Here is a 57139-nt window from a genome sequence, read left to right as displayed (position 1 = left end):
AGCTCCAGCGTGTGGCTGCGGTCCATCGCCCCGAGCATCCGCCACCAAGTTAGCCAGGCTGGCCGCAGGTGAGGGAATGCGGCCAGAGCCCCAGAGGTCGCAGTAGCAACGAGGCTGAGCGTGGACACCAACAAATAAAAAGCCAAGCCAGCCGGGGATTTGTAATGCAAACGGCGTTTCCAGGTTTCTTTTCCGCTTTGCTTTCATCCTGCTGTTGGATTTGAGATCATGTACGTGTTTTGTTGTTGATTACGGGGGGGGGTGGGGGGGTGGGGGCGGGGGGGGGTGGGGGGAGGTGGGGGTAGCGAGGAAGAGGGTGTTAAAATCTAGGGAGGGAAGAGGATTCGGAAGGATTAATGTGTTAGTTTTGATTTAAGGGGATTTTGTTTTTTCCTCTTATCCCTGCCCTTCATCTTTGTTAACACAGCTTTGTCATTATTATTTTTATTTTAGGTCGGTTAATATTGTAGCCTTTGGGAATGAAAGAGACGGGTTTTCTGAGGGCAATCAGCAGCCGAGCCTGATCTGGAGCTATCTGAGGAGAAGTGCTCTCATTTCCCAGATCGATAGCAGCTTGTCTGCCAGCCACGTTGGAAACCTAGTTTTTACCGAGTATCAAGCCTGCGTGTTTGGAAATGTCAGACTGGTGGTACATGACTGTCCTGTCTGGGTAAGGGATCAGCCTCAATCTTTTTAACCGCACTTAACAGTGTAAGCAGCTTTAATAGAAAGAAAATACATCCTAATTTTAAATTATTTTCATTATTGTGGGATTTTATTCCTATTTTAATTATTGCAAATAGTAAAATAGTATAAAATACAACTGGGCAAATGTGCTGCAAAGTCTTGAAGGTGCTACAGAAAGTTTCTCATTAACAAGCTGCTGCCCACCTCCTCTGTAGAAAGGTGATAATTTCAGCTGTGCTGTTGAGTGAAAACTTTGTGGAAGATAACCCCCAGGTAAAGAAGACCCCTTTTTTGTGACACTGCATCATAAGCACTCTCTTCAAGCATTTGTCAACAATAAACCAAAACACTTTCTTTTTTTCTGTAAAAATGAAAAGGCAGTCAGTTTTCCAGCTTTGAAAAACAACATTATAAGATTTTATACTTTGCAAAATACAGTATATAGAGTCATTTTACTTCTGTTGCAGTGAATAATCAGATTTTAACAAGATTTCCTTTATTTGAAGGTAAATGAAAAGGATTTTGGCACTCTTCCAGGTTGCCAGCACTTGTGTTAGTAAGTGAGATAACTTAGTTGTGAGTATGAGCAGATCAATGATTATGTAAGAAGTGATACTGATAATCTAAATTAAAACATATTTAATGACTACTTAGTAGCCTTAAAAAAAATTAAGCTTAGCAGCTTTTAGAAATTAAAACAATAATCAGTTTCAGCTCCATAATTCTACCCTTAGGTTGATTTTTGCAGTACTGTAAGAGAAACTTCTTTGGAACCTGCAGGAATCCCAACAGTTCCAGAAACACACGATGAGAAGTTTGTAATAGTCCAGTTCAGCTATTGATCTGTCCTCCATTTCTCAGCCTTTTTTGCTGGCTGCACGTACAGGTTCGGATGGACGGGGGGATCCTGTTTTTAGTTTTTGAGGCTGCATGTGACCTGCACGTGCAGTTTGCTGGAGTCATTGGAGCGCAGCAATGGGTAAAAGCTCCTGAATATAAATTAGGGCTGTAGGACTTCAAAGGGTGTTTCAGAGGGCTGAAGGTTCGTGCAGGGGGTGGGAAGGCAGGCAGGGGCAGTTGAAGGAGGGCAGAAGAAAGGACCTAGACTGGAGACGCGGTTCATGTGTTTTTATGTTTTGTTTGCATTTGCTCTTCTACAAAACAAGTTTCTTCAGTTCTGGAAAACTTACCATTTTTGCCCTTGAAAAGCTAGCTTGTTATTGTCTGCAACACTGTGTTTCTGAGGCCCCTTGTTTTTCCCTTTCTTAGCTGAAGGAGTCAGGAGGTTTATTACCAGGAATGATGAGGAACGATTGGTACTTTTTTGCTTAGTAGAAGACATTTCAGATAGCTGGACTGGACTCTGCGGGAGGTTGTTTGTTCTGAGCGAAGCTGTTTCCTTGCTAGGGTCAGGGAGAACAGGATTGTTTTCCTTAGTCTGGATGCTCGAGCTTTGCTGCGTCACAGTGGTCCTTTCGGGACTGTTCCTCTGGTAGCCTAGGGAAATGGTACAGGACAGTTAAAAATGCTAATTGACATTGCCTCAAGTCATATTCTTCATGGAAGAGGATTCTTGTTGCACATTACATAGTAGCGGTGGCATGGTGGGCCTTTCATTATTTCCATCTCTATCATCTGAGCATGACATAAAGGCAGATTTGCATTTTACCTGAGGTTTGTGTCTCACCTAGATTAAATCCATATGATTAAGGCAAGCCAACTTGGCAACTGAGTAAGCTGCTAGCTGTGAGTCCCCAAAATCAAGGGTGCCCAACTGCTCTTTGTCCTCCGCAGCTATCAGTTTGGAAAAGCATTGTGGATGTGAGTTTACCAGGCAGAGCTCCCCAGTGCATGGGGGGACCCTTTGTGAGAGAGAGAAATTGTGGTACAGGGTGAGTTCACTCATGTTTCTGTCTGCTGCAGCATGTGTGTTTGTCAGCCCAGGATGCTGCTCAACTTTTTGAGTCTGCAGGAGGAGTTAACAGCTCAAGCATCTTTGGTTGAACTCTTCCTGATGGTATTATGATGTTGGGCATTTTACTGTGCACTGTATGTCTCTTCGTAAGTGCTGCAGCAAGGTTTTCCAGCAGCCACCCAAATGCTTATGCACTGATGGGTTGGGGAAACATGAAAGGTCTGGACCCTGTGGTCAACACTGCCATGGTGGCATCGTCCTGGTGGGCATGTGGTTGGTGAGATAGCAGCAGAGGTGCCGTGAAAACACAGTATTTTGAAAGCTAGGGGTGACCGAAGGTAGCTGCCAAACTGCAGAGACAGGAAGCAAGGCTTCTCGGGCATGATTACCAAGGCAATGCTGCTTCAAATGCTACAGACAGACACCAGGAACAGCACTGCCAACCTGCCACGGAACTCCTGTTTTTGCACATCAGCTCTCTAAATATTTTAACCGCCTGTGCAGGTACTATATTCTTTGATATTGCTAGGCTTAGAAAATCAGAAGGAGAAATTCTTGTTTGCCAACACATAAAATGGTGGCAGTGTGTTGTGAGAAGCTCTCTTTCCTGTGGCAGTTGCAGGGTGAAGGATGGAAGTGCCGACTTTGGGGAGGATGTTATCATTCACGCAGATGACACGGGTTTGTAGGGATAGCAATGGAGCATACTTTTCAAAATCTGGGGACAAAATGTCACTGTTTCCAGAACTGCCTTGATCTCTATGTGTCAGTCCCTGGGTATATCACTATGGCCTGCTGTGTCCTGCACTACATTTGCAAAGCTGTGTGCTGATACCGCCCACATGCAGGTGACAGATACACAAGTGCGTTGACATCCTTGTGACTCACATGGCTGGAAAACATTTTGATAAAAAATGCAGACCCAGGATGAAAGGAGATATAAAGAACTAGGGAAAATGTGTATGTGTGCTAACATCATGAATATGCTAACATGATGAATATTGTGGTTTTAATAGCTGATCAGTTGCTAATGCATGCTCGAGTTGTGCTCTCATAAAGCATGTTGAACTAGCATGTCCCAGTTTTTCTAATTTTTTTGGGGGGTAAACCTCAGTATGGGAGCTAGTAACTTACAATGAGTAATTTCCAAGATGAATGTTAAGATTTGCTTTGGAAAAAGTTGCTTTATTTAGCACTCTGAATAAATCCGATTTGACAGCCTTTGGGACTGAGTTGCTATTTTATTGGCTTGTGTGCAGTTTGCAACTTCAGTCACTTTATGCTGTGTTTTCTTATGCTTCTGCATATGCACAAGTAAAAACTGCAGAAAAAAAAGTGCAGGCAAAATTTGTAATATCTGATGGCAAGTGAATCTTCCTCAGCTTCAGAATGAAGCATAGCATAGGAGCTGTGATTCATATTTTGATCCATTTAATTGTGATGCTGGAAAACAAATGGCAAAAGGAAAACTTCACTGTGAGTGGCCTCCTATCTGCTTTACCTCCCTTGTTCTTTACTCCCTTGTTTGAAGCAGTACTATAAGGAGAGTGTTTTGGTCCTGTGCTGGGGGGTCTTGCTGTCCTTTTTAATTTTTTTCCCTCTGTGATCTATCTGTTGGTTTGTTTTTCTTTCCCCAGGGAACAACACCTCCAGAAATTTTTTGTTTTCCTCTAGTTTATAAAAACTGCCCAGTTTCTGGGGAATCATTGGCATCATCCTGTTCCCAGTAGCAGAAATGTCACAAAAGAAGGAAACAGAGCCACTGGGTTTTGGAGAGTGCCTGGTGGTGGATTAGGCACTCGCAGAAGGATCAATGCTCTGCTGTGTGTGTACCTGCTCTGGGGGCTTGCCAGTGCCTGCTCAGAGGCTTGCACAGAGCTGCGGATCTCCATGGGGCTCACTAGCGCTCAAATATATTAACTGCGATTCTGAAAAGGTGTTCTGTGAATTATTTTTTTTAAAAATTCTCCCTTTAAGCCACATCTTTTCATGGGTCTTTTCTTGGTTTTCTGTCTCGTTTTTTTTGTTTGGTTTGGGTTGTTTGTTTTTTTTTTTTTTCACCAGCTGTAGTAGTTCCTTGAACCCTGTGAGCTTTCTTATCTCTGTGGTATTATCCATGGTTTAGTTATCAGTGTTTTTCCCTGCAGCAACGTCCTTGTGCTCCTTGTGCTGGCTAGGCTTGTCCAGCCCTTAACGTGTCTGAAAGTCAAGGAATCTGATCCACTTTTAAATTTTACTTATTACTTTTAGTAATCCAATCATATCACTGCTTTGATAAAAAATCATAGCTTGCAACTTCTTGGTTTTTAGTATGTCATCCTTTCTCATTTTTAAGCTTGGCTGTCTGAAGCTGGCAATTTACAATAAGTGATCGTATCCTAGTAAATTATTTTCCCTTTTTACAAATATTATTGAATTAATTTGTGAGAGGACAACACAGGACAATGCTAGCCTTCATTAATTTTGTTTCTGGGTCAGGTCAACCAGTTAAAGCTATTTTGGAAAGCCTCAAATGGAAAACAAAAGTGGCATTCCAGGGTTGTGATCTGAATTCCCTTGATTTCCGAGGAAGATGCTTCCTTCTATGCTGCATCTTACTTAGCTATGTTCAGGGGTCTAGTAAGTCATGGAGAGTACACTTGAGAAATTTCTTCTGCTGTGGGCCTGACTGATTAGAAATTGCAGAGAAACCTTGAAAAAACGGAGAAGGCTGTGGTATGCAGAGTGGAAAGCATCACTGGAAAGAAGGCTTTGTTAAAGGAGAATGCGTCTGTAAGTGGATCCTAGAGAGAGGTGAACGTTCTAATATTCCCAGTGCAGCACTTTTGGATCCTGGATAAATCCCAGAGGAATGGTCCTCGGGGGTTGGCCAGGCTCCCTTGTCCCCCCAAAAAAGCATTTGCTATTGCTGCTGCCCCAGATTAAGGGCTGGGCTAGGTGGACATGGGGACATTCACCAGCAGCTTTTAGAAAGACCGTGGGCATTGCAAGGGCACTTGTGCAAGGAATTCCAAAAAGGCATTCATAAATTACTTTTAACAAAGCAAGTATTGTCCTCTGGAGGAGTCATGGGATTTTGTAGGAAAATCACGTCTTCATTGCCCCTGAAGGCTTTGTTTTCAACATTTAACGCTTGAGAAGTATGATTTACTAACGGCAAGAATGTATTATGAGACATGTACGATGGAGACATGCAAGGAAAGGGTAAAGTTTTTTTCTAATAAGTCCTGAGAGGAATAGCGACAGAAGCGTAATTATAATTAATAAGGTCATATTATAATAACTTTAGCTGTGCAGTTACTTTATCCTTTTGTCAATGGCTGTCTTGGGAAATGGACTCTGCCAAAAGCAGGAAGCGTGACGAGTAGCTGCTACATGAATGTCATAGATGGAGCCTGGAATTAAGGTTATTCCTGAATCTGAGCTGTTGTTCATCACCTGAAGAAATTCCCTCTGTCATTTTTGCATGAAAGCTTCCCTAAAAGCTGTAATCAAGGAGGGTCCAGATTCCCTCTCTCAGTGATGCCTTGGGAAAGCAACGCTTTGTTGTTGGAGACATTTTTTGGAGGATTTTTCCCAGCTCAGAGCAGCAATCTGAGCAGTCTATGCTACGCTTGATGCAAAATGAAAATAATTGCAACGAGACTTCTGTAAATGTGTCTTTCTCCTCTGCTTTTTTAAACGTAACATCTGCCTTCAAGCAGGAGCTTTCGGGGATGTTAAATCAAATATGTGAGTGCATAGGGAAATTGACAACAGTAACAGAGATAGGCTGTTGTGAGATGTCAGGTTGGTGCATTCTGCTGTTTTCACTTCTTGATGCACACAGGGCTGGCCCTTACCCCGGGAAAGTGGGGTCCATCTCCATCAGAAGTTCTTAGACATTGATAAAGTCGTTCCTGATAGGATTAACAGAGACACACAGTGGTGGCACAGGGCAGTGGCAGAAAGCACAGACCTCCCCAAACCTGCTGCAACATGCAACCACACGCACGTGGGAAACTGTTACAGCCTGCCCCGAGTTCCTGCAGGGTTTCTTTCCCCTAATAGCTCAACAAAGAGGTGTGTTTATGCACTCATGCAGCTGTTTTCTGTAAAGATTTTGCTAGATTTCCCCACACCTGCAGAGATGGAAAAATGGCGGGTTGGGCTAAGTACAGAAAAGGTAGGGGAATCATAAGAGGTAAGGCCATATTTTTTTTTGTTGCTGTTTTTTTTTCCAAAATACAAATACTTTTTTTTTTTTTTTTCTGTATGGTAATGACCTCTTAAGCTGCTGTAGCGTTATATGCATGACCATGGACATGCAGACAAACACAAGTCTGCTTCAACGTACTCTGTTGAGATTCCCATCAACGAGACAACATTACAGCTGCCACTGGTTGAAATTAGGATATGGAGAGTCTTCCAGGCTGGTGTTTTACTGGATGCTACTGGGTGAGCTGACACAGGCAGCATGTAGGAACAACCACAAATGTGCAGATGAAATGTAAATAGTTTATTCTGATTACCTCGCGAACCAGGGGATCTCCGCAGCAGCACCCGCGTGGAGGCACACAAGTGGGGATGCAGGCATGACGGAGCTCAGTCCTTGCTTGAGAGTGAAAAGCTTTCAAACATGCTGCTTTTGCCTGTGTATCAGGGATTTTTTCAGGTGTAGTTTTCCACTGTGCTTTGATCATTCCCACAGCAGGGCAGGAATCTCAGGCACTTTTGATAAGGTGCCTCTGAGTCTACCACAGCCATATGTTCTCTAAATATAGATGTTCTACTTGTCAAGCATGCAAAACTAAACAACATTTAGTATGATATATGTGTGTTCAGACATCCCAGCTGCAAGTCACTTCAGTGTGTTTACAATCCTCCTAGCGAATCCTCCATTGTTTTCCCACAGATTCTCTCCTTGGAAAGCCAGTATGAGGGAGAGCAGAGTCCATGCCTGGGTGTGTATCACACCTGGTCCTGTCCTCTGCTGCTGGTGGGGCTGGTGTCAGGATGGAGCCACAGCTGGGTGTGCTCTGGTGTCTAGGAGCCCTGTCCTCTGCTGCAGGACGGCTCTAGGTTTATTCTGAAGTTAAGCATGAGAGTCAAGAGTTAGTCCTTTCCTTGGGCACGGTTGTGTTCATATTCACCAAAAACTTAGAAATCTTCCCAAAATCATTCTGTTTTGTAACATGAAATGTAGATTTAGCTCCATTGTAAAATGGAGGGAGCTACAAACCATATGAAAACATGTCACTACATGTGAAAAATAAGTATTACATTCTGTGAGAAGTTTCCATAAACATTTTTTATTATTAAAGCTTAAAGTTGTGGCAGAGTTCTTGTGTATTTATGCACCTGTGCTCTAGACTTCGCTGGCGATACAGCTGGTTATCACTGAGCTCACAGACATGGGCATGTGCAAATCAGGGTTGAGCTTGAAGACAGGCAGCTAGAAGGAAATTGCAAAGGAAGAGGTGTGCTTTCCCTCTGCCAGAGTAGAACTAAGTAGTTCTATATTATTTTATGGTTTGCATTGTATTTTTCTCTTAAACCTTTGATGTGTTAAATGTTAAACATCTGTTGAGATATTTATCAGGTAAAACTTATTAAAGCTGTTCCTTGAAAATTCTCAATTTTAGCCTGGTAGTGTGATCAGGTTCTGCAAATGCCCATCTAGCTGTCTGTCTCAAAGCACTGTAGCTGGCAGTCTTACTTCTACAGGTGCTGAACTTGTTTTTATGTGTTAACTTTATATTCTTAACACCTCTTAAATACAGGTGGAGATTTGCCTTAGCCTGGAATTATAACAATCTCTAACTGACTGTCACGGTCCACTCAGTGGACTCATGATGGTTCATTCGCTGTGATCTCAAAGTGAAAAATTAAGGCAAACCACGCCTAAGGGGTTTGCTACAATTAAACAGTGAAACTTTCATGTTCACCCATAAAGCAGCGTGAGATAGGTAAAGAGGGTGAAAGGGAAAAGTAAAGTGAAAAGAGGACAGAGATTGATAGCTACCACCACGGGTCGAAGGTGTCCTTATGGTCCCAGGTCCAGGCAGCGTCCCGCCGGTCCTGACGATTGTTGTGGTGGGGAAAGCTTCCAAAATTTGGGTGCTGAGGACCCATCTTTTATGCCAAGTAGCACACCTTGCTCCTCCTCTGTGTCTCCGCCTCTTCTTGTCTCCATCGATGCTGATCAATCTTTCTTGATAACAGTTCTCAGGCTCATCCCTGGCACTGGAGAACGGCACAGCACTCCTTAGCCAAAACAGAGCTGTCTTGCCTCTGCAAGGCTCCCTCTTTCGGCTGTTATCTCCCCTCACAAGGTTTCTAGAAGGGAGAAGCAGGTACCAGCACTCTTACCCTTTTGCTGTTTCCTGCCAGATGAACAAGTCGCTCAGCTCTTGTCCTTGCTCTGTCCAGGGCACAATGACCTTACAAGCCTGGCATTCCATTCTTGGGATCAGCAACTGCGTCTCAGGCAGGTTGCTGCAGAATCATGTCAAGATGTTAGCCTAACTTTTGGGGTACCTTACTGTCTATGTCCCTCATGACAAGGTTGAGAAAATGCTGTTCTTCAGACCAACTCTTACACCACCCCGTGGCTCAACGTTGTCATTAGGACCACATGATAGTAGGATAATTCTCAAAGAGAGGCAGAGAGAGAGAGAAAGAAAGAGAGAGAGAAAGAGTACAATGATAGCAATTGAACAATTTACAAAAAATCGAATAGTTTCACAAAAAAAAAAAAAAAGATTCATTTACAGTAGATTATTATTTCATCGAACAGCTTATAGAAGAAATTAACAGGTTTAAACATGCAATGATTTTATGTCATTTTCCCATGCGATCCACCTTGTGTCAACAGACTTAGAGATGTCCATGTTGGATGGGACATTAAGCAGAAAACTTGTTCAGGATGCCTGCAGCAGAAGGTGACCATCCAAAAAGCGTGTCTCACTGTTTGTGTTCTGCATTCATCCTTTTTCACCCTTTCCAAAACACAGTGTATTTCTTCCACATTGTGATGGACAGTTATCGAGGTTTTCTGTCCATTTTCGCTGCCCTTTTCCAAAATTTTCATTAAATCCTTGTGTTGTAGCAATTGCCTTACCAAAGTGAGATTCATCCCAATGGCTGTAGGCAGCAGTTTGTGAACCAATGTGTAATTGGATTGCAAGAGTTGGTGGGTTGTGACTGGGGCTAAATAAGAAAAGTCACATCCAATGGTTTTAGTAAAATTACAAATGCAGAAATTATGATTCCTAGCATCTACAATGACACCTTGTACAGATACAGAATCACAAGCAGTCCTCAAGCATGCACAGCCTTTGCCAATATACACAAGTACAGTTTCAGGACATTAGTCTGGTCAAATCTCAAAATGACAAATATTTTGTTCAATGTCCAAACAAATATCCTGAGGTCTGATTGCATTACTCTCACAGATGAATCCTTGTTGTTCTCATACAATACAAGATTCCAAATCAACCATTTGCCATTTCTCATCCACTTTTCAGGCCCATACTTTATGCTTTGTAGGATAAAGTATAGCTCCGTTGTGGTTCAATCCTAATGCTGTGATTGGATAAATCAAGTATATTGAAGTATTGTGTATGGTTAGCACAAAAATGGTGACTATGTTTGTGATGGGGTCATAAGCGAAGCTTGCCAGATTCCACCAGGATTGGAGTTCCTTCTCCAAGTCAGTGACACTGTCCCAAATTATTTTCCAAACTTCAGTGGGGAAGAGTGCCTTCTTCACCTTCTCTTATGATTGAGGCAGCCACTGATTACATCCACAATTGAGCCTGGATACAACTGAGAGCCAAAGAGAGGTTATTTTGGACCACACTGAGTGCATCCACTATCATTTTGTGGCCCTTTGCATTCACCTTTTCCCATTTTGGTAATATATTTGATAACAGCCATTGGTTAATTCCTAAAGCCAATAGGGAAGATTGCAAAGGCCGTTGCAATTTGTCCAGATCACTAGTTGTGGTAGCCGATTTGTTCATTAACACCTCTGAATCAATACTATTTAGAACTCCCAGTTCTGTTCCCAAAACACTGGTTAGATGTCTCTGTGTTCATCTCATGGAAGAAGTCCTTTTGCAGCCGGGTTGTCCAACCCTTGTAAGAAGTTTTTAGGAAAGGTGAGCAAACTGGCTGAATTTCCGAGACATTATTTTGCATCAGCAACTCAACTTGTTTAAGAGACCATGCGGGATTGAACAACATTTGTTGCTGGCCCATATTTCTGATTACATATGGTCCAATTCCAAAGATTTTTGGACTAAGCTCAACAATTGGTTGGGTGATAGGTATTACAACATCTATTTTGAGTTCCCCCCAGTATCTCGTGTTGTTTTGGCCACGCATGATCTTATGGGAGTACTGTACAGCAGTCAAGTTTAGCCAGCAATCTTGGTTTTGATTTTTACATGGCAGAATAGGGCCGTACGGTCCAGTTCTATAACTGTTTCTGGGTTTGATGAGGGATTTAGTAATCAATCGTGTTGTGATGTCATCACCCTGTACCACCATAAAAGAGGGCATAACTTCACTTTTATCAATCAGTGTGAAGAGGGTATCTATGCCATGGTGTGTGACTACTGCAACAAGCATCACTGGAGGCTTAGTTACAGCATTTATTTTGAATTTGAATGTTAGGCCTGATAGGCCTGACCAGTTTGCCAGATTGCTGTACCAATTGCACACCGCATAGACAGGCTTGGTCAAAGTGAAGTTGTACCACCAATCCCCTTGCTCATTAATACAAGATTTGGTGATTTCTACACTGTCAGTATTTGGGTCTAAGGTGAAGTTACCGACATATTTTTGGCGGCAACACATGATGAGGGAATCTTGTTTGTTGCATTTCCTCTCTGTAGTAGGACAGAGTTTCGCTGTGATGCTGAAGTGAATTTGGTTGTTGAATTTGGATCCAAAAGATTTCTAGAAATTATAATTGAGGAGGCCTTTTCATAGAGTAATCCTTCCAATTTTCTATATCCTACCTGTGTCTTTTATCCAATTGTTCCAGTCAGGGTATGAACCCAATCTTTTCTGTCCCACTCCCATTCAAGTAGATGGTAAACTTCAGTGCCATGCGTTACTACACTAGCTAAGTTTAAGAGGCAGTCTTTGGGATAATACCCTAGAGTGCTGGTGTACTTGACAATAGTTTGAGATCATGGCCATTCTGCATTCTTGTGGTTACAGGTTAGTGGTAGGATGCAGAAAATTATAACCAATCCAATCATCAGTCCAATTGAACGATTGGTCATTCTAAAATTTAGGGCTCCAAATTATCATCCATGAGTAGTTCATCCTGTTCTTGGTGTCCCTCGGGTTCTTCTGCCACAATAAAACAACAGAGCTTGCCTTTCAGAGGCAGAAAATTAAAATGATGGAATTATCCAGTGGGTATTTATCTGATGCTCCTTTCCCAGGGCATCAGAGGCTACCCATGTATATGCATTTAGTGGGGCTTTTAGCACTAGTGGTACCCTTCCCACGGTGGGAAGTTCCACCAGAACTGGCTGTCCTGGGATGTGAGCTGGATTCTTAGAGTCATTTGTTCCCTTTAATAAGGGAACCAAAGAAGGAGCCTTTGGGCAAAAGGTGGTGATTTTGGGGCATCCATTTACCCCAAATCTGTCATTTACTCCTTTAACTGTTTACCACAGATGGACATCCCGATTTCCCTCTTGTGGTTTCAAAAGCTGTTTTAAGAGACCATTAGTTCTTTCTACAATCCCATTAGCTTGTGGGGTAATATGGGGTGTGAAAGGTCCATTTAATCCCTTCGCTTCGTGTCCAATCTTGTACAACTCTGGCAGTGAAATGGGAACCCTTATCAGACTGTATTTCTTGTGGTTTTGGAAAAGTTCCAAACCATTCTCGAAATGCCTTCACAGTATTTTCTCCTGTAACCCTGTTAAAGGCTTCTGCTTGAATTAGTCCTGATGTTATTTCCCCTCCCACCAACACAAAATGTTTTCCTCCTGATTTCTTAAAAGGGCGATATAATCCACCTGCCAGGCATCCCACAAGCCTTTACCCTCCCGTAAATGCAGAGGGTCATCCTCTAAAGGGTGCCTTTCTAGCCGTCTAAGACGTTGTTCACAGGCTGATATGCAGGTGTTACACATATCTCTGGTGACAGGCCAGTCTCGGGCCAGGGCTTCAAGATACAAATCTTTAGCTCCTGTGTGTTTGCACTTTACATGCAACTGTTCTAACAAGCGTTCACAATCTTCTGTAATTTGGTCTGTTTGCACAGGGGCTAACCTTGCTAACTCATCAGCTCTGCTATTCCACTCACCCGCTGAACCCCAGTCTACCTGATGAGAAGCTACTCATCTCACAGCAAAATTTCCTCAGCTTGCAGTGCTTAAGATTTCCTGCCATTTTTCCTTTTGCTACACTGGAATTCTGTTAACCTCACACTCATTTTGCTCCCAGAAAGGAAGCCATTCAGTACGTCCCTTAAAGACAGTATAGGAATCGGCATAAATATGGACAGGAGAAGTAGTGTGTGCTTCACACTGGAAAATGCTCCGTACTGCAATTAATTCACCTACTTGGGCACTACCCTCTCCCTCTGTTACGATCCATTCCTCGGAGGAGGTATGGAGTGCTACTGCCCGATACCTCTATACTTTTCCTTCTCTCTTGGCAGAAGAGTCAGTAAACCAAACACTTACTGACTGATCCTGGGAAAAAGAAGGGGCCACCTGAATGACTGAGGCAGGTTTATCTTGGCTGCCGTCCCGGCTCTCCCTTTCTTGTATAGTTAGGTCTTTTAAAGCTCCTTCGGTCACTGAGAAAATGTTACAATAGTGTTCAATCTGAGCATATCTCTTTCATACCGAGGCTTTCTGGGCCACCCCGTCAGGGGGGGCAGTCCCGGTAGTAACTGCTTGCGTAACTTTAAATGGGCCTCTTAATACAGTTGGTTGTTGTCATGCGATTTTCCCCACTTCTATGAGAGCCAGGCTAACCACAAAAACCCGTTCTCTCAAGCAGTGTATCTCCTCTTGGCATCCTTAAAGCAGCAGGAGTAAAATCCCACGGGTCGGGTTGGACCCTCAGGGCCCTGTTGCCACATGTGTATTGACAATCCTGATATTGCATACCCCGACTCCACCTGGAAAGGATCTGTAGGGTGGATAGGGCCGAGACCTTGGTGAGCTGTTGCTTCAAAAATTAACAATTGTATAGCTTCTTCCTGAGAATGAGTCCATTCCCATTTGACCCCTTTTCTTAACAAATCATAAGGAGGTCTAACAATGATAGAAAAGTCTGGGATGTGTTTTCTCCAGAACACCAATAATCCTAAAGCATGCTGCAGATCCTTTTTGACTCAGGCATTTTAATCTGATCTAGGGAGGTGAGGGTGTCCAGTGGGATACTTTACTTCTTATGAGGGCTTTTGGACCTTTTCTGGGGGAATTTGCAAACCCAAATTCTCCAAATGAGAGATTATATGCTGTTGGGCTGCCTCCACCTCCTCCATTTCATCTCCCCCCACGAGGATATCATCAATATACTGATAAACAGCTATACCTTCGGCTTTTTGGTATTTTTTCCAGCTCCTGGGCTAAAGCATGATGAGCCAATGTGGCGGAACGTTTATACCCCTGGACTAGCCAGGTGAAAGTAAATTGTCACCCCTCACATGTAAATGCAAAACAATCTCTGCCTTCTGGCTGCAAAGGTATCATAAAAAACGTATCTTTAACATCTATGTTTGCCATAATCGGATGAGCTTTCTCCTGAATCATTGTTATCAGTTCAGCCAGATTAGGGACTGCGGCAGTTAAAGGGTTGGTGTTGGCATTCAGCCTCCGAAAATCTATTGTAAGCCTGAGCCGCCGCTTCCCATTTGGTTTTCTCACTGGCCACATCAGAGAATTAAAAGGGGAATGAGTTTTTATCACCACTCCTTGCTCCCACGTGTCCTGCATAACCGGTTTGATACCTTTGTTTGTTCCCAGAGGGAGGGGATATTGTTTGACATTAGTTATTTTGCTAAACGGCAAAGGGGGTGCAGTTTGAAGCAGTCTGACATTCAAGTGTGGTGTTCCAAAGGTCCACAACAATCCTTCTGAGTCCTCCCACCCACTTCTTTTAAGGGCATCCATTCCCAGCAAGTTAGCTGGAATGTCCCCGACCACCATTACAATAGTGACTGCACTTTCCTCTCCCAGCAGTGTCAGCCTTACCGGAGAAACATTCATAACTTCTGCCGACCCTAAAGCATTCAGAACACAAAAACATTGCCTAGAGGGAGTGACTCCACTCCTCTGTGCATCTTCTTCAGCCAGGGTGGAGATCTGTGCACCGGTATCAATTAAAAAAGTCACTAGTGCACACTTGGGACCCACAGTGGCTGTAATCAATAAATCTCCTCTGTTAGTCTTAGTGAGCTGTCGGATATAAATCCATCCTTCATCCCCCCGCCCACTACTGGGGAATGGAGGTTCTAGTTCCTCTGCTCCTGGGAAAAACCTCACTTATCCCGCTGCCCATGTCCTTTGCAAGGGGGGCTGTGGGCGTAATGGATGAGATCTCTTTCCTGTGCTGCGAGTGTTGTTTCTGATTATGCCATTTGGATACCAGTTTACTCAGCTTATCACAGGGTAAAACATCCATTATATTCCTGGGGACTCCCTTTTTGATTCCCAAAAGCCACCATTGTTGACAGGTAACGGGCTGTCCCGTGTGTCGCCCCCCGCTCTTTTAAAATGGGGGAGGTCAGCGGCGGCTGCTGCAGTTTTAGTGACTGGGAGGGGCAGACCGTTAACTCCTACTTGATGGATCCCTCTTGATTTTTCCTCCGAGGTTCTTACAGGGCCATATTTTCTACTATAACCTATCAGTTCCTGTGCTACCTCCCCCCACGTCCACACCTTTTTATTACCGCCCGCAAAACAAACTCAAAATGAAGGTCTATTTCCACCAAAATGAGCCAGCACTCTGATGGACCAAAGTAAATCACAAGTTCAGATGTTGGGTGGGAACATAAGGCTACACAACTTGACTTAAGAATTCCTAAGTTTTGCAAATAGTGCTTTTTAGAAAGGTGATTCAAAATGTGCACACACTCACAAAAGGGTGAGAACCACCTACTCAAAGGTACCTGGAAAATGGAATCTCTCATCCAGAAGAGGTGGGGGCTCACTCAAGGATACATCCAGAAGTATTCATTCATCAGAGGTGGGAGGTAAAGGTGCTTCACCTTGAGGAGTTTCTTTGGGCTGTGTCCCGACCAAAGGGGAGAGTCCCCCACTGCAGCCCCGCTGACCCAAGGAGGACCAGCTCCTGTCGGCTCCATCTGTACCCCAGCTGAGTCTGACCTGTGGTCAGTTCTAATTAGCTGGGGGCAAGCGCACAAATAGGCGAGGTAAACAATGAGATCACATTTTAACAGCTGGAAAACCCCAGTCTTTGTCTTTGGCAAGGCCCTGGTCGTTGTTGGGACTTTGGCAAGGCCCAGGTCATTGTGGCTTTGCCAGGGTGTGTGCAACGGATGCATCTGCCACAGGTGCCCAAAACTGAATGCAGTATTTGAGGTGCGAACGTGTGTGCAGTGTGATGTGGACTGAGTCAAAGCAAAAATTTGCTGAGCCATACACTTCTGCCAAGTTTGTGCTACCTCTTGTAGTTACGAGCATCGCAGATTTGAAACAATGACTTTTTTGAAGTGATCCTAAATAATTATATTGACAATCCAAGCCACTTGTTGATATTAATAACCTCTTATATATTTCTCTGGTTCCCATCTGCAATGCTCTTATTTCCATTAACTGTTCGTCAAAAATCACATTGACCTTCCCCAACCCAGACTTCGGGTCCTGTCCTTTTTTTCACTTCTTCTGTGCTCATTTACTCCTCTTTTCCACATTATCTTTATTTCACCAATGCTAATTTCTTTTTTTTTTTTTTTTTGTCAAGGTTCCAAGTTCTTCTAGCTTTGCCTCGTGCTGTACAGGACTGTTACAGAATCACAGAATGGTTTGGGTTAAAAGGGACCTTAAAGCTCATCCAGTTCCAACCCCCTGCCATGGGCAGGGACACCTTCCACCAGACCAGGTTGCTCCCAGCCCCGTCCAGCCTGGCCTTGAGCACTGCCAGGGAGAGGGCAGCCATGGCTTCTCTGGGCAGCCTGTTCCAGGGTCTCACCATGCTCATGGTGAAAAATTTCTTCCTTATGTCCAATCTAAATCTGACCTCTTAACATTTAAAACCCTTCCCCCTTGCGCTGTCACTACACGTCCCTCCTCATCTTTCCTGTAGGCCTCCTTTAAGTATTGAAAGGCCAGAATAAGGTCTCTCTGTTCCCAGATGCCATAGTCTTTTAGGTTTTGAGTTGATTTTCATTCGCTGAATCAGTTCAGCTGGACATGTGTGCAAAGCCGTGGCTTTTGCTGGTATTTGTTTTACCTTTAGGCAAAGCAGAAATTGTGAAATTACGGTTCTCATGACAAATATACAAGTAATAACTGTATATTACATGTGGATTCAGCACATTTGTAAAATGGTTTTACAAATAATTCCAGAGTGTAAATCTTACACTTACAGCACAGAACAATGACAAATTGAATCTTGAGTTGAAAAAGAAAGTTTGGTAATGTGATTAAACTCCTTATCCTGAAGACAATAACACTTGTTAGTACGTGGAAGCTATTTTGAAGCAGGTAAGAATCACACCCAGCTGATGAAACTTGTTTTTAAAGGTTCATAAGTAAATAGCACAGTTCTGTGTAACCCTTGCCCTAAAATGTTGCAATGAATAATTGTTTTATATGAATTGCTGCAAACATTTACCACCAAAGCTGCTATTACTTCTTAATAAAAGCATTTGAAAGTTAAGTTATTGAGCCAGTAAACTTTCTTCCTGTGGAGAATATTCCCAGATAAACCCTATTTTTTCTTCTTCCTGAAGAATTCTTGCATTAATAAAAGATATTTAGTGTTAATTATAATGAACAACTTGTTCTCCAAACAAGGAAATTACAAAGCATGAATTCTGCTCTTTGCTGCAGGTCTTCAGATAAGAGATTGTCAGTTAAAAATACTTTCAAAAGGTCTTGCATTAAGAATGTTGAATAGTTCATCTTTTCATTTGTAGACAGGAAATTCTTGATCAGTGTTTTTTCTGTTTAGGATATATTTCACAGTGACTGGTACACCTCTCGCAGCCTCATTGGAGGAGCTGATATTATTGTGATTAAATACTCCGTCAATGACAAGACTTTATTTCAAGAGTTAAAGGACAATTATGTCCCAATGATAAAAAAAGCATTAAACCACTGTTCAGTTCCAGTAATAATTTCTGCTATTGGTGCAAGAAAAAACGGTATGTATCCAGTCTCCTGTAGTAATAGTTAAAAATCTCACTTGGAAGTTAGATATGCTGTAATTTCAGTAGAAGCTGATTGTTTTTCCAAGTTGCTAACAGAAACAATTAGTCTGTCAGGATGACAGTAATATGTGCATGTGTTATGGTTCTGTAGACTGGTGTATTGGTAAGAACATTATGCTTAATTAACCCTGGCGATGAAAGGCATCCTATCCTGCTTTGACCTCTGCAACGACTCTTCTTGTGGAGCCACCACAGACAGGGATTAAATCTAGTGCTTTGGGTTAAGCAGCGTACATTTGAATATATGACATGAACCCTATGGTTACGAGTTCTCTCTGGTCATGTCTCAGGTATAAAATATCTCTAGTGAATGAGGTTAAAACTAAGTCCATCAGCTTGCAACCACTGCAGAGGGGGTGGGAAAAGCCTCGAAATTCTCTAGGATGTTGTCAGGTGAATGGGCACACCAGCTATGGTATGGTTATGCTATAGCTATGATATAGCCTGTGTGCTGGCACAACACCCTGTCCAGGTTGATCAACAGTCTGCTATGAGAGCAATGCAAACCAAGTGTATGCTGAATATTTAGCTAGCACAAAGTTGTTGTTGTTGCTGTCTAATCAGTATGAAAATCAAGGCTGCATGACTGTGGAAGGACTGAGTGGACTTACAGGTGCCCAGAAGCCAATGAGGGCAATGCTGCTGACACAATCACAGTTTGGGCAGACATTAGTAACGCCCGTCTGTTTACGTCAGGGAAATAAAATTCAGAAAGTGTGCCACAGATACCAATAGAACAAACATACAACATTTATTCTGTATTTCCAAGTGTTTTGCATTGTGCTTTTCTTGATTTCCATGAGTTCTATTTAGTCGTGGGGCCTGATTTTTTAAAGTTTTAATTTTTCTAAGAGAATGAATGCAAAACTTGAGGTTGTGAGTTTGACTAAAACAAGTATTTCTGGGCATCCCTCCCACTATGTGTAAGTGACACGATGGATGTAGATATAGACATTTATTTTATAATGTACAAAGAAATATTAAGCTATATGAAGTGTGTCTTCTGTGGAGGTAATTCTCAGTTTTCCCAGAGTCTACTTAATATGTCTTTTTGCTCAGTGATTGAGAAAGGAGTGTTAAAGAACCCTATAACAATTATATGTTTATTTTCTTCTCTTTAGTGATTCATTGGTAATGATCAAATGCTTTTATGCTCTTATTTATACAGGTGTAATAAATCTGCCATTCTAAAGGCAAGGTCTTCATAAACTAACATTTGTCTTCCCAGTCATCTTTTCTTACTTTTTATTTAAGCACACGATACCACCAATCTGAGTGACTCCACTACTGGCATTTTTCTTTTCCACTCTTTTTTTTAATGTCTTCCTCCCTAAATAATGTGACCGTGGGAGAAGTCAGGCTCTCCAGCCACAGTTTCGCTTTGGGACCTGCCGGAGCAGACTGCTGTGCACACACAGAACCATTTTGTTTCTAGGAGGTATTTGTGAACACAGCAGTTTGCTCATACAAATTGCTAAGATCTTAATCCTCTGTAGAAGCAAATGGTGCTGCCAAAAGAAATAAAAAAAAGCTGTGTTATTACATGTTATCCATAGGTCTGAGCAGAGGAAATTAACGAGGAGCATGCACGGCACGTCTGAAAGCACATCCATGGCTGGCAACTTATTACTGGCACTAAGCGAAGTTGAGCCAAGGTTGAGTCAGTTAACTGGCATAATATAAAAAAATACCTATTCTGGCTTAAAATTTTTTGATGTAAAATATATCTAATTGAATCATATTCCGCAGTATGTACATGCCCATACAGCTGGGACTGCAGTGGAAATTTTTCCCTTCCGTTACTGTGCACGCTTCTGCATGGACAGGCCAGGATAATTAAACAAGTTTAAGGGTGGCAGTAATGAGTGGTAACAGCTACAGGCTAGTATGATACCTGTGCATATAAGGATACTGAGGCCCTAAGCCAAACCTGGCTTCTGGAAGTCCTGCTTGACTTTTCCGCCTTAGCAAAACCAAATGTAAAATAACGCTAACATAGTGTATGCTGAGCTTTATATAGCAGCTAATATTTTGAACTGATTGATAACAAGCAGTGGGTTTTTTCAGTAATTATAGGTTTCTTACTATAAGATTACTCTCTTTCTATTTCCCCCTTTGTTCTTTTCTAAATAATACATCTTTACAATTATTTAGGAAGCTGAGTATTCTGGATTATTTGACAAAAATAATTTTTTTTGGTGTCACTTTTTACCCCAGGTGTGCCTTGCACCTGCCCACTGTGTACTTCGGACAGGAGGAGCTGTGTCACCACCTCAGAGGGAGTTCATCTTGCCAAGGAACTAGGAGCAACTTACCTTGAACTGCATACTCTTAATGACTTCTACATACAGAAGTACTTTGGAGGAGTGGTGAGTGAGAAATCACTGGTTTGAAAGCAGGGTGGCACATGTGGGAGGTGCATGACTGATGTCAGGGCTTCGGAGAGTGAGTGGAGGCACTCCATGAGCCCTCCCACCGAGGGTGAGTTCCCACCAACATAAGATTTAGATTAGACAAAAGGAAGAAATTCTTCACCATGAGGGTGGTGAGGCACTGGCACAGGCTGCCCAGAGAAGCTGTGGCTGCCCCCTCCCTGGCAGTGCTCAAGGCCAGGCTGGACGGGGCTGGGAGCAACCTGGTCTGGTGGAAGGTGTCCCTGTCCATGGCACGTGGTTGGAACCGAATAAGCTTTAAGGTCCCTTCCAACCCAAACCATCCTGTGATTCTATGATTCTGTGATGCTGGCTGAGTCGGCAGTACCGAGGTTGCTCTGGTTTTAACTACCTTCTAGGCAGGTTTGGGAAAGCCATGCTACACACTGCAATAATTTTCCCCTCTCCTATTCCTGTCCTTGTCTTGCTGGGATGGGATAACCAAAACCCAGCTAGACAAGGCATTCGACAATCCCATCCCACTTTAAAGATGAGTCCTGTTTTGAGCAGGTGCTCAAAATAGGCCCCTTCCAACCAAATTATTCCATAATAAATTTTTAAATTCCAAATTAAATTTTTAAATTTAATTGCTCAAACTCCCTTGTAAAGAGAGACAAGTAAGATTGTCGAATTGCCTGATTTTTTAGAATATTCTTGTGATTGCTTAGTTCATAGTCATGACACAGTTTGTAGTCCTGAGCAGGGCCTGGGGTCACCTGCAGCGAAGCTGAGCAAGGCAGAAGATGAAAGGCTTGTTAAAATGTCCCACCAATAATGGGCTCATTATATTTCAACTCTCCTGAAGACAGGGAAGGCCATTGTGCTGTTTCTAAATACAATCTTTCAGTTTTATTGGTCTTCTCCATGAAATTTTTTCACACTGATACTTAATTTTCAGTTTTACGAGGTGTTTTAAGCTCAGCCTTTTGATTATTTTCCAGTGGCATTTGGGTTTGAACAAAATAAAAATGCAATTCTTTTGGCACAGTAATTTCACATGGCCTTTCCTATTGTAAAGGCCAGACACTGTACTGGTGTATACACACCGTGTATTTTCTGTGGGATTTGGTAGTAACTTGGAATATCTGGCACAACATTTAGCCAGTTTTTATTGGATCCATTCATTTCCAATTGAAAATGAGAAATACACCCAATATCTGGTCTAGCCAGAGTATTCTTCTAGTTTTTGGAAAGCACTATGTGTGCTACAGTAATACCCTGGGTGATAAAAGTGTTTACGACATGCATAAACTCAAACTGAACCACCCTTCATGCCTCTTCGCTCCGGTAAAAGGGATTGTTTCCCCTCAGGTACATTTTTATTGCAATGATGACTCTTGTAGTCTGTCCCAGTGAAACAAACCTTGCCCACAAAGGTCACATTGTGATGTGACTTTTTCAGAGGACACGGTAGTGTTGCATGGTGGTTAACTGCAAGCTGCAGAGCTCATATATGGTTTTGTTGTTTCCATCATTTGCACCTAATCATTATCCATCAGGTCGTATTCTTCTCTGTAATTCTGTAATTAGCATCTACAGGAGCTGGTAAATGGAATATCTTTGTGCCTGTCGCTTCCAGGAAGGTTAAATACAAGAGAATTAACCACATTCATTTGAATAACTAGTCTTTCAAATTGTGCTAATTCCACCTAAATGTGGTACCTTCTCCTGGTAAAGGAGTGTGGGGGCTCTCCTGGATGATGCTCGTAGTGGCGGTAGCTGTGGACCTGCATACAGCACCCTCTCATTCTCCTTTTTTTTGATGTCTATGTTGTCTCAAGTAACTAGGATTTTTTAAAAATACATTTCATGTTTTAGTTGGAATATTTTATGATCCAAAGTCTGAATCAGAAGTCGTCTGAAAAAATGAAGAAGAGGAAAAAGACACAGAAGTGCCATCGAGTTCAACCCCCTCAGCTTGAACAACCAGGTGCTCGCTGATGTCCGGTCTTGTATCGTTTGTTATGTGTGTCATGTTCTTTGTGCAATTAACATTTTGTAATCATTACTGTGAGCTGTGCTGTCTATCATCAGCTGTTCTAGTTACGTTACTCTAGCTGCATCATCATTTAATGATGGTTAAATTAGTTTGGGGAGAATTGTATAGCAATAAGTAACATTCCAATGGAGTTCTAATTCATTTTAGACAAAAGTAGTAGGAATGGTATTCCGGTTCATTTGATGAAATAATGCAAATGTCAATTAATAAAAGCTTTCCATAAAACTTTACAGACAAATTATAAAAGAAAGTCATTACATCGTGTTTTGTTGTTCTGTAATATCATCAAGCAGTATTTTTATTTGCTGCAAGTGAAACAAGGGAGAGGTGTATGCCCCTGCATTGCTCTCTGAGCATCTGATGCAGTGATTCAGTGGAATAATTACTGACAAATAATTACCTCTAAATGTGTAGTTGTGTCTTCTCACAGAAGAAATTCACTCAGATCCCTTAGGTTTGAGATTCACAGGAAAAGTTTCTTTCAAATGTTAAGTGCCTGAAGAGGTTTCATGAAAGGATGGACACTTTTTACTAAACGAAGTATTTCTTACAAGTCTTATTTTACTGTACTAAATATTTCCAGTTTTAGTGTATTTTACTAAATGTATTCAAACGGCATATAAGAAGTTCTTTTCTCGAATACTTCTTTCAAAAATTGTCCTTCATTTAATCAGATCTCTGGGAATAGAGTTGTCCCACGATTAATACTCACTTCAGTTCTGCAGCCCAACTCATTATCTTTTGCAGAAAAAATGCCAATCTTAAAGGGTGAAGCCTCACACTATGACGCGGACCTGCACAACCTGCTCTGCTGCTGCCAGTGTGCCGATGTGGCGTTTTACCCTGAAGACCTCAGCACTGTGGTGGAGGCTCATAAGATCATCCTGTGCTCCGTCAGCCACCTCTTCATGCTGCTCTTTGAGGTGAAGAGCCCTGCCGACATCTGCGACGCCTCCATTGTGCAGACAGCGCAGAGCCTCTTCGCGGTGGAGGCAGAGGCCACCTTCCCCCCAGCCCCCCGTGGCGTCCCATCCTGCGTCCCACCGGTGAGGGTGGTGGTGAAGGACTCCGTCTTCTGCTCTTGTCTCCCAGACATCCTCCACTTCATTTATTCAGGTACATCCTGGAGGACGGGCCCGGCTGCTCGTTTCTCATGCAGCTGATGTCTCATGAAGGGGTACACGCATCAGCCCAAGGAACACGCCTTTGCTGTTGGGAGGTGATGTTCTGCTGTGTTGCTACATCTATTTTATCCCCTGTGGTTATTCCAAATAATGAAAAAAGCCCTTCACCTGGATTTAATAAAAATTAAATTAATGGTCATTCCAGATCTAATGAATAAATAAACCACAATATTTTATTGAACAAAGTCCATCAGCTAGCATCAATAATATTCAACAGGTTTGCCAAAAAAAATCTAGAGTTTGAGACATTTTCAGATCCCAGGCTTTCAAAATAATGGTTGCATGTTCTAAACACACCGACGAGAGTGCAGGGTTACTTAAGAAACACAAGTGATTTCTCTCCTGCATATGGTGCTGCTGAAGAGAAAACAGTGACAACTGGTCGGTGCGCAGGGAACTCTGATGTGCAGCATGAGTTTTGCTACCAACCCAGCACTGGCAGTGACCTCACCTACCTAATGCCAGCTGTCTGATAAAATAGTACTGATATTTTTCTGCCTTTTCAAATATTGCATAAGAATCCTCAGGTGAAAGAGAATTTTTTTTTTTTTTCTGGAGGTATCTGGTACCCATTTGTTCTTTATAAAGTGTTTTGAAAGGTGTCAATACATAAGAATGTCTATTTTATATTTGTTGAAAGTATTAGCAGGCTTTTTAATAAGGCGTTCTGATTTTAACTGTAATAAAAAAAGCAAGCCCCAAATAATTATAATCTGTAAAGAAGCTTATTTAGTATCTGTAGACTGATACCTGTCTGACAGATGAAAGGGATTTCTGCCTTAGTAGCTGAGACAGACACTGGCTTGTGAAGACACAAGGGACAGTCTTTCAGCTTTCAGTTAGGGTTTGTACATTGAAAACATCCCTTTCAGTTCATTCAGAATGAATGTCAAAGTTAACAAACAGATGCAGAAGTTTTTCAGTGTGAATGGATTATGTTTTTTATTATTTATTGGTGACATGAATAGGGGATTAAACCTGTAATTTCAGCAAGTGATAAATAAGTGCAGTATCTCCATCTGTTACCATTTACAACTTGTGTCTACTGCCTTTTGTGCAGGAATTTTACTTTTTACTTTTGTTTATGTCAACCAAAGAGTTGGGAGACTTTGTAAGCTGTAGACAGAACTCTGCTGTAAGTCACATCTCCCAGCCCGAAGGTCATTGCCAAAAGTCCTCATACTGCTGGGTGCCTTTGAGGTCTTTCAAAGAGACCAGAGGCACAGGCTGAGGAGAAACTAGATCATGAGGCCATGTCGTCATTTTCAGCTTTTCAGGACCATGACATTATGCCCGTGGGGTTATAAACGCATGCCACCCATGTGATATCCGTAGCAGCCCACAGAGCTAAAGGCACCATGTGCTGTATGTGCTGTTTCGGCCTGTTCTTCAGCAGAGAGCCTTCGAGGCTGTGCTGACTTGTGCTTGACCCCAAGCTGTACTTGTCTCTGACTCTTGCTTGCTGTGTGGCCCTGGGGATCAGAACTGGAAGTTGCCAAAAAGCCCCATGGTGTCTTTGAGACTTACTCCAGTAAAGTGTATAAAGATGAACTATATTTGTCTTAACACTAGTCAACAGGTTTCCTTCTTCCAAGAAAGCTACTGAGAGACCTGAGAGATTATCGTGTCTTTGACCTGGAAAACAAGAAAAAAAGGACATTCCATGGCAAACTTTGTGCTCTTTTTAGCCACTAGGACTTGGAATACAACTGTGCATGAAGCTTTTCTGGTTCTAGACACCTACAAAGCAATGCAATCAGTGATATGAGCAGATGCTAAAGAACCTCCACAAATATTGAAAAAGTCAGGATTTTTTTTTTTTTTTCCTGAATGTCTACTGGCAATATGTGGTGATTGAACTGGGAGGAAGTCAGAAATTGACTTGGAAATCAAGGGAGATGCTCCAGTCTGTCTGTACTTGATTGTGTTCTTGTAAAAGTACCGCAGAAGTTTTATTGTGCAAGAATTGCATCTTGCCTTTCCTAAGCACAAGGGTCGGCTGAATAACATCCAAAAAATATAATTTCTGCAGTATCTGTTTGGCATTGAAACCGTCTTTTCTCTGCCTGTGCCTCGTTCATTTATAACCCAACTTTATGTGGTCTTACTTTATCTGGGCAGGTGCTTTCCAGTGGGAACAATTAGAAGAGGATATTAAAAAGAAGCTGAAGGATCCAGAAAAAACTGAACATGTGCTTGAGAAAGTGAAGTGTATCCTGAAAGCTCCGGGGAAGGTACATCTAACTCTCAGTTATTAAGTTCTTGGGAAAGTCTTTTGTAGACAAGGTTTCCTTGTCAGTCTTTATTTCAAGCTCACTGTGGCTTACACATCTTTTGTTACTTTATCAGCAGGTTGTTCACGGGCAAGAACAAAATAGCAACACAGAGATGCTGATGTAATGTGCAGAATTAATGTAATCAGTAAAAATCGCACAAGTGGGTATCCTAAAACGATTACTCATGTTCACAGCTTTGCACATGGTCTAACAATATGATTATGTGTTCCTAATTCTCCTGTAATAGAGGCTGCCCAGGAAAGCTTTGCTTTCCTGAATACGTGCCAAAAGTTGTGTTTCTGCGGTAGATCAGGAGAATTGGTTTCCTTCATAGATGTTGTGATGTGGAAATCTGTCTGTAGCTCAACATACTTAATTCAGCAGATGACTTCACAGTAAAATGTAGTTTATGTCACATTACTATGCTAATAAAAACTTACAATAGAGAATTAGTTTTAACACCCATTTGCTGGTAGAGCTTATACATTCCCTGATACTATAGAGCTTGCACAAAATATTTCAATTTAAATGGGAAATCATCTCGGCCTGACTTAAGGTAATGAAATACAAGAATCAACAAGTTTCTTAGTTTCTGATCACAAGTAGTAGGCTTGCCAGTCCTAAATGTCCACGCTAAAACATTCATAGGGTTGGGCTTAGAAAGCCCTGAAAACTTTTCAGATAATAAGCCTGAGTTGTCATTGTTTCTTGTGGGGTTTTTGTTTTGTTTTGTTTTGTTTGTTTTTTATGCCTTCAGGGTACTTTTATTTCACTTTTAAAAGTTTTTCTTCAAAGGCATAGAAATGAATTATGATTTTTCTTGATAAAATTAAAGATTAATTAACAACTCATTTGAATTTCACTTATCACAATCCAGCAATATGACTTTACTGTTGTTTGCTTTGGTAACTTTACATTCCGTTTTTAAAGTAAGAAAAACAAAATTGAAAACTGACTGGAAGTACTGGGTTTTGAAGGGTCTTGACACTAGCATGCCCGGGTTACTGTGAGAGAAGTCTGCGCTCCAGCTGGGGAGCTCCCTCTGCCACTGCGGAGGCAGTATCAAGAAACACACAACTTTCAGCTGCCTTGCTCCACCCAGAGCCTTCAGACCTTGTGTTTCTGCAGTCTTGGGTCTGAACAGGGTGCGTATGAAAGTGTCTGGAGTCCAGAAAATTCATGGTGCAGGCAAACTTGCTCAGTGGTGCTGCATGAAGGAGTTTTGTCACAGGTCAGAGAGTACTAAGGCGAGAAACGGGGTGTGACTGTAAGAGACAGAGATGCCTTGGAGCTGCTGCACTGTGGGAAATAGGAAAATAAATGATGAAGACTATTGCAAGGGATTGCATGTGTGAGAGGCACGGCTGAATAGCGTTAGCAGAAGAATATGAAGGAGAAAGCAAAAAGCTGTTTATTCTCCCTGTATAAATGATGTCTAGTAATCTTTTATTCTGTGGGCACTATACATGACAGCGTTTTATTAATAATCTATTTTGCAGATAAACAGTGTAAAGGACTGCAGGTCTCACCAGATAAAACGGCTGTATAATACTTCTCTCAGGCTGTTCTTTAATACGCCTGTCCTAGCTGATGTCATCTTCAAAATACAAGGTACGGTACCTCTGCTTCCACTGACGTGGACACACTGCGCCTCCCTCTTTTGTCCTCTCTGCAGGAGAATGGGAAATGGAGGTGGTGACTGTGTTTTCTGTGGTGTCAAATCTAAGAAAACATATACACTCTGCTATCGCTGTGGAAAGCACCTGTTGCTCAGAACTAACACTTGTCCCTGTGGATGCTCTACTGCAGTGTCCGCTCTCAATGTGGTTTATCAGGGCTGAGACCATACGGATGCCCTTTACTGCTCACGTAGACTTTGTGCCTCTGATTCGGACACACCTCTAGGAGGCTTAGCAAAATGAGGGATGTGCTGCAGAAAAGGCTGCTGCCATGGCACAGCAGCAAGGCAGCAAGGCTAAACCAGGGGTTGCCTGACAGAGGACTGCGATTTTATTTTAAAACTTTTTTATCTCCCTCACTTTCCCACCTGCACAAGCACTGGGACGTATCCGAGGGCTCTGCCCAGCATCAAACCTCGGAGAGGTATGGACTCTGGCTGGCCACATCTACGCTCGTCTCCCCCAGTGGAAAGACCAGAGATGCTGATTGTTGACTTCTGACCACCTTCCCTCCACCCCTTTCAGACAGGTTCTGGCTGCAGATGTGCCTTTCTCTACCCTCCAGAAGCTGACAGCAGACTTATGTCCCAGTCCTGTGCTTCCTCAGGCTTTATTCTCCGCCCTTCTTAGCCCAAAGTAGGCATTTCTAGAAATGCATGTAGATGTGCGGGGGTTTTACTGCCCTTCTAGGTGCTCCCGCACCAATCTCCGTATTTCTTTTACAGGTCTCAGCAACTTTTTCTGGAAATTGAATGTGTTCACCCTTAAGAAGAAAGATACAGGGGGGAAAAGTGTCACATGCTTTAGTGAGAATAAGAATGAGATGGTATTTAAATGCTAATGATTTTCTTGATTTGTCCACATCCACCCTTCATGCAGAAATGGTCTTTTGGGATTAGGCAATTGTTTAAATATTTTCAGCTTTAAATCTCAGAGACATTATTCCCTCAAAAATAAGCACACAAGGATAAGCAGATTCTTTCCAGATGTTCTGTTTAATACACAGAAAAAACCCTAAAAAGATCTTTGAAAATAATAACAAAATACTGATGCTGAGTTTATGACATGAACAATTCATCTCAGTATCCCACTCCTGAGAGGCTTTGTAGGAATTTATGAAGCCATACCACTGCTATATATTTTACCAAAAAAAAATTACTGCTGAATGGATTGACAAGTATTTTAAAAAAATGGTGCTTATTATCCACTACTAACATGTGGACTGTTTTTCCTAATGCTCGATAAATCTTCCAAGCCTTTTTCTCTGATTCATCAGCCACAATAATCATGTTAAAATTAAATAACTGCTAAGAGAAACAGAAGGCTTTGGTTTTGATCATGCTAATACATTTTTAAATCTTCAACTAATTCCTTGAATGTTTGGGCTTGCTTTGAGCTTACAAAAGTACTTGGGAGCCATTGAAAATGGGAGCCCATTATGTCTGTGTAAAGACTCACAACGTGACTGAACCTCCTAATTAGTAGATAAATATCCAGTTGCATGCACACATAAAACTGCATGTGCGTCTTACATCATTTCTGCACCCTGTATTGCTCATGTTGTGTGTGTAAATATATAATATTATTGACATGTTCTCTCTACACAGGAATATATAAATTTTGTAAGCAGCTTAGACAGTTTTGAATTAAAAGCACAGGTGAATAGAAATAAAACAAAAATGAAAAAGTGTCAGACGTCTTCAAGACATTAGGTAGGTGGCAGCATTATGGTTAAGGAGGAAATTAAGACAGTAACTTCTATGTGAGTATTTACAGCATATCTTGCACACCAGTTGACCTGGGGCAAATTTTGATTAAAACATTTACATCCCACTGTAAGCTCTCATTCTGTCTGTGGTTGCTGTCCTGTCCAGCACTTGTTGGCACTTTCTTGCACACAGGACTGTCGAGTTCAGCTGAACTCTGCAGAATTCTGAGTGTCAGGGCTGGCAGCTCAGGCTGTCAAATTTTTCATTAAGAGCCTGTAAGACCTCTACCACCCTGGGCTGTTAACTTTACTAGATCTTCCAAACGCTGTAGTAAAGCAAATGATTCACTTGCAAATATCACAAACCAGAAAAATTTACCAGCATTATTTGTGAGATAACCATCAGGAAATTCACTTTGGCGAAATGCTTAATCTGGCTAAATTCAAACTTACTTAGTGGGTTTAACGGAATTTCATCTAGGATAATTTGCCTGCCTTTGCTTTGTATGGTTATGTGAAAGTCTGATTTCTGGTACACATGTCCATTACCAATGGGATCACCAATGAACACAAACTTCTGATTTGCATAATAACTCACAGCATGCATGTTTATGCAACGCACCAGAGGTTCCATTAGTGTAAACTGGTGTAACTACGTCATGCCAGATATTTTGCTAGTTGAAAGTCTGTTTCTGACTGATAAAAGTTTGCCCTGTTTAGAGCAGGTCATCGCAACAAATCCGATATTTCTTTATGTGTGCTGGTGGCTACTAGGCAGATGTGAACATCTTGACTGGCATAAAGTCTGTGTGTTATTACTTATCTATTCATTATCGTCAATTTTGAGCTCTTCAATCACGCTCAGCGAAGCGAAGGCCTTCTAAGAAAACACGAAGTATAAAATCAAGATCTTTCTGTATTTATAAAATCATGATAGATTTTTATCTTGCGTCCTGCAGGTGCAACAGTACCAGCCCACCGAGCAGTTCTGGTAGCTCGCTGTGAGGTAATGGCAGCTATGTTTAATGGTAATTATCTAGAAGCAAATAATATTCTGGTTCCAGTGTATGGGGTTTCCAAAGACACTTTCCTCTCCTTTCTAGAGTATCTTTATACCGACTCCTGCTGCCCAGGTAAGAAAATTTTAAAAAGTATGTATATCTGTAACTCCTTTTTTCTGTAGTGGGACATTGATAAAGAGTAGTGTAGCAGATTTATTTCATTGAAAAATGATGATATTTTAATGTATAATGTCTCAAGAAAGTGAACTTGTTCATATTGTACGATAAATAAAAAGAAATCAATCTTATTCAAGTAAAATCAACTGCAGGCAGAAAAATTATGACTAATAAAATGCTGTGTTTGTTTTTCTGCTCATATAGCAAGACTCAAAAATATGTGAAATTTAATTTCTGGTCCATTACAATATTTGGAATTTTCTGTCTACATCACAATAATGCTACTTTCTAGTCGTAATCCTGTGTTGTTTTTTTTCAAAACTGTAATTTTATTTAGCATATATTTTGTTAAGTTTAATATAAACAAGGTTAAACTGCAAGAATACCTTATTTATATGCGCAGATATCTTATTTGTGTGTAAAACCAGAAAAAAAAGTATGTTAGCTGGAGTATTTGGCAAGAAAAATTGAGTTATTCTTTGTGTCTTAAGATTTGTCTTTTTTAATGAGAAGAAAATCTGCATACTAAACAAGAAATAGGATTTAAACACAGATAATTTTCCTTTCATGTAATGAATAAATGAATGATGTTGTGATAAGTATTTTTGCTTTTGTTTTCTTTTTGAATAATTCTACCTTCTTCTTAGGTTATCCATATGTTTCTCTTTTCAGTTCGTCTAACATTTCTTTGTCCATCAGTTTAAAAATGCAACCACTCTACCGTATTTTTTAAAAAATATGGTTGCTCTGTTATCTTTTTGGCCTTTTTACTATTTTTTCTTGTACATGTATCATAGAGCTTCTTTTTTGATACAGTAATTAGAAAGATAAATCTTCTTATTAATCATCACTTACTTTAAATACACTTGACTTGGCAGCTTCAAGATGCAGGATATTGACAACAATTTATTACACTTACCTTCTAGAAAGCACTATGTACCATTTTCCAGTTAATTAAATAGTTTATCTGGAAAAAGACAGCGATACAGCAAACCTGTAATGATAATAATGAAAAATAAAAGGTGATCAACAGCAGTTTGGTTTTGTGTTCATTGTCAGACGTTTAAAAGATGACCCAATGGAAAACAGCTTTGATCATCTTGTTGAAAAGTGGCTTTGATCATCTTGTCGAAAAGGTGAAATACATGTAACTTACCTTTTTTGTTGTTGTTGTTTTTCAGCCAGTATTCTCCAAGCTATGTCTCTCTTGATCTGTGCAGAGATGTACCAAGTAATGAGACTCCAGCATATTTGTGAGCTTTACATTATTACGCAGCTTCAGAGCATGCCTAGCAGGGAACTGGCATCCACAAGTCTCAGTATTGTTAGCTTGCTCAGAAAAGCGAAGGTATGTGTTGTATATATCAAATAAGAATATAAAAGTTGACTCTAATTAGCGGGGGTTGTTCAACCGTTAAGATTTTTAAGATTTTAATAATTTACAAGGACCAACATTGATATACGATCTGTTAATTAGGGGGTTCTGGTGGCACAAGGCTGGCTGAAATAAAGCCTTCAGCCTCTTATTTCAGCATGTGCAGTCACACCAGAATCTGTGCAATTTCCTTCATCAAGGACACATTGCAATAATTCAGCTTAATTGCAGCTTCTGCCGCAAAAGGTGTGTTTTAGGCAAGTGAAGAATTACTAATTCCTTTTTTAGTGAAAAAGAAAATTGTATGAAATGCAAGTGGCAAAGGAGATCTAATCTGATAGAATATTGAGTGAAATACGTTAAAAGCATGAAAAAAAAGATTAGAGGGTGAAAAAAGAGAGAAAGAGAGACAATGAAGGCAGACTTGGAAAAAACAAGAGGAAAACAGAAACTGAATTGTTTACAAGTCTCAGGCAGGATATTGTCTTAAAAGAACAGGATTTGACGAAAGAAGAGGAGACAAAAAACCCCAACATGCCGCAGGCCTTGACTTCCTTTTTCTGAAGCTCTGCTTCTGTGCAGAAGACAAAAATTTCCAAGATTCACAACAAAAGGAGCCCCAGAGGTTAGGTCACATCTCTAGGGAAGGGGGTTTTCATTCGTTCTGAGGGTCCTCATCTATTGACGTATTTCCATCAACAACTTTTCCTTTGTTATCTCCTAGAGTCAAAACTTTATTTAGTGAACTGCTATGTTGACAGTGAAAATCTGAAATATTTTGACAGGAGAGGCTTGGTAGTGTTTTAGACACGATAGCATTAACTGTTGTTTGCATTTACTTTCTTCTTGCAGTTTCACAATTCTGATTGCCTTTCAACTTGGCTTCTTCATTTTATTGCCACTAACTACCTCATCTTCAGTCAAAAGCCCGAATTTCAAGATCTTTCAGGTAACTTATTTAGGTCTTCCTGGCAGTGTGGCCTGTAGCCATTTCACATGATTCATTGAGGGGTTGACGTGTTCTTGCTGTCCCGAACTCGCACTGAGCCAGCCTGAGGAAAGAAATAGGAGCACATGAGTAAATACAGGTGGATGGGGTGAAACCGTTCTGTCCCAGCTTGCCAGGGCACAAACACTCTCAGGCATGTTCTGATGGGAGCACGCTTCCCAGACAGCAGTCAGTGACAAAAAACACATGCAATAGAAGCTTAAAACCTTGATGAACTCTTGATTGCTCTCCTTACCTTGCTTTTTGTAATGATCTTGAGACAAACTATTGGCATAGGGATTGAAATAGTCTCCTTTACAGTGCCGCAGCATAGAAAAGTCCTCACAGTTGATTACTGTGTTTTTAAAGAGAAAGAATATTCACCTTTAGGATAACGTCTCTGCTTTTTTTTTAAATGAGTATTGCATTTAGTTTATTAAGTAACTTACTTATTGCTACCTTAATAGTAAGGGGACATCATGTGGTAACTTTATGTCTGTACTACAGTAAGACCCAGGCAAAATGGACAACACTCATCCTTACTTTTCTCATTGTATTTATATCCTGGATGTTTTTTAACCTATTATAAAAGACTTTTGCAGCCTGTGCACTTGCACTGTATGTTTGGATATCATATTTAATTCCTTTATTACTTTGTTTAGTGGAGGAGCGCAATTTTGTAGAGATGCACAGATGGCCTTCCAATTTGTACCTGAAGCAGCTTGCTGATTACAGGAACTACGTCCACTCTCAGAAATACCATTGCACAGTCATGTGAGAAGACTCAACAAGTGTGAGTTGCATCTGGACTGGGAAATCTCAGACTGGGAATTATATAGAGTATAAAAATTATGTCAAGAGCAAAACCAGATACTGATCTTCCCTGGAAGACTGTGTACAATGTTGTAGTGCACTTACTTGATGTTCCTTGCTTTGATAATAAACCACTCTACTTTTTTCCTTAAAGCATGAAGAAATGTGTCATGAAGATTTCTTTCATGCACAAGGGTTTCACACCCACGGGGATTAAACGCAGTATGGGACAGTGTCATGACTGTCATCTGTTCTCCCTTCTAATTTCTTTATTGGTTATTTTATTGGTTTTCATGGTTATTTTTGGCCACTAAACCAGCATCTGCTGAAAACGTGGTTTTTTTTTTTTTTGTAAATCTGTGTACAATCAGAGCACTGTAGCAGTGCAGGGAAGCTGAGAAGCCAACTCATATGATCTTTAAGTATATCAGAATGCAAAAGTCTGTTGGATTGCAAAATAAAGGGTAGGATTAATAAGCATTTTAGTCACTACTCATTTTCTACTTCAAGGTAGGTCTGCAGTTCCTTTTACTGAGACTCTTATGAGTCGTATGAGTAGGTATTTTAATTCCAGAGGAATGCAAATGTATCACTATATTCTCTAGTGCCTCCCAAATATCTAAAAATTGAAATAACTTTTCCTGCCAGTAAATAGGAGAAGAAAGTCTGGTTTAATAATCTATGGAACACCTTTGTTATTGTGGTTGTGTTGTGTTTTTCCCCATGAGGAAAAGAAGTCACGGAGAGCTAGGTCTACTCAGAGCATATCTGTATGGTACTTGTAGGGACTGGGACGAAAGGGAAGCGGTTGACAACTTATTGTAGGTTTTGTGAGAGGAAACTCACTGGCACTAGTGACTTTTTTGGGAAAAGTGGGTCTCATAGTCCTAGGTGTGCCCTGGTAGCTGACAGCATAAATGTCTGATGTGTTGGTCATGGAGGGAGGTGGCCCTCATGAGTATGCCAGTCCTACGAGGACCATCGGCTTTTGTGAGGACTTTGAGCTCGACCCTCCCTCCCCAGTGGGGACTCAGTTTAAATTGAGTTATCGTCATGTGCTCATAAGCTACATGATGTCAGACGAACCAGATTATCTTTTCCAGCTGCATGAATTCCTTCTGAGTTATAACAGATAAATCCTGAATATTATAACTAAGATGATGCTTGCAGACGGTATTGAGCGATTTCTTGACCTAAACCATACATTTGTCATGCCACAAACTTACTTGTTTGTAGTAATATTACTGACAAAGCAAACCCAGCCTTTACCTAAGGGTATCTATCTGAGCATAGGTACTTTTCTGCAAGTGAAATCTTACTGAGGAACTAGACGCTTTTTTATCATTCTTGTAGTTTTAATTCTGCTTTGCCAGCTGCCTTTAATTTTGGTATGTAGTCTAAGCCTAGCCTTATGTAGTGTTTCTCCACTCAGAGAAGTGGTGTCCATCTCAAATGTACTTAGAAACTGTGAGATGAAGACAGAACAGTAAATTGCTGGAGCTGAATCTTTTTTCTTTTGCTTATAAGAACTGTTTTCTATATTTCAATACAATTTTATAGGTAGATTATTCTTTTCAAATTCCACGCTAAAGTCGTAGGGATTTTTTTTTCCTATTGATATTTTGTAGAGGTTGAGAGGGTATTTCCTTTCCTATTTTAGGATACACACACACATACACACACACAAAAGAATAGAAAAAGAGCTTGTGACTCAGCTGGCTGCTGCAGGCTCAGAATTCTGAGGTTAGCTTTATGTAAGAATGATATATTTTTTTTCCAAATTTTTCACCTGGAAATCCTGAATTTCTTTAAAAGATGAGATATACTTATCTACATCTCACATAGAAGGGGTCTGAAATACAGATTATTACATTGGTTTTTCAAGATCCCTAAAGAAAACTGAGAACTTTAAAGGAAAAGATGAATAAGAAAGCAATAACCTGAAAATGGTCATTTCCTATCATTACAGTAGAAATTAAAAATTCTAAGTATAAGTTGACTCAACAGATATGAATAAAATTTAAAGTTTTTTGAAGCATAAAGTCATGAACAAAAATGAGCTGAATTATGGCTTGCCTGGACACCTGACAGCATCCTCGATCACAGCGTGTGCTTCTACCAGCAGTCAGCTCAATTATCCAAAGTATGGATTATGTGACCCACACTGACTTCTTGTACAAACCTGATACAAAATTTGCGTCAATGTTTGTCTGTCTTGCATGTAGTCCTAAATCTTTAATAATTTGAAAGCCCTCCCACAGTTTTTGCTAGAAAAACCCTGTCTGACAATATTTAAGTATAGATAACATATAACAAAATACTGGTTTTAGCCTTTTGTAAGTGTTTTACAGGCATTTAAAAATAGGCTTAGTGGAAACACAAACACTTTATATCCACCCAAGAGAAATATTTTGCCATTATGTATTTTAGCCAGTGGTAACCACAGGTTTCATACAGAGAAGCCAGGCAGTGTAAAGATATTTATTATTTATCCATGGATTAACGCATACTACTCTTCAGACATTAAAACAGCTTTCCATTTTACTGAGTATCCCATAATGCTGCCTGTATCAGGTGCAAATGTGTTGTCCTTGCAGACATAGATCATCTGATAAATTTAAATTCTTAGAAGAATTCTTACTATAAATTCTTATTTTTATTCTGTATGACCATTTTCTGTAGAAATACATTAAAGTTAAAGCAATTTTTAAAACTGATACTTTAGCATTCAGAAACGTGACTGAAAGTAGATTATGATACTTGGTTAGTTGCTGTTGGCAACTTTTTTTAGTGAAGGTTTTAGGACCATACCCACCACAGAAGGCCAGGAATTAGGACAGTACTGAGATTGGTATTTATGAATAATTTTGTATGGTATAAAGTAAAAATTACTATGGTATAAAGTAAAAATCAAGAATGAGCTGGGAAAAAAGTTATTTAAGCAAGTGGTTTTGAAAAAAACTACAATGTCTGGGGGGGGGAGGAATGCTTCCATTGGTCCCAGGATTTCCCATATTCCCAGGATATCGGCAGCACTGGGGTCAAAGAAGGAGGGTGGTGGTGAATTTGGGTGCCCGTAGGCAGGTCTTAGAGGGTTTGGAATTATAATTTCAGACTAAGGTTTAAGAGGAGTTTTGGCTCCGGAGTCCTTCATTAGAGCTAACTCTCAAAATCCACTTTTAGAAGACAGTTTTTCTGAATAATGGATTGCACCGTATAATTCTTGCTGTACGAATATATAGCTTGTCCTAAGCTAGCACTAAGCTTTATAGAGACTAACAAAGAAAGCTTTCTGCACTAATAATGTTTTCCACATGATTGTTAAAAACCTCTGCTATCATCCTTTTAGGTCTTGGTGTATTTGATTTGAAAAAAAATGTTAGAAGGAAGAAAAACTATTTTGTTAGATATGGGCTGAAACTCCTGTACGTTTTTCTTTTAGTATATCCTGACTAAATGTACATGGTTTTAGATTGAATATGTAAAATTTTGTTACAAAATAAAGAATTTTCTTTAGTCAGTCTCGTGTGATTATTAACCCATGTGCATTAGAAGATTTGAGCGTTACGCTTAAAATATTTTTTGTAGCTTATTAGAATCACAGATTCATAGAATGGTTTGGGTTGGAAGGAACCTTAAAGATCATCCAGTTCCCATCCCCTGCCATGGGCAGGGACACCTTCCACCAGACCAGGTTGCTCCCAGCCCCGTCCAGCCTGGCCTTGAGCACTGCCAGGGAGGGGGCAGCCACAGCTTCTCTGGGCAACCCGTTCTAGTGTCTCACCATCCCCATCACAAAATATTTCTTCCTTAGATCTAGTTTGAATCTCCCGTCTTTCAGTTTGAAACCGTTACCCCTCATCCCATCACCACACTCCCTGATCAAGAGTCCATCCCCACCTTTCCTATAGCCCCCTTTAGTACTGGAAGGCCACTATAAGGTCTCCCTGGAGCCTTCTCTTCTCCAGGCTGAACAATCCCAACTCTCTCAGCCTGTCCTCACAGGGGAACTGCTCCAGCCCCCTCAGCATCTTTGTGGCCTCCTCTGCTCTAGCAGGTCCATGTCTGTCTTGTGCTGGGGGCCCCAGAGCTGGGTGCAGCACTGCAGGTGGGGTCTGACCAGAGCAGGGCAGAGTTTACAGTTTAATGCAACGCCTTGCGCATATCATGTACCTAAATAAACAGATTTCCACATTACAGATCTCCAAGAAACCTCAGCTTCTACTGTAAACCTTACCAATGCAAGCTTGTTACTTCACTGTAAAAATGGTGAAACCCATGAGACCTCCAAGCTGAACCCTACGGTTCCCAGGGTGAGCACTGGAGGAGGTGTGCACCAACAGTGTCATTTACTGTAAATTAAAATTCTGCTACACAACCCAGGAGCATTAAGATTTTATAGGAGGTAAAATCACAGTATTGCATGAGACTAAGGATTTTAGACCTAACATCTACGTTTAGATACTTCTGCTTTCCTGTCACAGTGCTGCTTGTAAAATGTATGCAGTTACATGGCTGCATGGATAATTATGCCCTTTCCTGTCCATGGGAAAGAGTTGCATAGCAGGTGCTGTTGGAGGCCAAATACTTCAGCTCTTCACTGAGACCCTCCAGTGTCCCAATTTATGGCATGGAACTTAACTTTGACAAAACTACTCCAGTATAACTCTCCTCTGAAATGTTAAGCAAGAAGGGAAGCAGCACGACTTTTCAAGCACTAAAAATAGAAATTTGTGGCTGTAGTTTTAACCAGTATTGAGCTGTTTCTCTCATCGTCATTGGCAGCAGTAGTTACTGCTCGTTGTCTGAAATGCTGTAAAACACACCCTCCAGCAGCAGTTCTGACATACCTCCAGATGTGCATGGTGTGACCATGCACGAGAGAATTCCTACAACAACCTTACCTGACATTGTTTCTGGAGGTTAATGCCTTTAAACTTTGCTATTAATTTTTAAATTTTTCGCCCAGTGGCTATTCTAGTTGCATAAAGGAACTGGAAGCAGTGAGTTCTATTTGAGAACAGCTTCAAAACAGTCTGTCATGCAATCTAGGAAATGCCCGCATTGAAGTTCTCATATTTAAGGACTGGACTTTGTCTGGGAGAGGGTTAAAACACACTGAAAAAACACTAATCCGCAGAAATTTGCACATCAGCTGAAGTTATCTAGGACTCACTGAAATAGGATATTACTATTCTGCCAAGACCTAAAGGACTTTGGATGTGCCAAGAATGAAGCTTTTGGCTTTCCCATTCCTTTCCAAGCACAGGAAAAAGCCTGTGGTTTCTCCTCTTTCACTCCTAATGAGGGTAAGGAGGACCAGAAACCCCAGCTGGCTTCAATGGGGAATTCTACAGCAGGAAGAGGTTGCACAGCTTCTTGCCAAGCTGGTGGCGGTGGGGGCAGGCTCATCCCAACTTGACCCTGGGAGAGAGGGACTGTGCTAGAGGGGAAGGTTTGCCAAGTACAAGTCGTTGAGGGGCAATGCTGACACAGTAGCCCTGAAGCTGGGCTGGTTTCTTCCTCTTAGGCTTTGTCTGCTCAGCAAATCCTAAGGGTTTATTAAAAATCAAAGAAGTTTCAGGCTTTAAAAAACCAACAACTTTAATCCCACAGGTTTTAAATGAACTTTCAAAAGAAAAGAGAAAGAGCATTTTTGCTCAGTATTGTTTTTAAGAAGAAAGGAGGCAGGGTGAAAGCATGAGAGATATAAAAGTGAGAAGAATTCAGAAGGGTTTTATACTTCGGGGTTTTTGCCTCATCATCAAGTTGAAATAGTCTTTACACTCTTATTTGGAGATAGTGTTACTTTAATGCCAAGTGTTTAAAGCAACTTATCACCCAGTTTAACTTGGCAGCACCCAGGCTCTGTGTTTCCTGTAAATGCATTTCCCGACACAGCACTGTTTACTTCAGCTGTCAATCTGGCCCATGCTGTCTCAGTGGGACTTTCTGCAGTTAGCAACGTCCTCGACAGGCTGCACGGACCCAGGCGTCTTCTGCCCCAAGCAGCCCTTTGTCAGGAGTGAAAAAATTACAGTTAAAAATGAAAAGCCTGTTCTGCTTCCTGCCAGCAGCTGCCTTGATAACGAAATCCTTAACAAAAAAGTGCTGCTCAGACAAGTCTTTGTGACCTTGCCGTGAGACGTCAGCCAGGAAAAGGGTGGGTCATCAGGGTGGGTAACCTGTATACAGGCTGCAGTAGCTATCTTAAAGACTGTGTTGCAGGGTACCAACATCATAGTGGTCTGTGCCTACCTCCAGCTCAGACCATTGCAATGGCATTTTTTACAGGGCATGGAAAATGTGGAGGATTTCCAGAAGGTCACCTGGGAGAGACAGATAGGAAAAAGATTGTAGAGAGAAAAGAGGCATTTAGGATGAGCGCATGAATGGGTCTGTAGAAAAAGAACCACAACAGCAGCCACTTAGAACAAGCATAATTTATTGGGCTGAATCAGATCATGTTCTGGGCCTCTTTCCAGAGCCACATAGAGGATAAAAAGACGTTAACATATTGAAGTGCTGATTAATGAAAGGAAACAAAGTTGCATTCGCCAAAAAAGTGCACTTGATCCCACAGAAGGATGTAACCAGGAATTTGCTCAAAAAGTGGCATTCATGTCAGAATGAGGAGGTCATAGCTCCTGGTCATCTTTCTCCTGAAAGCAGAAAAGGCAGATGTAAAGGGTAGAGATCACTGCTGTTAGGAGCTACCTGATTAATACAACACGATTACAGAACACGCTTTGGAGAACTTTAAATAAGGGCTTTTGCATGTGTATACTTACACATACTTAACTTACATACAGATACACGTGTGTGTCTGTATACATGCACACAGTTTTTCTGCATATACATGCACGTTATATATAACACAGTCCAGTCATCCTTGCTAAAATCATCTAACCGAACCAGTAAGTTTTGCTTAGTAGGGAAAACAAGGACCTCTGACGCTGTACAGTTGAGTATTCAGCTACGTGAGCACTTGTATGTTTGATTCAAGCTACCGTCATGGTTCCAAGCTCCTTATTGCAGTAGCACACATGGTAGTTGAACTGTGCACACTCATACCCACGAACACTTCCACGTCTGTTTGTGCAGTTAGCTGCACCTTAGCTTCTGAAGAAGTGGAATGTAAGTTTTTTTTAAAAAAAAAATCTACAATGGGTTGTTGATGGGACACTTGATGAGTGAGAGCAACAGACCTCGTCTGCATCTGTCTTCCTCTGGATGCCGTAGAGGAGCAGCCATGTGTTCCCCTCTTGCTCTGGGATTAACACAGCCCACATATTCACATGTGTCTCGGCTGTCACTCTCAGCATGGGGGTTTTCCTTCATGGGCTTTTTCCTTTGCTATGTCCCTAAAAGCCCACTTATGGCCCATTCCTGCTCACGCCCCGCAAAAACACAGCGGTAGCACACGTCACGAGTGTCTGAATGTCCCTAAATCACTTGCTGGAGCAGGACCCTCCTTTCTGTGGGGCTGGCTGCCTTAACGCCTCTTCCTCCTTTTCTGCAAAAAGCCAAGTATTTGAGACTTCCTAACAGACACCACAGTCTCTTTACCTCCACCCCTGCACCTGCTCTTCAGTGCAGCAAGGACCAGAGATGGTCCATTGCAGTGTCTGCCTCTTCCTGCTCTTCATCTCTATTGCTGCTGCTCTGCCTGTTGAGTTATTGCTCTGTTTCTTCTGTGCCTTTCTATCTGTTACCACAGACATGGGTCTTACTCTGCTCTGTCCTCTCCTCTAATGTCCTCCTCCAATGTTCCCAGAGAGGCTGCAGAGACTCTGTTCTTGAAGATTTTCCAAGACCTGACTGGGCAAACCCCTGAGCAACCAGGTCTGATCTCATAGCTGATCCTGCTGGGAGCAAGGAGTTGGATGAGAGACCTCCAGAGGTTTCCTCTGACCTGATCAATGCTGTGATTCTCCTCTCCTTATTGCTGTTATTTCCTTTTTTTGTTTTGTAATAATTTTGATCTTATTTATAATCTTTACGTATCTTATATTTACAACCCTTTTGCAGCATCAGGTAGATTATTGGAGCTGTGGACCATAGTACAGTACCAGCATGCCTGCAGGTACCTCCTGACAGGGCTGCATGGAGTCTTTGCTCCTCATTACCAATAACAGCAAAATCTGCCTTAAAATTCCAGACCACGTGGCCAGACGCTGTCGTGACTTCACTATGACGTCTGCGGAGCCAGGTGCACTCTGTGTGGTCAGAAAGGACGTGACATGGCCCGTTCTGCAGGAATGGCGTTCACTATGGTGGTGCCAAGATGTGTCCGAGGCTGCCACTCTTTGCCCTTCTTCCACCAGCCAAGAGTGGATGACCTCTGCTGTGGGACTAGGAGACTCATTCCAGTGGCTTTACAATACAGGCTGAAGAGAAACTTCGAATTAAACTCTTTGAGTTCATCATCTTGCAAAATGTTTTCAAAATGATTGAAAGGAGCATACCTGTGATGAAAAACTGGTACTTCTGGGTATTGTATGGTCAGGATGATGCATGGTCTCCTCACTTCTCTAGCAGGAACTGATGCACCCGATGTCATGTACATCAGTATGCTGTGTCTGGGCTACCTCAAGCCGTTAGTCAACGGGCTCAATTGTTTCGCAATGAACATTTTTTCATGATGAATTTGCAAATTATCCTTTTTCAAACTCTGCATTGCACAGGTTTTGCTGAAGGTAAGGCTTAAGAATACTTGGACAGAGGTAACTCTAATGTCTGCTTCTCCTCCAATTGGTCAGCATTTAGTCCTGGAAGCCCTTTTAGGTGCATTTGCCAATGCAGGGCCCTAAACCACCTTTGCCTAAGTGTTGAAGAGCTCTTCCCTGCTCTGCTGATATTGTGCAGGCTGTTTCTCTGTGTAAAAGATAGTGCCTGCACCTATGGGACCTGCACAAACTTCATCCGTCTCCAAGTGTTCTGTCTGACTGGTTCCCTGCCACAGCATTTCTCCATACCTGCATGCAAGCACCTCAGAAAGTCCTGCTGAGGGTCAGTTGCCACACTCTCCACTATCAGAAAAGTACAGTGTGTCCCCCACAGAGTGTCCAGACATTTTTTAAAGCTGATTGCGATATAATAAAAGCCTATATTCTATAAACAGTCAGGCTGAAATTTCAGAGACTTTGTTTCAGAGCAACAGGCTCCATCTTCTGACTTGGGGAAAAAAACGCCACAACATTTACGAGATGCACAATTTTGTCTAGATCCTAGGCCAAGGCTAGGAACTGAAACCTTTGTTGGCAGAGATTTTGGTGACATTTCTTTCAAGTATGCAGGAAGAAATTCACAGTGTATATACTGCAACTGGGAATCTCAGAAATGAATTCACACTTTGCTGTCATGTCATGGCACCCAACACTGCTCCACCAAGTCATGCTTCAGTATTAAAAATACTCAAACTGGTCTATACTGATGACAAAGCATTGCTGTTGGCCAGAGAGTGCTCCCCAGGACTTACCCTTCAGCTACTGGAAGGCACTGGTCTTCTGTAACATTTTGGGGATGTTGCACCACATGTTCTGCAGGTCGGATAATCCTCCAATGCAGTGTTTCCCAATGAACACACAAGGGACCTGGGCAAAACCAATGCCATGGATTAATCAGTAGAGCTGCATTGCTGAAGGCAGAGAGCGGGGAGGGAATCTGTCTGGGAAGCAGATTCACACCAAGGAGACTGTGATTTACAAAATCCTCCTCTTCTCACTTAGAGAAGCTGCTAGAAAAAAAAGGGGTAGGGGAATATTCTGTGTTTTATGGACACTGCAGCAGGATAAAACCATACTCCCGGATAGCTCTGGATAGGCTCCAAATACATGATCCCAGAGCAGCGAGCAAGCAGCTCCAAGTGCTGAGATCTGTGGCATGTACAGACTGTGGTGTGCCCACGGCAGGTTCTCCGAGCACTGAGGAGTCCCACTGTCCTCCCGAGAGTGTCCCAGGCATGTGAAGCTGCCGGGTGGGATGTGCTGCCAGCCACCTGATGGCCACCATTGCTATCAAAGTCACTTGGCACAGAAAACTTACATTTCTGGCACAATCCCTTCTCTGTGTACCCTTTTTCTGAGTCCTCCTCCTACAGCCCTCACAGTCTGCTATTTTCCTCCCTATGCTAGTCCTTTTTCCTGCCCTTCTCACAGCAGGTGCAAGATGAGTGCCAATCAATGCGAGCCTGGTTTTAAAAAAAAGAACAAAACCCACCATCAACAAAAAACTCCTGTCCTGAAGACCAGGAACAGTAACAGCCTCAGAATCTGAGACTTCCTCAAGCCATGCATGTGCTTCTCTCTGCAGAGAGAAGTGAAAATCATCGTTGAGCTGGGAAAAAGCATCCCAGCTCAAGCCAGGGAAGATAAAAATAAATGAAAACACAGGCAGAAGTGAAATTGTTGAGATTGTAGCAGGTCAAGGACTCAAGACCAACGGCATGGGCAAGAACAGGCATAAGATACTAAGGAAAAGTGGATAGTTGGAAGATGGCAGCTTGGAAAGACCTCTCACCTGCTTCTGTGCAGCCATGGGCAGGTCTAACTCAGGGAGGAGGACACCCCTACGCTGAGGAAGGACCCCCACCCCCTGTGAACTCCCCACTGCCCTCCATGGGCACCCGTGCGGGTGCACAGCAGTGCCCGTCACCATCTCCTTTCACCGATATGATGTGCAGGCTGGTGATGACAGCCCAGGGGACATACTGTCCCACTGACAGCATTTTGGTTTATCCTTCTTCTTTCCTTTTCACTCTTTGCTCTGGATTTCTTGATCTCAGCCAGACCTTCTCCCAGCCTCTCACATCCCCTTGTCAATGAATGTCCCTAATGAGCCATCCCTGCTCCATTCAATCCCTGCCCTTATCTCACCCACATGGTTCTCCTTTGCCAGCTCTGAAGGTGGAACAATGTCTGGGCATGGTCCTCTCCCAAACATCTGCCTCCATCCCTCCTGAGGCATGCAGGGGTGCAGATCAGCAGTGCTCCAAATCCAGTGCTCAGAGGACCGTGCTACAGTGCTTTCTGGTACCAAGGAGTCCTAGCTGCAAGAGCGGGCTGTGGCGGGGAGCCTGCCTGCACCATGGGTGCCTTGGGAGGGGTGGCATCCACATGAAGGGGGAGCTTAAGGCACAAGCCTAGGGAAAACCCATAGGCATTCCTCTGGCTGGGATGGGAAAGTCAGGTAATGTTTTACTGGTTGGACCAGGAAACAAGAGAGCTTTGAAAGGAACACAGAGAAGTTTGTTCTTCATCCTGCACAGCCAGCTTGGCAAGCAAATCTTTCCTGTCACTGTAAATCCCCCAAACCACAGCAGCAGCTAAGAAAAGCCTTCTCCTGGCACTCTGTCCCCAGAGGTACTCACCACTCCTTTGTCCTCTCTAATGCCATCCATCCCTCTCCCCCATCACTTTACTGTTGAGAAGTTACCTTCTGCTGACAGTAACTGACTTTTCTCCCTGGCAAATCCCACACGATTCTTCTTCAGCCTGGAAATCTTCTTCTGCTTTCTCTTGCTGCTAATCCTATCAATCCCCTTTCTGCTGGGAGATGAGTTTCTCCTTTCAGTATGTCACTTCACTAACGAAGTTGGCCATCCTCTCCCTCCATCCCTCCCTCCAAAATTCCCCCGCTGGTGGGAAAGCACTTCTGCTTTCAGAATACCGCTTGCAATTCCCAGCACTGCTCAACACTGCTGCTGTGATTCAGGGGTTGCTCAGCTGTAGGGCTGTGAGGTTTCCTGAGGTCCTCAGGGACAGCCACCGGCACATGTCAGAGTATCACAAAGCTCAGAAATGCCATGGCAGGTAGGGGCTGGGGAAGATGTAACTGGATTAAAAAGGCTTTCCTAAAAGGTCTAGTGCTAGAGAAGGCTGGGGTTGTGGGGAGAAATGTAAAAGGTATTTGTTAGCAATTGGTGTGGAAAAAGGGTAACGGGGTGCTCTAGCAGCCTAAGGGCCGAGCATCAGGACGCATGGGCATTGGATGCTCTCCCCAAGAAGATGTGCGAGATGGGCCTCTGTGACATATGGGGAGCAGCCCAGACTGTTAATGGGCTCATCAAGGTCGGGTTGGACAGGGCTCTGATCTAGTTGAAGATGTCCCTGCTCACTGCAGGGGGAGGCTGGACTATGTTATCTTTAAAGGTCCCTTCCAACCCAGGTGGGGGCCAGGTAAGGCATCAGGCAGGAGATGCAGATTGACAGTCTGACAGCAAAGGCCTTAATGGTCTTGCCCACATCCCCCACACAAACCACCCATCACAACTGGAGTGTGATGCTGAGCTCCAGCACTTTGCTGAGGAGGTGGTCCCTGACGGACCGGCCAGTGGCTGTGGCCACAGGAGGAGCAGAGTAATCAAAAAAATAAACATTTTTTAAAATGGGAAAGGGTGCTGCTTCTCCCAACGATCTGGCACAGAAAGTAGTGGGGAAAGAGACCTCACTTCAGCCTCTGCAACAGGTGGCCAGATTATGGAGCACCTGGGACAAAGGATCAGCAAATTCCGTAATATGACCATTGAGAACTTACAGTTTTTTGCCTTGTTGTTTGCTGCAAGTAATCCTGGACATCCTCCAAATCCGTAATATCAAAGACTTGCAGGCATCCAGGGTCAAGGTTTTTGAGCATCTCCTTGGCATTCCTGCAGTAACAGCAGCCTTCCTTTACGAACAGGGTTACCTTGCCATCCCTGATTCTGCTCTCCACAAACCTAGCGGCCATGCTGCTTGGTCAAGAGAGGCAGGAGCACGGCCCTTTTCCAGCAAGTTCACAGGCGGATGGGACAGCAGCATTCTCAGTCTGAGATATTTAAGAGCTGCACAATACCCTCCTCCTTGAAAACTCCTCCCCAGGAGGATGTAATCTCTTCACCAGACCATATATTTTAAAGCAGCAATACTTTTACTTTCTATCTATTTTTCTAGAAAATCCGAATTGCCAAAGAAGCTAACAGTATAAAAGCAGGAAGGCACTTAGCTTAGTTAATTATAAACTGTTATCTCAGTGCACACATTGTGGTAAGAGTTTTGCAGGAGATGAACAGATGCATTGGCTGGGGTGGAGCTCCCACTGTTGCCTCCTCCCCATACGCAGGTTTGGTTGTGCCTGTCCTGTCCCTCACCCCAGCCTCTGCAAGGTGCTGAAACCACCCTGGGGGGACAGTACAGACATCAGAAAACACACAGGTAAGTTAACTGACATCCATCCTTTTGCCATACCGGCTTCCCATCCCAGAATTGAAAAAAAAAAAAAAGAAATTAGCTCTTTGTGTGCACATATTTCTACCTGCAAACCTTCCATAATGGGTGAGATTCCCTGTCTACATTTCCCAAAAGTGCCTAAAGAGTTTGTCAGCCCTGCTTCAGTTCCCCAAGGGTCTGTGTTTTACCCAGACATGAACTAAGAACAAAAAGTGTTCAAAGAACCAGTTCCAGAAATGAAGGAAACTCCAAAATTGTTACATTAGTAGACCTATGTTGAAAATATGTTTAGGGAACAGATTAATGGTATCAAAAGGATTTAACACACATTCTATGACAAAATGAAGTACAATTTTGTAAACTCGGCAGAGGGAAAAAATCTTAAGGCTGCAGTCCTTCATAGATTTAAAGTCGTGCAAGATACAATTGGGTAGTGTTACAAAGGAGCCTGGAGGACCCTCCACTGAACTGTAAGGAGGACCCCCTTGCTTTCTAAAATTCATCTCAGAGAGGAGTCCAGGTGAGGCTGGATCCAGCCTTAGCCCCCAGCCGTGAAGAAAAGTTCAGACCCTCGGTTCTGCCACAGAGGCGGTTTATTTCAGCTCGAGCTGGGACCCTCTGGAGAGGAATGCCCCTCCTTTGTTTCCCTGTGCCTTTTAAAGCTTCACCGTTGATCACATGAGGTGTTTGCACACCTGTCTGTGCGACATGCATGGAATTTTTGCCCAATTATCTTGTTTAATAACTTCCCTTCCTCTATGATGGCTGGAGTATTATCCTTCAAGCTTTCCCTATTAGCGTAGTTTCATCCTCCTCCGCTCTTATCTGCACCTGGATCATTTTTGTTTTCTGTTGGCCTCAGATGGAATGGTTTCTCTCTTTCTCGAAGGTCTTTTCCTTGAATCCAGTTTAGCTCATTGTGCGAGGCTCACAGTACTTCTCTGTTTGACTGAACTTTAGCTCAATTTTTGATTAGTCATGATTTGTGTCCTAAGGCCTCAGCACTCCAGTCACTCGTGCTAAGCAAAGCAAAACCACTTCCTATTCAACCTGATTTTAAGTAATCACACAATTAATTAAAATATTTTACAAGTAAACTATTTCAATCCATAGCAGGTAGCCAGACCCATAGGGCTAAATCGTGCCCACACTTTGGATGTCGAGCTGTGGCAGTGACCTTGCACCCATGAGCGAGAAGCTCAGAGGTACCATGGCTGTCTGGCATCCCTCCTCCAGGCACCGCCCGTCTTATATCATCCACCCAACAAAGTAACGTTGCTTTACCACAGGGGTGGTAAACAATGGTAGGATACGCATCACACCATTGCTGGGCAGACTCAGTCTAATATCCCGTCCAGCTCTCGTTCAACTGCTCAGCCCTGGCCCACTTTCGTTTGACCTAAGTTGGTTTATCGCCTGGGAGTCCCTAGGGTGTTCCACGTTTAATTTGGACAGGATGACAGAGATCTCTGAACATCACCCAGCCCAAGCCCCTGCCCAGGTCGGAGTGACCTCAAGAAGGTTGCTCAGGGCCGTGTCCCATCAGGGCTTGAATGTTGCCAAGGATGGAGCCTCCTCAACCAAAACAAGAAAACTGTTTTCCTTATGTTTAGACAGAGCCTCCTGTGTTTCACTTTGTGCCTGTAGCCTCTGGTCCTGGCACTGGACACCACTGTGAAGTGCCTGGCTCCATTGTCTCCTTTCCTCCATCAGGTACTTATGCAAAGGGGCAGGACATCCCCGAGCATGCTCTTTTCCAGGCAGAGCAGCCCCAGCTCTCAGCCTCCTCTCATGTAGCAGATGCTCTGATCCCTTCATCATCTGCATGGTCCTTTGCTGGCATCTGCATATCTCTTAGCCCAGGACTGGTCTACATAGGTAAGAAATCCCCGCAACTGTCTTGGGCCGCTCGCCAGATATAAGCAACCCACTCACATTTTACCTATTTAAAAGAATAAGGCTTAATACAGAAGGGGAACAGAGAAATCAAACTTCTTACTTTCGTGAGTCTGGAAGGGGGAAATCAACACCAGTGCTTACTCTATGTTTTTTTCAGTTAATTGATGTAGCATGGGACAGGCAGGCACAAGAGCTCTGCCCCTACCCAAAACAGGGCTTCCCAAATTTAGTTTTCTGCAGTGTCAGCATTGTAGAAGGAAACTTTCTCCACTGTGCACAGAAAAATATCCATTTTGAGCTCAACCTCCTTTGCAGTCCTGAGAAGCTAAAATTTAGGCAGCTGGGTTTAGGCAGCTCTTTGTGCACCACCATAGCACAGCTGCTTGCCGGGCACCGGGAAAGTCCTGGGAGACATAACTTCTCCTCACTTTCAACTTTCAGTATTGCTTTTCATTCTCTTATTTCTAGGAAAATATGAGAGTTCCCGACACCAGATGCTCTTCACAGAATATTTTCTCTGCTAGACCGTTTTAGCCAATGTGTGCATTAGCCTTCAGAATAGGTGTCATCTGGTTCAAGTACCTGATTTCCCATCTTGAAATCACAGAAAAGGTTAGGCACTACCTGAGTTTGCCTTTGAAGTCTTCCTACATCAGATTAACAGACTTACAAGGTGACTGGTTTGGGGAAAGCACAGTGGGTGAAGTTAACCAAGTAATCCTACCCACAGTGATAAGAACACTGAAGTAGTGTTTCCTGCAATTTGTCTGGTTCGAGGTAAAAGCATTTCTCTTCCTGAAGAAAAAAAAAAAAGGCAGTTTCTGTTTTTATAACCCTCTAAAAATATCCTGAATGGAAAGCCAGCAAAAGCTAAAAGCCCCACTGGGCTACCCAGAGGTTTTGCAATACCCATTGCTCCCAGTGCCTTTGGAGGCACAGCTGCACTTCTGCATCCCCTGGTGTAGGTGTATTGGCAGACAACTTCCTTCCAAAACTCCTTTTTGATGGGGACAGAGAAGAGAGCAGGGTGGGAGCAGGGGGTGACAGACATAAAACTTATATTTGCTGGGGTTTTTTCTTGTCTGGGTTCAATACTGAACTTACTGCATAGTTTGCTTAACTTTCATACTTCATAAAGGCACATGGGTCCTGGCTGGACACTTGACAATATCCAGTGGAAAGTAAATGAACGAAAGGGATGCCACTAAAACTCAATAAGCAAAACGTCGTGGTCTGTCGCATCAGCTCTTAGCGCAGTCAGTCAGAGCTCTACCCCTCTCTTTGAATCCACTTATAAACCCTGCCATGCCATGAGACAAGAAATTAAGAATTATAATTCGGTGGTGAAAGGCCCATTCTTCCTGGCCTGTGGTGCCCATATGCGTTCAAGGTGCAGGTTGTGTTTCCAGACGACAGGCTGGCAGCTCACTCTCCATAGAGAGCCTCGGGAAGGCTTTACTCATAGCTGGTCATACAAGACAGGTCAGTGTCAGGAGAGGCATCATCAGGGTTAAAAAAACACCTCTGAACAAATTGTTTGCAGGCATCTGGCTGCTGTGTGGCTAGTAGACAGCACTGGGGGTGGAGGTGGAGAAACATGACTGGGCTGTTAGTCGACAAGGCAAACAGACCTAACATGTCAAAGGGAGAGAAACTTGGGATGCTGTTCACCAAACATTTACGTTTAGAGCCTGCAGATGCAGCAGAGAAAATCAGGGTGCATGAGAGTTCCCCCTGCATGAGGTTTTGGATGTGATGCTGTACGCGGGGTGCGGGTCAGCAAAGGTGCGCTCTCCTGTGTGCGCCACGGGATGGCTGCATGCAGCAACCAAGAAGAAAATGTGGCTTTTGATTGAAAAAGCTCCAGTCTACACTGTGGAGGTAAGCAACTGAGCTTGCAGGCTGATTGGATTATTTGGTGACAGGTGTCCTGGAGCGTCTTGTCCTGTGATAAGCATAGACTTTACCTGTATGTATTCCAACGGTCTGTAATCTATGGGGTTGTGCAAGGCTCATGTCTCACCTCTCCAGTAATAGCCCAATTCGACACGAGTTACTTTTTCTGGGTGTTATCGCCATGAAGGAATCAACCTTGTGTGAAATCCTGCCAGGGCTGCTGATACCAGTTTTAGATATTTACCGGGTACACTTCACCTCTTGCTAAAATGGGGAGGTATCCTTCCTTTGGGAGAAGCCACTGCTGTGAGAATGGTTTAAATCCATCACTGATGTATGGAAAAAGGGAAGGAGAAGTGTCATGCTAACACTGTGCCCAAATGTGTGTAAAAACGTTAACAACGTACAGGTTTTGATCCTATTCAAGCTTGAAAAGTATGTTTAACATTATCAGGTTCCTTGGTGAAGAACTGTCTCTGCAGAGAAACCATTGCCTGTAACACAATGATTAAATACCCTCCTAAAATCCAGAAGGGTGCAGATTTAAGAGAGGGTTGAATCTGCACCCTGCTGTCCTGGTGAACATTGTCATCCCTGCAGGACTGTTTCAAAAAAACATCCTTGGTAACCCCAACACCTCGCTGTGTGAAACAACTCTGCAAGATGTTTTTCAAACACCTTCTTTTCAATTACTGATTTCAGCCCTAGAAATGTCATCAAAACATTAATTGATTTTTATTCTTTTTTCCTGAAAGTATAGTAAAGTCTTGATTCCTGTACTTATTCCAGTTCCGAGGATTGCATTTCACGGGGGTTGTGGGTCAGTTGAAGTGCATAGACTGGCAGCAGGAATGATCACAGTCACCAGAAACAGAGTGATGGAGTTAAAGAATTAGCTTAATTGGTCAAAAAAACCTCAACCAAAAACCCAATGACTGAGGGAACATGAGACAAGCTTCCAAGAGCACTGAAACGGACGTGAAGCACCACACTAAAGACAGGGAGAAACGTAGAAGTTCAAACTTCATCGGGGGCTGGGGTTAGGTACCCATGTCCTGCTGCAAGGGCCCTGGCAGCAAGATGTGGATGGTCCTTAACGTTCCTGTTACCTGTGACTTTACAGTACTCACACTTTTAAACTGCTTCGGGGGTTGCACTGCCCTGACCACCCTAGGCTAGCTAAAATCCTGAGAGCCAGGACTGTATGTAATGTGCAAACCTAAAGAACTGGGAAGAACAAACTGACAGACTTTGAACTTGAATGAACTTTTCCTTCTGAATCAGGTAAGCCTTTTTGCCAGCTGTTTATAAATTAAATATGTACAAGCTTTCTGGAGATACGGAACATCTGAATTGCATGGTTGCATGCTGAATTTTGACACATGAAGCTAACTCTGGAAAGGTAATAGCTAAATATTTCTATCAGGTTGTGTAAAAACCTCCCCACCTATCTGTGTTTACACATGTGCTTAGTCTTTAACTTCTTTGGATGATGTTTTCAATTAAATGGGTGATATTTTGGATCTTTTGAAGCCAAATGGGAGTGTTAGCAGCCAGGGTCTTGCCCCTTGCACAGAAAACTGGACAGGGTGCTGGGCCATCTTGTCTAGATGGTGCTTTTGCCAAGAAAGGTTGGACCAGAGGATCCTTGAGGTCTCTTCCAACCTGATGTTCTATGGTTTTATGATTCTATGATTAAAAATAAACACAGGTTGTTAATTACACTGAAAGTGAAAATGAGGCCGAGTAAACAGAACCTGAATTGTACATGTTATTTGCCCTAATTCAGAAAAAAATAAAATAAATGGAGATTCTTGAAAAACAGTTGAGTAATCCAGGGGCCTGTCTGAAATACATTTATACCATCAGTTGAGGCGTGTGGGAAATTGAATCTTTCACACATGCTGACAAATCACTTTCCAAATGACGACAGAAAAGAGGTTTGAGGGGCAGGCTGACATGGAGTGAATCTGGCGCAGAGGGGAGGTTATGGAGCAGTTGTGTTCACTGCTGGTGAGCTACAGCCCACCTGGCTTTTGATGGGATGGGCCACCACCACTTGGATTTCTCACCAGCACTTGCAAAAGTGTTTTGCTCTTCATGGGGCTTCCTTGGTGCTGAGCCTAGCTGGTAATGCTTTCTGTATGCCAAGGATTTCTTGAACTTTGTGTAATGCCTGCATGTGCAAAGCCTGCACATGTGTGTACCACCTTTTGGTTATCAGACATCACAATGAATGTTAGTCCTCCAGTACAAGCAGAGGGCCAGTCATGCTTGTTTCCACCTAGACAGACACGAAATAGGAATAGAAACGGAAGGCTTGGTCACTGCTCCAGTGACTCCCTAACGGCAGGTCGCAAGGTCCATGAGGTGCCTTGTGAATTTAGGTCCTGCTAGGCTGGTCTGGTGTGTCTCCAGTCCAGACCTCAGGTCAGTCCCAAAAATGGGCCCAAGTGGCCCCACCTTGCACTGCTGAGCAAAGCAAGGCCCTAATACCTGGGAAAACCTGAAATGAGAATGTACCTTTCTGAGCCCTTTCTGCCTGGTGGAAGGCACAGAACTGATGATAAAACTTTCGTTTCGTTTCTGTTATTTTAGTTTATTTTCTTTTTGTTGCTTTCTTTTCTTTCCTTTTTCTTCCCAGAAAAAGGAGAGTCATAGTGCAGAGCTGGACAAAAATGGTGAAGAAAACCCCAGAGGAAATTAAAAAAAAAAAAAAAATTCCAGGAAACTTGGTAAATTCCAATGATACAGTCATAGGAAAGGTATTTGTGGCAGTTGATTAGGGTTCAATTAATATCCTGTCGAAAAAACAGTTAATACTGCTGCAGCTTTGCCATTGTTTCCCTTAATGTTTGTTTTGCACCGTAGGGGAGAGAATGCTTGTGATCCCAGGGGAAAACAGGGTGCACAAGGACCACTAGGCTGAGTATCTGCAGGAATTGTTTAAGGATGAAGCACGGTGATCAGAATTGGTTTATGATCAACTCCTCTTGTTATGATGAACAATTTTATTTTCAGAATAAAAGGTTATGGTTCCCAGGATTTTGAGTGTAATGTGAGTTGTGTTTAGCAGCAGGTGGTTACCAAGGACCTAAAGAATCTTGTATAGTTAAGTGAAACGTTTAGCAAGCCAGTGAGGCTCTGGGCTTTGCACCTCCCCCCCCCCCCCCCCCCCCCCCCCAGTTCCTTTAATAAGCAGTTGGCAGGAAAATTAACACTATTTGGGCATCACAGTGGTATGGCAGGAGCAAATAGTTGTGTGTAGCAATGAGAACATTCGTTTCAGCTGGGAATGCAGTATTGTCGTCCCCAAAGTGGAGTCTGGTACCCAGTGTGCAAAATGACAACATACACACAGAGTTGAGGTATTTTACTTCACTGATTCGCATCAATTGGTGTCCGCCCCAAGACAGCCCACCTGACCTCAGAGTTTCCCATAATTATAGACTTAATTAATACGTAATCATTATTATTCCCCTTGGTGATCGGTTCTTCTTCCTCACTTCTAATGCAGATTAGAGTGCAGTCTCTGTCTTCTTCTCTTGTCCTTTTTCAGTCCGTGGTATCATTTGGGCAGGTGGTCAATGAGTTGGTGGTCGCTATCTCCCCGTGCTGGAATTAACTTTTGCCTCCTTCTTCTCTCCTCCTGGCAGTCCTGAGCAGTTCTTCATGGTTTGCTGACCAAATCAGAGTCCATCACCCTTTCAGAGAGAGCCACATTGTCTAGCAGCTAGTTCCTAAATCTATCCTTAAATTATATCCAGTTACGGTTTCATCAAAGTAGGATTGGGACTATGCAACGGACTTCTAGCAGCTTGCTGGATGCTCCAACTGCATTTTACATTTCATCAATACCAATGATGACAGTATTACTGCCAGTTTATACACAGACAGCGTGGACACAGCCTTGTTTGCAGGCTCTCTCCCTTCCTGTAATTACAACCAGATTTGTTATAAATCCTTTTCCCAGAAATACAGTGTGACAATTGTCTACACTTGGGCAATAACCGGTAAATTCTGTGTTTCTACCGGAATTAGGCAAGCTTTCTGCCGCCCCCTCGTGCGGTCAGGAGTAGCGTCAGGCCACTCTGGCAGGGGTGACTGAGAGAAAAGGACGTGGGGACCTTGGGGATGCTGTGGGGCTCTTACAGCATTTGTGGACCATCCTGCCTCTTGTGACACTCTGTGTACCTGTTCACAGTGGGTATTACAGTCACCTGGCCAGGATGGCTGTGTTAACTCCTGTAGGCAGAGATGAACAGATTCACGGGCTGGTGCAAGCGATGGAGAGTTGGATCCTGTGGGATGCAGTTACGATGAAGAACGGGGACCAGAGAATTATCTCTGCTCCCTGGGAGCCTGCAGCAGCCCCTCGTCCCCGGGCGAGTGCCCTGCTCGGGCACTTTGAGCCCCAGCGGTTTTTTGTTTTTTTGCAGGAGAAGCAGGCAAAGGAAACCTGAATATTTCAGCGCCCTCTCCTGCCCCAGCTTCCACTGAAAAGCCAAATCAAACGCACAGCGGGAATCCTTTTTAAAAATTGTTTTATTTTTTGTGATTATATACGTCTGTCGTCGCCTTTCTTCTCCGCAACTCCTTTCACACGGTGACCTTGGTACCTCAGCCCCCGGCCTCTGCCTGCCCCCCCTGAACCCGCCACAAAACGCCACCCCTCGCCTCCTCCCCAAAACGGCCGGACGAGGAAAGGGGCCGGGGGGGGGGGGGGGGGGGCGGGCGGGGAAGTGGCCACGGGACCTCCCCGAGCTGCTGCGCGGCGCTCAACCTCCGCCGGGAGGCAGCAGCGCTCCGCGCATCACCCTCCTATTCGCCCCCCCCCCCCCCCCCCCCCGCGCATTCCCCCGCGCACCCCTCCTACCCCCGCTCATCCCCCCAGCCTATCGCCCCGCGCATCCCCCCTCCTAACACCCCGCTTCTACCCCCGCGCACCCCTGCGCGTATCCCCCCCCGCTCGTGTCCCCACACATCCCCCACCCCGCCAACCCCGCACATCTCCCAGCGTATCCCCCCCCCCCGCTCATCCCCCACACATCCCCTTCGCGCATCTCCCAGCACACCCCACGTACACATCCCCCCCCCTGCACATCCCCCCCGCTGCTGCCATGGGGCAAAGAGTTTCTGAGGCCGCTACCACACATGGTCCCTGTTTCTGGGTTGTAAAGGGATGATTTGGACGATTTGCCCAGGATCAGCACAGGGGACAAAGTTCAGAAATGCCCATCGTTGGTGTTGGGGTCAAGGCAGGGGACAGAAGGATGTCAGTACCAGGGTCTGTCCCGTGTCCTTCAATATGCAGAAGAAACGTGTTTGCTTTTCTCATCAGCCCTACTGACAGCAGAAAAATGCTTTTTAAATTGCCATTTTAGGGAAGAGGGAAGGTGAAGCTACTGAGGTCGTTGATGTTTTGCAGGAGGGCAAAGCAGCTTGGCCCAAACTGTGGGAAAGCGTTAGGGTAAAGATGGCTGCTGAAACAGAGGTCTTTGTGGAGGCAGACTTTGGGGGAAAACAGGCCCGTTGACGGCAGCAGGCACAGGCAGGGGTTGAGTCTCAAGGTTTGTGGTGAACTCACCTGGTCAAGCCGGCTGCAAGTCGGCCTTTTTCTAGTCAGTATGTTTGCAGCCATAACTCACCGTGTGTGGCCTTGAGAGGAACTCTGTACTCTTTTCTAAAGAACAAAAGAAGAAAAAAATTCCTTGGAAACTATTCTGCTTTAATTTTCCCTGTCCAGCATATCTTGAGTCAAGCAATTTCAGGGGGTGACTTGAGGAGGTTTCACACAGGCACAGGACAACACCTGAAAAATGGGTTTTTCTCAGCCTATCGTTGCAGGTGCCACAGAAGTAAAGTCTGGTTTGTTGGAGGACATAATTCATGCTCTGGCACTGTTTTGGACCCTTTTTTAATTAACTTTGGGGTAATTAAAAACATTTGATTTCTTCTTTGAGTTGCCTGCAGGATATGTCAAATAAGTAGGAACTGAGGGACTTGGTGAAAACAAACAAGACTGGAAGAAAAAAAGTAAGACAAAAGGGCACGAGCCCAACCTGTTCTTGTTCTCCTGTGCAGCAGCTATTAACTGCTGAGTAGCGCGGCTGGTATGTGAGGCAAAAGACCGGTTTTGTCCTGTCTCTCTGAAGAGTTGTTACCTCAAGGAATTTGCCAAACCCTGGTATAGGGTGGTTAAAACTTTGATTTGTCTTTTTAAAGAAATAAAGTCTTTCTAGTAGTAGTAATAATATATATATATGTATGTTTATTCACCAATCTGAAGTCTGCTAGTTATGATCACGAAATCCTGGGGCATTGGTCTCATTTAAGTGCTACATTTTTGTAGATTTATTTTATAGCGCTTGCGGCGGTTTGGTTACTCCACTTTTAGAAAACCCCAAATGGAGATGCAGCAAGGTTAAGGGAATTTACTACGGATGAGGCAAGAAATCATCTGGACATCCCCAGACCG

At 43.0% G+C, this 57139-nt stretch overlaps 2 protein-coding genes across 2 annotated transcripts; one reads left to right on the top strand and one right to left on the bottom strand.

Moving 5' to 3' along the window:
- Positions 1–228: 228 nt before the first annotated feature.
- On the top strand, positions 229–33623 carry RHOBTB3 (Rho related BTB domain containing 3). Its single transcript, XM_086480244.1, has 12 exons — positions 229–236; positions 454–670; positions 17768–17960; positions 20244–20395; positions 22277–22388; positions 23205–23573; positions 25763–25875; positions 27417–27528; positions 30264–30437; positions 31664–31830; positions 32710–32806; positions 33508–33623. The coding sequence occupies exons 1-12, from the start codon at positions 229–231 to the stop codon at positions 33621–33623; spliced, it is 1830 nt and encodes a 609-aa protein (XP_086336370.1).
- Positions 33624–43146: 9523 nt separating this feature from the next.
- On the bottom strand, positions 43147–46387 carry GLRX (glutaredoxin). The gene is made up of 2 exons (XM_086480401.1): positions 46196–46387; positions 43147–43254 (listed from the first exon to the last, which is right to left on the bottom strand). Exons 1-2 carry the CDS (start codon positions 46385–46387, stop codon positions 43147–43149), a joined length of 300 nt encoding a protein of 99 aa, XP_086336527.1.
- Positions 46388–57139: the final 10752 nt, after the last annotated feature.

Source organism: Leptosomus discolor, chromosome Z, assembly GCF_034619465.1.
Source record: "Leptosomus discolor isolate bLepDis1 chromosome Z, bLepDis1.hap2, whole genome shotgun sequence".
Taxonomy (NCBI): domain Eukaryota; kingdom Metazoa; phylum Chordata; class Aves; order Leptosomiformes; family Leptosomidae; genus Leptosomus; species Leptosomus discolor.
The sequence above is the reverse complement of the archived record's forward strand: the minus strand, read 5'-3'. Positions and strand labels throughout refer to the sequence as shown.

Excerpts from the sequence above, each read along its gene's own strand:
- RHOBTB3 (XM_086480244.1), top strand. Across the intron at positions 25,876-27,416 it reads TCCTGAAAGCTCCGGGGAAG|ATAAACAGTGTAAAGGACTG; the intron begins GTACATCTAACT and ends TCTATTTTGCAG. Across the intron at positions 32,807-33,507 it reads CGAATTTCAAGATCTTTCAG|TGGAGGAGCGCAATTTTGTA; the intron begins GTAACTTATTTA and ends TACTTTGTTTAG.
- GLRX (XM_086480401.1), bottom strand. The coding sequence starts at position 46,387 with ATGGCCGCTAGGTTTGTGGAGAGCAGAATCAGGGATGGCAAGGTAACC. Across the intron at positions 43,255-46,195 it reads AAACAACAAGGCAAAAAACT|GTCCCTTGTGTGTTCATTGG; the intron begins GTAAGTTCTCAA and ends GGTTTTGCCCAG.